The sequence below is a fragment of the Benincasa hispida genome, chromosome 8 (genome assembly GCF_009727055.1).
Source record: "Benincasa hispida cultivar B227 chromosome 8, ASM972705v1, whole genome shotgun sequence".
Classification (NCBI taxonomy): Eukaryota; Viridiplantae; Streptophyta; class Magnoliopsida; order Cucurbitales; family Cucurbitaceae; genus Benincasa; species Benincasa hispida.
Genome location: NC_052356.1, coordinates 51,707,967 through 51,771,566, shown reverse-complemented (window position 1 = coordinate 51,771,566; position 63,600 = coordinate 51,707,967). Strand labels below are relative to the sequence as shown.

Genomic DNA, 63,600 nt, shown 5'->3' with positions numbered 1-63,600 from the left:
CGAGATTTTCTTTGAGGATTCTTCACCTCCACAGCCCATTCCGAGTGACGACCAGAGTCTTCACCAGAGATAGAGCTCGAGAGAGACTTCTCCACCATTCATCCATGGCACCACCAGCAGCCTTGACGTAAAACCTTTCATTTCTTCTCTGATCTCTATATTTTATTACATTTTAGCTTAAGATATTAAGACATTTTGTAATCAATGCATATCTTAATTCCTTCAACGCCATCTTCTTTATCTTTATCATTGTTTACCTTCATCGTTTAGTTATCAAAGGCGATTGCATACTCAATCGTGTAGCCTAGAGATGGGATGCATGTAGCAACCCATCGAGAGGTGTGCGTTGTGTGAGTATAGTGAATTAATCCTCTCTGCTTGGTGTGAGGTTGTAGGAACACTTGTCTATGAGCTGTTGTAATGCTTGTCTATGAGCTAATTAGCCACATCTAACTACCTGAGGAGGTAAGAAGTGGAACGCACTAAATCAAAGTATGCATTATTCCTAGAGATAGACATGCTCTTATGCTCGACACAACCATGCACTATAAAGATATAGGCATGTGGCTGGCCACTGAGAGGTGTGCAATGCGTTAGTGTGACGAGTTGGGATTACTCGAGCGACTTAAGATAATTAACATTATTATGCGTTAACAGTTGTTGCATATCTACCTATTCACATCGCAAACCTTCCATCGCTCAATCTGTTTAATTAGGAGTAGGAGTAGAGTGTAATCCATTAACTTCTTTTTACTTTTATTAACGCCACAAACGCATTGCTTTACAAACATTATTGAGTTACAAGTCCTTGAGTTCGACCTCGGATCACCCGAGAAACTTGCATCTCGTTATACTTGGCAAGTAAGCAAGAAAACTTGTGATAGGAACGCATGGTCATTGCATACGAGATTAACGCATACTTTCCATTCCAACGGATGACCACCGACGCATGGATATAAACGCATAGCATAAGACATGCATCATATATGTTTTCCATTTTTTATCAACAAGTTTTTTTTTTTTTTTCAACAACTGCCATTTTAGGAGTAAGACTTGATAGATAGCTGGGGACATAAGGTGCAAGAGGAAATTCATTCCTACCTGCTTTAGGGATAATAGAGAGGTTTTTCCCATTCTGGGACTTGAACAAGGGATCACACCCTCTCATTTGGTATGAGAGGGACTCGATTTTGTAATTGGATTACAAAACAATTGTTCATTAGGGGATCAGTGGGGACTTAAGGAACAAGAGGTAATTTTGGGGTAAAACAAATATTTGACCCAGCTGTTATTACGAACAACCTATGAAGGGTTAACTTTCTAATCATGGTTATATCGAGTGGACATAATATATCTACAGTGGGGGAGTTCAACTATGGGCTTTAGTGGAGTGACCTATTAGTTATAGAATGGGGGTTAGATCGGTCTAATGACTTTAGCCAATTAATCTCGGATTGTTGGAGCCCATGATCTGTAGGTCCATGAGGTCCCCTTACTAGCTCGGAAATGGATTAGCTCTAGAGGATAAGTTAATTTGAAATGTTCAAATTAGAATCAAACAGAATCGGAGAAAATATATTTAAATATGATTTAAATATATGAAGATGAATTTGTATAAAAATTAATTTGATATTGGATATTAAATTAATTAAAATTATTTAATTTGTTTAAATAATTATTTATTAATTTTATTAGAAAATTAATTCGTAAAATTAATAAATTTTGATTTTAGAAATAAAATATGTTTTAAAATCAATAGTTTTTGGAAATTGAAAAATCACACAAACTTGAAAAATGGGTTTTTCAAGTTCATCTTCAACTAGCTTACAAGAACCCATCACCTCTTCCTTGATTTACTCCAAGCATGAGCTGCATCCCATGCACCACATCTCTTTGTATGATAGTTGCAATATATTGAAGAGATTGGAGTGAAGAATTGATTGATGAATCGATTAAATTTTTACTGAAAAATTCAGATGAAGAAGGTGTTCTTCAATGGGTTGGTTCAGTGAGCTTTCTCCATATTCCCTTTGATTCCAGCTTATTTTGAGTCCCACAAATCAATCTAGAGCACCAAGAGGATAGTAGGGAAGATCTTGTGGTGGTCTATACAAGGATTCAGAGGATTTAACAGCTGGAAATAGAGATTTCGATGGTTCGGCCAAGGTATGTTCTTGAAATCCATTATAATTTGTTTTAGTATGTTTCTTTTCTGCCAAAATTAATCAATTAGAGTACTTATGGATCATGAACTCTTCCACTGCGAGATGGTGTCGATCCAACAGTATACACGATTGTTTATAATTTACTATACGATTGTTGATAAATTACTACACAATTGTTTATAATTTACTAAACGAGATCGTGTATAAATTACTACACGATCGTTTATAATTTACTATACAATCGTGTAGTAATTTATTAAACGATCGTGTATAAATTACTATATGATCGTTTATAATTTACAATACGATCATATTGTAATTATGAACGATTGTCTATATTGTAACGAACGATCGTCTAGTAATTTATGAACGATCATTTATATTGTAATGAACGGTTGTATATATATTACTATACAATCGTTCATTTAATGCTAAACGACACTTATTATGAAAGCGATCCGGGACAAGAAATCGTAGAATATCACTTACATTCTTTCCATTTCTTAATCCGACGATGAAAGCGATCAACGAAGATGTAGGATTGAAACTTTGAGAGAAAGCTACGAGAGAACAATGAGAGAATTTCGTGGGAAATTCGACAGAAATCGAATACTGAGAGTGACCTTCCATTTTCTTCAATGCTATTGGAAGAATATTAGTTGGGAGTTAATGTTTTGGTGGAATGTTGGTGTTGTATTGAATGCACATTGAATGAAGGGCTGAAGAAATCGTTGGAAGAAGAAATGTAGTGCAGTTTTAAAAGTTTTAAAAATTGGAGGTAATTTTAGAATTTTACATGGGCAAAAGATCAGTGGTAGAAAAATTTTTAGGAAGAGATCATTGGTAGAAAAGTTTTTGAATTTTGGGTCATTTTGTGAAATTTTCGTCAACAACAACTCCTTATCTTTCCCTTCTGAGGCCTTCTCCAACACCCACTACCTCTCCCTCCTCTTTTTCGCCCCTTTAATCCGAGCCCTGGTCAGAAATGCAAACTTAATTTATCTCTAGAGATTATTTATTACGAACCTTCTTGGCCTATTGTTGACGGCTTCATAAACGTGCTAACTCACAATGGAATTTACATAAGAAACTTATGAACATAATTCTCGATGATTACTTTCCTTTTTTTTTTTTTTTATCTTCTTAAAAAAGTAGTAATTAGATAAATAACATTAAATAATATAATTTTGGATTTATGACCTCATAAATATATCAACTAGTAATCAAACAGTAACCAATATCATGATAATTAGTATCAGATAGAAATCAGTATCATTATATTACCATCAATATCAAATAATAATTAGACAACAATTAGACAGAAAACCAATATCATTAGTAATCAATGTAAGTTAACAATGAGATAGTACTTAGATAACAATTAATATAAAATAGAAATCTATATCAAATAGTAATCAGACTGCAATCATTAAAAATTGGTATCATTAATAATCAATTAGTAATTAGTAATAAGACAACAATCAAATAGTAATCGGTCAACAATCAAATAACAATCGATATCAATACTAACTAGGTGACCAAAAAAGAAGGTAATAACAAGGTAATATTGTAAGATACAAATGATTATTGCTTTTTTTATTATATTCCAAACCCAATGGAAGACAAACAAATAATAATCATCCTCAAATAGTAATCAGATAAAAATCAGATAGTGATCAAATAGTGATCAAACAACAATAAGATAAAAATCAATATCATTAACAAACAGTATCAAGTAGTAATCATACAATAATCAGATAGCAATCCGTATAATTGGCAATAAGAAAACAATCCAAATCAAATAATAATTAAACAACAATTAGCTAGTAAATCAATATCATTAGCAATCAATATAAGATAACAATCAAATAACAAAATCAGTATAAAATAGCAATCAAACAATAATAACACAACAATTAGATAGTTTTGATATCATTGACAATCAGATGACAATTAGGCAACAATAAGATGCAATCACTTATTTTAGCATTTTGGGCTTGTAATTTTGTCATTTCTTGCAAAATCCATATCTATGGACTATAGGCCCAATCTCACTATTTTTTTATTTTTTTTTGACAGTCTTGCCTATTTTTTCTATCTATGAAAATGTCCCTTGAAAAAAATTGGTCAGGTTTAACGTTTAAGTACTCCAACAGAGAACAGAGAAGGAAAAAGAAAAAAACAGAGAGCTTCTAAAAATGGGATCTAACTCTGATGAGGATGTTCCTCAACCGACGGTCGAATCGCCTTTGTTGTCAAATAAGCATGAATGTAACGATGAACTGGAGACCTTATTATCCGACACTCACCTTCCTTTCGTCCAGCGTTACAGTAAAGCTACTTGGATCGAAATGAAACTCATGTTCTACATAGCGGCTCCGGCGGTTTTCGTTTACATGATGAATTTCCTCATGACCATGTTCACCCAAATCTTCTCCGGCCACCTCGGCAATCTCGAACTCGCCGCATCCTCTCTCGGCAACAATGGCATTCAAATCTTCGCCTACGGTCTCATGGTATATCATATATTTATTATTATTTATCTCGCTCTTTTCTCGATTTTTCTCTGTTTTTGGGTTACATATTCATTTAATAATAATTCATTATCATAATTCCTCTCGTCTTTAATTAATTAAACAGTTGGGGATGGGAAGTGCAGTGGAAACTCTGTGCGGGCAGGCTTATGGTGGAGAGAAATACGATATGCTTGGGATTTATTTACAGAGATCAGCCATATTATTGACTCTAACTGGGTTTGTGTTAACAATTATATACATATTCTGCAAACCCATCTTGATATTTTTAGGAGAATCGAAGGAAATTGCTTCGGCAGCAGAAGTATTCGTGTACGGATTGATTCCTCAAATCTTCGCATACGCAATAAATTTCCCAATCCAGAAGTTTCTTCAGGCACAGAGCATAGTGTTTCCGAGTGCTTACATATCAGCAGGGACGCTGGTGATTCACGTTGTGCTGAGTTGGGTGGTTGCCTACAAAATGGGGTTGGGGCTGCTGGGAGTGGCGTTGGTATTAAGCTTGTCGTGGTGGATATTAGTGCTGGGCCAATTTGTGTACATGATTAAGGGCCAAAAGTGTAAAGAAACATGGAGAGGGTTCAGTGCGAAGGCGTTGTCGGGGTTGCCGGGATTCTTCAAGTTGTCGGTGGCGTCGGCGGTGATGCTCTGTTTGGAGACTTGGTATTTCCAGATTTTGGTGTTGCTTGCTGGATTGCTCGACCATCCTCAACTTGCTCTCGACTCCCTTTCTATTTGGTAACTTATCTCCTCTCTTTCACTCGTTTCCTATTATCTTCTACTCAATCTAAAATAAAATAAAATAAAGGTGAATTGCAAATATAATACTCAAGCTCAAGGTATTAATAGATATAATATAATACAAAAAAAATTATAAATATAGTAAAATTTAGATAGTTTATTACTAATAAATCATAACACTGTCTATCAATGATAGAAGTCTATCAACTATAGACCGTATAATTGATATACTTTGCTATATTTGTATTTTTTTAAAAAAATTGTTATACAGTTAGTTAATATCACTAAAAATTATATTCATTACAATTATATTAAAATAAAATATTATATTAATTTCTTACTATTAATTTATTGGTTTTTTTAAAAAAATTATCTATTAGCTTTTTTAGTATAAATTTTGGAAACATGTTCACTATTGTATTTCATTGTATAAAAATTATTATTTATTTATTTATTATTATTATTAAACTAATTTTGATCAAATATAGTTTTGGAAGACTAAATTTAAAATTTATTGAAATTACATATACCAAAACTAGACACTTTAAAGTTGATAGATTAAATATAAGGATTAAAATAATATTTTAATAAAAGAAAGTAAATTTAAATATGATTTTAGTCTATCCACTTTTGGTTCTAATTCACGTTAGTTTCATATGTTTAATTGTTGGCTTTCAATAATAATCTCAAATTTGGTCGTGAAGAAGCTTTGACTCAAATACCATCAGATTTTTTTTTGTTTGTTTACAACTAACTTACAGTGAGTTGGTATAACCTTATAAATATCACTGATTTCGAGTTCAAAAGCAGAGTGTTATCATCATTTTCTTAGTTTCCTGCAAACAACAAATCTATAAGCAATCTTCATTAAATAAAAGATTTCAGATCTTCCCATAGATGTAGGCATTCTGGTTGAACCACTTAAACATTGTGTCTCTTTCTTCTTCTCTTATCTTTCTTGTTCAATCGTGTAAACTCTTTACTGCAAATCGCGCGCCAATCGTTTACATTACAAATCTCATCGAATAATCAAGTTATCGAGTCAATCGTGCATCGATTCATCGCTATCGAGTAGGTCCGAGTACATAGTTTTCACCTTCGAGTTACACCAAGAATCATTCAACAACTGTTGAGTACGATCGAGTATTAACTCTGTTGTCACCGAATTGCATTTAGGATTTAACAGAGACTAGTCAGACGAGAAGGAAATTCTGTCGAGGATCAAGTAGCGAGGAGTCGAGCGTTGAGTTCCGAGTATCGAGGATTCGACAGAATTGATTTCAGCCATTTCTTCATCTCTTCAACAGTGAGTTCTTGAGCGTTGAGTTCTTGAATATTTGGGACTTGTGAAGGTTCTTTAACCCAACAATTATTGGTATCAAAGCATTTAAAGACCATCAAGGTCATCTTTCTTGGAGCTTCAAGATTTTCAAGAAATCAAGACTCGGTACTCATTCGATTCAGAAATGGTTGTTGCAAGGTATGAGATCGAGAAGTTTGATGGAAAGGGCGATTTTGGCCCTTGGAAGGCCAAAATCAAAGCCATTCTTGGACAGCAAAGAGCACACAAGGCCCTTTTGGACCCTGCCAACCATCATATCAGCACAAGAAAGAGAAGACATGGAGCTTACAGCATATGGGACTCTGGTTCTGAATCCTAGTGACAGTATCCCGAGGCAAGTAATTGATCAAGGCACAGCCTATAAGATGTGGGTTAAACTAGAAGACCTTTTTGCCACCAAGAATCTCCCCAACAAGATGTATCCGAGGGAGAATTTCTTCATGTTCAAGATGGATTTTGCTAAGCCTCTTTCAGAAAATTTGGATGAATTCAAGAGGATAGTCTCAGAGTTCAAGAGCCTTGGTGAGAAAATTGGCAACGTGAATGAGGCTTTTGTGCTATTAAACTCTCTACCCAAAGTCTATAAAGAGGTGAAGAATGCTCTGAAGTATGGTAGAGAATCAGTCACCACTGATGCCATCATCTCAACATTAAGAATAAGAGAGCTAGAGCTTCAGTTAGTCAAGAAGGAGCAGCCTAATACAGAGGGGCTGTTTGCCAAGGGGAAGAACAAGTAGAACCAGTCTAAGGGTAACAAAAACCAGTCAGGTGAAGAGCACAAGCCAAAGACCAAGTTGAGATGCAATTATTGCAAGAAGAAAGGTCACCTGATGAGAGATTACTATAGTCTGAAAAGGAAAAACCAAGAAAACGAGAAGGATCAGAAGGGGAAACAACCAGAAGCATTAGTGGTTGAAGGTTCCTATTTTTACTCTGATGCCTTAGCCTCCATCAGAAATCAAACCAATCAAATCAATCCTCTTGGGAAGCATGATTGAGTACTGGACTCCGGATGTACCTAACACATGACACCTTTCAGACCTTAGTTTAATAATTACAAGGAAATAGATGGAGAATCAGTGTACATGAGCAACAATGAAGCCTGCAAGATAAAAGGGGATTGGTTTAGTGTCCTTGAAGCTAAAGGACAGATCAATCAAGCTTCTAAGAAATGTTAGACATGTACCTTTGCTCAAGAGAAGCTTGATATCTCTAGGCATGTTGGACTCCATTGGGTGTGAATGCAGAGGAAAAGGTGAGTTCTTGAAGTGATTAAGGATTAAAAAATTGTGTTGGTTGGTGAGAAGGTCAATGACATTGACATTGTGAGAGGAGTAGAGATGATGACAAGTGCCAATACAACTTCAACATCAAACTTGACAGAGGCTGACTTGTGGCATAAAAGACTCTCCCATATTAGTGAGAAAGGGATGCAAGCTCTGTCCACGCAAGGAATCTTGCCCAAAGGTATCAGTAAACACCTTTCCTTTTGTGAGCATTGTATTTTAGGTAAAGCAACTAGGCAAAGCTTCACAAAATCTCAGCACACCACCGAATGAGCTTTGGACTATGTCCATTCTGACCTATGGAGACCATCTCCTACACCAAGCCTTAGTGACTAAAGGTATTTTCTAACCTTTATAGATGATTTTTCTAGAAAAAGTTGGATATACTTTCTTAAAACTAAGGACCAAGTATTTGGGAAGTTTAAAGAATGGAAACCCATGATAGAAAATCAAACATCTAAAAGGTTAAAATATTTTAGAATTTATTGAAATTACATATACCAAAACTAAACACTTTAAAGTTGATAGATTAAAGTATAAGGATGAAAATAATATTTTAATAAAAGAAAGTAAATTTAAATATGCTTTTAGTCTATCAACTGTTGGTTCTAATTCACGTTAGTTTCATATGTTTAATTGTTGGCTTTCAATAATAATCTCAAATTTGGTCGTGAAGAAGTTTTGACTCAAATACCATCGGATTTTTTTTGTTTGTTTATAACTAACTTGTATAACGGTCAGCTAGTATAACCTTATAAATACCACTGATTTTGAATTTGAAAACAGAGAGTGTTATCATCATTTTAATAGTTTCCTGCAAACAACAAATCTATAAGTAATCTTCATTAAGTAAAAGATTTCAGATCTTCCCGTGGACGTAGGCATTCTTGCTGAACCACTTAAACATTGTGTCTCTTTCTTCTTCTCTTATTCAATTGAGTAAACTCTTTACTGTAAATTGCGCGCCAATTGTTGACATTACAAATCGCATCGAGTAATCAAGTTATCGAGTCAATAGTGCATCGATTCATCGCTATCAAGTAAGTTCGAGTACATCGTTTTCACGTTCGAGTTACACCAAGTATCGTTCAAGAACCGTCGAGTACGATCAAGTATTAACTCTGTTGTCATCGAGTTGCATCGAGGATTTTAATAGAGACTAGTCAGGCGAGAAGGGAATTCTAATCGAGGATCGAGTAGCAAGGAGTCGAGCGTTGAGTTTCGAGTATCGAGGATTTGGCAGAATTTATTTGAGCCATTTCTTCATCTCTTCAATGGTGATCTTGAGTATTTGGTTCTTGTGAAAGGTCTTCAACCCAACAGGTCGGTCTAATATATTTTTATGCCAATAAAGAGACACTACTTTTTAAAATTTTAATTAGAAAATACTTAGGCAAAGGAGATTGAAAAAGAAGAGCACGAGCAACATTTAGTAAGTTCTGATGTTTACGTTCAACCATAGAGTTCTGTCCAAGGTGGCTCACACATGAAAACTGATGAACCACCCCATTAGATGCAAAGAATTAAACGAAAAAAGTTCGGGAGTATTATCTGACCCAAACTTCTTTATAGTAATATTAAACTGAGTCCTAGCATAGGCAAAAAAAGTGAGGAACAATCCTAAGTACATCAGACTTTGTTTGCATTAAAAAGACCCATGTATATCGAGTGAAGTTATCAACTAAGGTAAGAAAATACTTATGACCAACATGTGTAGAAGATTGATAAAGACCACATACATCACAGTGTATCAAATCAAACTTGTGAACAACAAAATGATTATTTGACTGAATAGATAACCGTCTTTGCTTAGCTAAAGGACAAATCAAACATGGCTTCATACTGTCATGATCTACAGAAACTCTAGGCAACAACTTCTTTAAAATAAGTAAATGTTTCACAGAGAGATGTCCAGGGCGAGTATGCCAAACATCAAAGGTATTAGGAGTAGAACTTGTACTAACAGCATTACAGGTTTGTTTTATTTTGTGAGAAACGGGTAAAGAAACATCATGAAGCATGTATAATCCCTGCCAAACATCAGCTTTGCCAATCATGTTCGGAGAAGACTTGTCCTACACAAGAACAATTATTAAATTGAACAACCACTGGTAATGTAGCAGTTAGAGCACTGGCTGAAACAAGACTTAACCGGAACAAAGGGACAAATAACAGATTCTGTAAAAGAAGATTAGGAAAAATGTGTATATCGCCAATAAAATCCACTGTAACTTGGTCATGATTTGGGGAAGAGACAGACAATCCAGAAACAGGAGATAAAGGTGCAAAATATTCTCTTGAAGAACATATATGTGCAAAAGCGCCTGAATCTAAGAAGAAAATATCAGAAGAAACAGATGAAAAATAGCCACAAGTAACTGCAATGTGATTAGAACCAGAAATAGAGAGAGATGGAGATGAAGGTTTCATAGAAGCATGTTTGGTCTTCAAAATATGAGATTGCAACATGGCCATAAGACCTTGATATTGCTAGGAGGTCAGTGTCATAGAAGAATTAAAAGAAACCGATGTTGAATAATCTGATTTTTTAGAGTCTTTGACTGCATTCTTTGATTGACAATATCCAGGCGGATAGCTATGGAGTTTATAACAACCATCAGCGACATGAACAAATGTATTGCAACATGTACATACAAGACGATCCTTCTTCTTCGATTGAGTACTCTTAGAAACAAAATTAGAATTCGAAGATGAAGAAGAAGTAGAAGCCTTTACCAAAGAAGTAGAAGCATTGGTGAGACAAGAAGGAACAACAGAAGAACATTGTTCAACCTCTTGGGCAATTAAAGAAAAAGCTCATTGGATAGTAGGCTTGGGTTCCATCAACAACAATTGAGTGCAAATCTGAGAAAAATAGTCGTTCAATCCCATAGGGAAAGCCATAACATGTTCAGTTTGAAAGTAAAGTAAATCATCGACTCCTCCATAAGTGCATTGTCTACAAGAACAAACAAAATGATAAGATGCCAATTCATTCCAAACAGTCCTTAATTTTGCAAAATAGATTGTAACAAAGTGTTGATCTTGAACGAGATTAGAAAGTGTTGGTGAAAATTGAGTTTTAAAAAGAAAAATGGATTTCGAGAATCCCACATTAGTTAAGTTGGAAAGTGAATTCTTTTTCATATATTCCTATCTTGTGAAGGATCTCATATCTAAGAGTTCCATGAGCATGTTCGGATCGCTCCGATCTCACAGTGACCGAAATACATAAATATATATTCAACACAAACAGTTATGCAAACAAACATTAATTATCGGCATGCTAAGAACAAGATAAACAACAAGGGAGAGAGTTCCATACCAGTTGAAGACAGTCAACAGTGTATTAGCTACGTCCACGGGCAGAGGGAGAACAACATTATTTGAGAGAATGTTTTCAAAATTACATAAAAAACGACGATTCAACAGTGTGTTAGCTACGTCCACGAGCAGAGGGAGAACAACATTATTTGAGAGAATGTTTTCAAAATTACATAAAAAACGACGACTCTAGGTTAGACAATTTATATATCACACTACTTTAAACCCTAGGGTCAAAATCGTAAATAACTGCAAATAAATAAATATGTTGAATACAAAATATGAATACGCCCCCAAACCCCCACCAGGGCACGCCGCCCTTGGACCCCGATCAGCGAGATCCTCGTACTAGGTTGTTTGAAGTGCCAGCAAACAAATTCAAGGCATTTCAACGAATCTCCACCTTGACTTGAATTCTCTCCCAGATAACAGATGTACCAAATGCAACATAAATCAATATCGCCAGATGTACCCAGACTTCTCCCTCATGCCTCAAAGTGTCCCACAAAGGAGACCACTAGGTTTGGTGAACATATCAGCAGGGTTATCAACAATACCAATTTTCATCACTTTAACTCTATGCTCACCTCTTAAGAAGTGATATCTTACATCTATGTGCTTAGTTCTCTCATGATGAAATTGATCCTTGGCTAGGCATATTGCACTCAAACTGTCACAATATAAAATAGCTTGGTCATGATGCAAACCAAGATCACCAACTAACCTCCTCAACCATATTCCCTCTTTAGCACTTCTGTCAAGGCCATGTACTCTGCTTTAGTAGTAGACAAAGTAACTGTAGGCTGTAAGGTTGCCTTCCAACTAACAACAGAACCACCCAGAGTGAACACATAGCCAGTCATAGACCTCCTACTATCAACATCTTCAGCATAGTCAGAATCAGAATAACCAGTCACCAAACACTCTGTGCATTCCCATAAACAAGACCAACATCAGATATACCTCTAAGGTAACGAAAAATCCTTTTAACGGCTTACCAAAGCTCCTTCCCAGGTTGATCCATGAATCTGCTGACAACACTAACAACATAGGCAAGATCAGGCCTAGAACAGACCATAGCATACATCAAACTTCCCACTGCACTAGCATAAGGAACTCGAGACATGTTCTTCTTCTCAGCTTCAGACTGTGGTGAAAACTCAAATGAAAAACGAGCATTTACCGCACTAGGAGTATCTATAGGCTCAGCTAATGACATTCCAAACCTGGACAATATTTTCTGAATATATCCTTTTTGTGACAAGAAAAGCTTATTCTTACCCCTGTCTCTATAAATCTCCATACCCAGAATTTTCTGAGTAGCACCCAATTCCTTCATATCAAACTCAGCATTGAGAAGATTCTTCAATTTCAGAATATCAGACTTGGACTTTGCAGCTATGAGCATATCATCTACATATAAGAGTAGATAAATCATTGAACCATCATCAGCTTTGTTGTGATATACACAACAATCATACGGACTCCTGTTATAGCCAAGTCCAATCATATAGCTGTCAAATCGTTTGTACCACTATCTTGGAGATTACTTTAACCCATACAAAGATTTCTTCAACTTGCAAACATAATCTTCTTTACCTGAACACTGGAACCCATCTGGTTGGGTCATATAAACCTCTTCCTCCAACTCTCCATGTAAGAAAGCTGTCTTCACATCTAGTTGTTCAAGTTCCAAATTCTGATGTGTTACTATAGCAAGTAACACTTTGATAGAAGTATGTCTGACTACTGGTGAGAAGATCTCATTATAATCAACTCCTCCCTTTATGTGAACCCTCTAGCAACAACTCGAGCTTTATATTTAATGCTCTCTGAAGGTGATATTCCCTCCTTTTTCTTGAAGACCCGTTTACAAGTGACAATTTTTCTCTCCTTTGGTCGTTTAACTAATTCTTAAGTCTGATTTTTGTCAAGAGATTCCATCTCATCCCCCATAGCAACAAGCCATTTAGCAGACTCACCATATGACATAGCTTCTCTATAGGTGGATGGCTCATGAGGATCCACCTCTTCAGCAACCTGCAATGCAAAAGTAACCATATCTTCAAAACCATACCTCACAGAAGGTCCAACACCAACTCTTCTAGTTCTATCACGAGCTATACTCGGTTGATCTACTCGTGATCTAGAATTCTCAGGCAAATGAACTTCTGACATTCTAGGCACATTAATTTATGGTTGCACATCAATTTCTATAGTAATGTGTTGATCTTCTCCACCTTGATGTTATAATTCATTCATAGCTGAAGTGAATTGCATCTCCACCTGTTTATCAACACTACTACTTTCTCTCACATCAGTAGATGTCACAAAAGGCTTTACAGTTGAGTTAAACATGGAATTTTCATCAAATATCACAGTCCTACTAAGTATGACTCTATTCTCTAAAGGTGACTAGACTCTATATCCCTTAACTCCATCCCCAAAACCCACAAATATACCCTTTTTAGCTCATGGTTCTAATTTACCCTCATTAACATGATAGTAGACAGTACAACAAAAAACTTTTAATAAAGAATAATCTGTAGGCTTACCAGACCACACCTCGTAAGGTGTTTTACAATCAATAGTTGTGTAAGGTCCATGATTGATCAGATAACATGATCAACAAGACCCTCGTACTGGGTTGTTCGAAGTACCAACAAACAAATTCAAGGCATTTCAACAGTCTTCACACTTTGGAACTCCAATGCAGCGGAAAACCTCCACGCGATCTACCAACGCCCAGTGGAAACGTCGACTGCAGAGCCCTGGGTATTCTCAGAGTGAAAACCCAAAGGGTGGTCTTTGGTGAATTTGGTAAAGGAAGGAGGAAACACAAATCGTGTAGGCGATAAGCAAGTGGGAGGGAAGAAGACGCTATCGCATAGCATAATGTTTATCATTTAGGAGAAGCTACACGATCGTGTAGGATTTACTGAACGATCGTTTAGTAAAACCGGCACACTATACAATCATTTAGAGAAGCTATGCGATCATGTAGGCGATAGTGTGCGATAGGCGCGAGGAAGACGATCGTTTAGGTGGAGAGGAGCTATCATATAGTCTCTCGAAATGCTTAAGCGATCGTTTTGCTTTCTACCAACGCGCGCTCTCTTTCTTTTGGACGACGATTGAACGTTCACTTTAAAAAATGAAACGATTTCATTTTTATTTTATCGGTTACAATAACCGACTCATTCCCACTAACCCACGTCCAAACGTGAAAATTGGCTTATTATCATATAATTAACCAATTAATTAATTAATTAATATAATCATATTATATTTTTATCCTATTGTTTGATATCACATATATACTATAGTATTTTCCTCCTCTACTTGATATAAATTATATATCTAATTTCTTCCAAATAATGTATTCTCATACATTAAGCCAATTATATCATATATAATTAACCAGTTCCAATTATATCATATATAATCGAACTTTCTCTTGTCAATTTGAACATTTTCATATTAACCCAAACACTGGTTCTCGACTTTATCCAAGCTACCCAGGGGACCTAATGGACCTGTGGCTCGAAACTCCAACGGTCCGTGAATAGCTGACTAAACTCTTTAGCCACGAGATCGACCATCCGTTAACTATCAAGCATTTCACTAAAGACCAAACAGCTGAACTCTTCTTACCACAGATATATTTCTGTGTCCATCGGATATAACCAATTATGAGTACGATGACCCTTCACAGATGCTCGTAAGTACAGCTGGCCCAAATTACTGTTATGCCCCTATAGTTTACATCTCACTCCTTAATTACCACTGATTCCTTTAATGAACAATACAACATAGGTCCAACTATGTGTGAACATCTATCGAGACAAGAGAAGGTGTGTGGCGCCACATCGTTCAAGCCTGGAATCAGCCGTTAAGGGAGCTATCTATCTACTTACCCCTGTCTTCGGGGAAGGAGTGAATTCCATCTTGTGTAGTTGAGTTCCCAACTCCCAAATCAGACGAATCCCCAAAATGGTAGGTTTGAATCGGCGACTTGGCCACTCGCACCCATACAAATCAAAGAACCGGCCTCAATGGTAGGAGTTCCCAACTCATTCAAGATTAAGGTCATATTACCTATAGTCATCCTAGTGAAGTGAAGTCTCTATCATGAACGGTGTTATATAACGGGACGTTAACACTTCGTGGTCAGGTCTATACGAACTCTTTGTATAGGACGCGCTCGCATGTCCCCAACACGAATGATCAGGATCAGACCATCTGTGACAAGTCACAACATTTGTGACCATTCTACAAAGCGGGCCACATCCATAGCGTTACCAAAATAAGGTTTCCCTCCTATATCCATATACTATAGACCATTTTGGTTATCACTCAAGACATGATCCACTTGTATGTCACCACATACATGCTTGAGTCACATATTGATAACCAAGGATTTTATGTTTATTGGTTTGTGGTAAAGCAAATAAAACAAGTAACTAAGTAAAAATACAAGATGTGAAGTAAATATCATACATTAACAACACAAGCGTCCGTAAAAACTGTTTACAAACTACAGGACACGAAACTTTAGGGCATCAACCCCAACACCTTGGACCTTGGGTTTAGAATCCCATGTGCGCCGCTGCCGATTGGATAGACGTGGTGAGGCATGTGTAATTATTTTTTGGAAAAAATTTATTATTATTATTATTAATTATTTTTTATACTATTTTATTATTAATCTTTTCAACGTTCCACGTGTCGTGATAAGCGCAGTCAAGTATTCACCACGCAAGTTATGTGGTATTTTGTGGCTCCGCGCGATTTGTGGAGGCCCTCTACACCTATAAAAGGTACAAGCCTTCGACTTCCTTATCGTCCCATTCTCATTATTTCCCACCCATCACACTCTCTCCACTCTCTCAAACCTTTTCTATTTTTCGAGAAAATCAATCTGGACAGTGTGAGTTTTTGGTTGGTTACGGTGCATTTCCGATCGAGATATTTTTTTTTTTTTGCTGTTTTATCCTGGGGACGACGTGACAAATTCGTTGACCTGCTTGCACACTTGGGTATAGTTGCAAAATGTTTTAAAGAGAGCAAGATCTGTGATTCACCTATAATGAGTTTTTGTTTTGCAGGTTCCACATTTCTGACAACCGTCGTTTTCTAACTGTTCGCTACTGTCAAGTTTCACTGTCAGAAGGTTGTCGGTTACAATAGAAAGTTCACGGCCAAGTTGGAAAATGTGTGGATGATTCTTTAATTAAAGGTGAAAAATAGGAGGAAAATGGAAGAATTATCACGTTTTAGGCTTGAACCAACCGGTTGGATGGTTTTGATTGGAGGAAAAAAAAAAGCAGCTTTGGCCAAAAATTTGGGGTCTGAAGAAGACGATGGTTCTCTGCAAAATATTCAACTATGTTGATATCATTGTTGTAGATCAAGCCAAATTTTCCTTGCAGAATCTAAAAAATTTACACTAGCAGCAATCTCTTTAGAGAGAGCGTGTACGCTTTTGAAGAGTTCCATCAATGAATCCCATCTTGTTCTTCCCCATGAAGCCAAGGATCATAGATCGATTCCATGAAGTGTAGTTTGATTCAGTTAACAAACTGAGAACCAAAATCAAGTTAGTGTTGTCCAAATGATGGAGGAAATAAGGATTTGAATATTGCTCAACAACAGAAGAATGAACAAGAGGAGCTTATTCGAAGAAGAAGAAAAATTGGAATTGGCGGGACAAGACCATTAGGGTTCATCATTTTGGGAAAAAGTATGTAGAGAGAAGAAAAAATACTGATACCATTTTACGCAAAAGAGTAAATAAAACTCTGCTATTTTATTAACATGTACACAAGGCATATGTATAGCCAAGTGTCAAGTAAGAAAGCATGTGAAAAGAAACTAATTTTTGTTACAACCTCAATAAGTTGAGACAGAAGATTGGATTTTATTCTTGTTGTGTGTAGAAATGTAGAAAGGAACAATCTTAGACTAACATAAGAGGAATAAGCCAGAAAACAAGCGTGGAACAAATAAGAAACAGAGAAGACTAAAAGAAAACGAGAAAACAAAGAAGAAAGTAAAAACAAAATGTCACCTAAGATTAAAAAGAATATAAAATTTATAAATATCGCCGTATCATTTAAAATTTACCAACTTAACAATGTCATGCTATTTTTTTTTTTTTTTAGTCAACTAACGGTCAGCTTTAACTTAACGACCATTTAGAACTATTTTCTAAACTTCAGGGACTAAAATGTTCATTTTGAAATTTCAACGATTAAATAGACATCAACTCTAAATTTTAGGGGTTAAAAGTGCAATTTGTCCATAATTTTGTAAAGATAATGCTAATAAAATTTTATATTGATGTTCTAAAAGGAAAATAAACAAACAATTTTGACTAAATTAGAAGACTATTGGTGTATAGAAGACTAAATTTTAGAATAGAAGACTAAATTAGAGCAACTTGATCGAGATTTCCCACCAAAAAGAAAAAACTTTGATTGAGAACAAGATTTACTTTAAACTATTGGTGTATATATTATATTTTCATCAAATATATTATATTCAAATCTTATAGAATTGAACTAAAGATTATCTAACACATAATGAAATTTGCTACACATATTATCATAATAATTTTAAAAACATCAAAGATAAATACAGAAAACTAAAGCAAGAACATAATACAAAGTTCGGTAATCCAATTCGGTATCCCAGTTTGATGCAATATTACCTCTATCGGGGAGTAGTATGCCCATGAAAAGATACTTTTACTAATATAAAGTTAAACAATTACGATGTTGTACTTATCTGTAAATCTACGACAAATACAGTGGCACGTGAATAACTCAACTTAGTACATAGACACTTAAGCTCCCCTAAATATAATAATATTAGTAAGCTATCACTCAGACTCCTCGCAAGTATGAGACTCTCTTTAAACTGTAATCTTTCCACGTTCTTTTGAATATTGCTTTAGGTGATGAATTTAGGTTTTCCCTAAGTTACGGAAACCTTTCTCAAGTAATGATGTCTTAGACTTCTATATCTAAAAGACTCACCATCACCGGCTAATAGCAGTGAAAAGGCTTCCACATTAGCAACTTAACCTTCACTGGAATATATTGTTGCCACTGCCGATCCCTTTCGAGGATGAAACATCCAAACAGCCAACTAAACTTCGTTGAGACATCAACAATAGATAGCCACCCTTTTAAATAAATTTAGTTGTTTAAAAAATAAATGAACTAAATGTTCTTAAAAAAGGGAATTGATTGAAGATTTTTTTTTTTTTTTAAAAAAAATAAAGTAATATATGTTTATTAATTTAATTTAACTATGTTGTGGTTTTGTAGCACAACCATATCTGAATTGGTTTTCATGATTTCAATCGGCTTTAATGCTGCCGCAAGGTAACTTCTCTCAATTACTTTGTTTTCTTTTATGGTTGAAAGAAATAGTTTGTTTTCATTTGAAATGTAAAATTATTGTTTTTCATTATTATTTTTTACATGTCACTTAATCAAAGCATGATTGGATTGGTTTAGATTATATCGTTAATTTTGTATATTTTATTGAATAATCAACTTAATCAAAATATAGCGAAATAAAGAACTAATATAAAACTAACAAACTAAATAAAGGAAAGAAACAGAAAAGAAAAAAAATACTAATAAGGAAAAACTAGATAAGCAAAAGATACAAGAAAAATAATAATTGGAATAATCCCTTATTAACTTTAATATCCTCCTTCAAACTCAAGATAGTAGAGTAACAACCAACTTGAGTTTGTGAAGTTGACCGACTGAAGTTGGTGACAGAAATTGAAAAAGCCTCCCAAATCAAATTATGATAGTTCTTGATTGGAAACCAAAACTCACGAAGAACCGGGCCAGAGATAGAGCCCACGAAGAATTAAAACATTGAGAACTTCTGGGTTGGAAATAAAACTCATGGAGAATTGAACACATAAAACTTCTAGGCGGGAAACAGAGATCTAAAATAGAAGTTGATTTGAAAACGGAACAAAAGACTCTAAAAGATTTGAAAATAAAATAGAGGGTGAAATTGAAAAGAACTAAAACATAGAAACAACTAACAACTAAGCAGGTAAACCAAACCAAATTGAACTGGTCTAATTCAAGGCTAACTAAACAGAACCAGACCGAGCTGGCCGAACTGGACTCAGCTGACTGGACCAGACTGGTTTAACTGAACTGGAATAATTGAACCGAATAAAAGAGGGTAAATCCACTATGGAACAGATGAAGGCCTAGGTTGAGCGGTGGAGAAGAGGGTGTTTGGGGCAGTAGAACGAATAGATCATGAGGGATCTGAGGAATCTGTGAGAACCATAGATGAACCACGAACAACAAACAAAGAACCACATGCAAACCTGAAAATAGAAGATCCACGAACTGATCGCTTAAACAGAGAGGAATGATGTCTCGTGGCAGATCTAAAAAGGAACGGTCAATAGTGTCTGGTCGGTGATATCCACAACAGATTTGAGACCCAGAAACTGATACGAGCAACGGAGAGTTGTTAAGGCGAAGGATCAACATAGATTCTAAAGGAAAATACAAATTTAGAGGGGAGGGGTTTACTTGGGTCGGGCATATGGGTCTGAATTGGATCTGGTCTTCACTAGTCAAGATGTGTGCTATGGCACAAAGAGAGCAAAAAGGCGTGAACGAATTTGAGCAGGGCAGAGCGGCAAGAGGAGATCTAGGCAGAGGCAGATATGGAGCAAAGCTGAGCAGATCTGGAACCCACGAACGGAAAACGCACTGGATCTGTACTGAGTGGCAACGACTCTAAAAAGGTGGCTGCAACAACTGGAGCTGTGTGGGGCGTGCGCGAAGCTGGTGCTACAGATGCCCAGTCGACGGAATTTGTTACCTAATTTGGACCAGATAATTTAACTGTTTCTACATTACTCTATAGTATTAACAGTACGGGTCGAACTCAAAAAACCGTCGAATTCGTCTATTAAACTGTTTACAGTCTAAGGTAACTAGGGGAGGGGGGAGGGGGAATTTTGAGATTGATCGTAAGTAAATTAAAATGCATAAAAGTAAGAAAGTTATGATAATCAATGAAAAAGACCTAACTTGGGTTATTTCGAAATTTTCCTATTAAGTTTACCCGATCATCAAATTCTCATACTTTGATTTGAGTGTTTATTTGTACTTAACCAAATTAACTAGAAAGCCAATTTATTGTCCTAATTAACTAATTAGTCCAAAGTGAATTGATGAAAGCATATGTTTCCAAATTGTTCTAATTGCATTAAAATCTAGGATAACGTTAAGTTGAATATTCAATTTTCAAGTGCCTAATTAAATATTTGTTCGATTCAATCTTAGGTTGATTAGAGTAATGCTTATTGTTATCGATTCACAAGCTAACCTAATCTATTGCCTCTTGCAAATTGACATTTACATGTCATCTATTTTATGCCAATCTAAAATGGTAATCATAATGTCAAAAATCGCTAAAAAATATGATAATAATCTACTAAGTCAGAATTGAAATCAATAGATATAAATTAATCGAGTTCAAATTCTCACAAGTTACACAAATAGAGAGAAAAATCCTAAAACTCGAGCTAGAATGAGATACCTTAGCCCATGGTCTTCATGAAGATCAATGAGGTAGAGTTTGGATACATTTAGACTTAAAGAGCAGAAGAAAATAAAGAAAAGAAGTGAAAAAATTAGTTAGGATGGGAACTAAAAACCCTAGGTGGTTAAAAAAACTTTATATAATAGTTGAGTTGGTGCCATGGCACTCACAAATGATAGACATGGAACAACTTTGGAGGCCTGCGGTGCTCTAGGGCAGTGTCACGACACTGTTCACTTTGCACGAAATAGAGGCATTCTGCCTCACAACACCAGGCAGCACTATGACGTCATGCCGTCAGGGGAAAAATGGGAATTTTGACATTATATTTCTCGGTTGATGCATTTGAGTTCTTTGACCCATTTTAGCTTCTTTTCGTCACTAATGCTCCATTCTACATCTTAAATGCTTGAAACAAAAAACATCATCAAGTAAATACATAAAATCTAGGAACAACCTCAAACTAAGTGGACAAAATAACACATTTTCAGTGCTACAAATAACAGATCTTCGAATTTGTGTATAAGGCAGAGCGAAAACGAACTGGACTGAAAATCGAAGATGGATCTATGCATGTATTTGCCTCTGTCGATGGTCGGTCAATGAAGGCAAAGATTGGACAGAAGAAATAACTAAAAAGTATAAATCCTAGGACATAGAGCTCTGATGCCATGTTAATTTTGTATATTTTATTGAATAATTAAGTTAATCATAATACAGTAAAATAAAGAATAATTAGACATTAGTGGACTCAACGAAGGAAAGAAACAGAAAAGAAAAAATTAGATAATGAAAAATATAAGAAAAATAATAATTGGAATAAGTCCTAATTAACTTTAAGATATATGTGTATTAATATTATATTTAACTTGGTTGGGTGTTTTGTTTGTGTGTGATGCAGTGTGAGAGTGAGCAACGAACTTGGAAGTAGGCATCCAAAATCAGCAGCATTTTCTGTGGTAGTGGTGACTATCGTTGCATTCATCATCTCTATATTTTGTACTGTAATTGTACTTGTACTTCGCAATGTCATCAGCTATGCCTTTACAAAAGGCCCTGGTGTGGCTACCGCCGTCTCTGATCTTTGCCCACTTCTCGCTCTCACCCTACTCCTCAATGGAATCCAACCTGTCTTATCAGGTACTTTCATTTTTAGACACCTACCTTGATTTTTAACACAAAGTTTTATGTGGTTCACTAATAATGTGTTAGTTATTCCATGGGCAGAAGTTTATTATCAGAGAGAATAATTTAGAAACATATAGAGCAATAGTGCCTCTATGGTTAAAAGAGAGTTTATATAGTGTGCTACTTTAAATCCTACTGTAAAAAAAAGTAGATAATATGTGTTAGAGTTTTGAGATTGGTTGTAAATTTATTTAAGGTAGGGTGTTAGGATTCTAGCCCTTTGCATGTTGTCACAGAAGTTATCTCAGCAATTGATGTAGCAAGCGTCATTCCTACTGTCCAGACTTTTCTTATTTGAGAAATTCAGGAGATTATACTTTTTGGATTCTTTCCTTCTATATGACCTATCAAATTCTTTTTGAGGATGTCTTCCTTTTTTAAAGGAATTCTTTATTGAAGGTTTTGTGTCTTGCTAGGGTTGGCCATGATTATTAAATAGTTTGAAGAAAGTTTTTTTTTGTTGTGTGATGACATTTAATTATCGTGAGAAAGTGTCTTTGTTCTTGGTGGTCAATCAATGCAACATCATGCTCTGATATTTACTCACTATATTCAACTATGAAAATTCATCGATTGATAAGTGTAAAACATTGAAGATAATTTCGGTCTTAGGGTGAGCCTAAAACTTCATTACAAAGAAGGGATTCTTGGTCTTAAGAGGAGCTTGAAACTTTAATTCACAGAAGGGATTCTCGATTTTAAGGGGAGCTTGAGACTTTAATTCAGAGAAAAAGTTCTCAATTTTAGGGGGCCTAAAACTATCGCTTGAGAAGGAGTTCTCTATCTCAAGGGGAGCCTAAGGTGACAAGTGATTGGAAAAATCACTTTCAGAAGAAAGGGAGTCTTTTACATTGTAGAGTGTCGAAGGGTTAACCACTAATATTCAACGACTTATGGGGAGCCTAAGTTCATTTAGGGAGGAAGTCTCACATCTAGAGGAACCCAGGTGTTCATCAAGTTATACTCTACGTGAGTCACTATAAAAGTCGTTATTTTAAAGATAAGTACTACGTTGTAAATGCTTGACTTATTAATATCAGTAGATTATCTTTCTTGGGTACGCTGCCCCCGAGATGTAAGTAGTTTATCGCCGAACAAGGTTAAAAAACTCCGTGTGCCTTCACTTTTTTTCTTGCTATTAGTTAATTATTGTTACAATGCTTGTAGGTACTTTCCTTTTAACATCTGTATTCCGAGTAAGGGATTATCCTATTGCTTTTTCAATTAGTATCAGAACGGATTACCTTTATTTCAGATGCTTTGATCATGAACGAAATTAAAGAAGGTGTCTCTACCACTCGTCTCTCTGTTCTAGAGGAACAAACTATTCATCTAGAAAGAATGAACGATTGCTCTTCTAAAGTCAATTAACAGTAAAATGTGGAAGGTTGTAGTCACTAGTTGGTCACATCCAACCATCAAATCTGATGATGGAAAAGAGTTCTTGAAGCTTGAATTCAATGGACGGAAGTTGAAGTTGAAACATCATTAGGGGATTCTCAAGTTTTGAATGCCATATTTAATGGTGTTGATCGCAACAAATTTAGGCTGATTAATACATTTGTTTTTGCTATAGAGGCATGAGATATTTTATCTGTTGCCCATGAGGGAACTTCAAAACTTAAAATGTCAAGGGTACAATTATGAACTTCGAAGTTTGAGAATCTCAAAATGCATGGTGATTAATCTATTGTTGAATTCAATGTTTCGTTGTTGGACATTGCAAATGAGTTATTTGCTATAGGAGAGAAAATTTCAAAAGAAAGACTTGTCCAGAAGGTGCTTAGGTCTCTACCTAAGAAATTTGATATGAAGGTTACTGCCATCGAGGAGGCTGAAGACATAGCATTCTTAAAATTTGATGAACTATTTGGCTCCATATTCACTTTTGAGATGTCCCGGATGAAAAGCCCAAGAAGAATAAAGGAATTACTTTACAGTCCTCTGTTGATGATGAGCATGATGATGCTGACAAAAAATCTGAGGATTCCCTTGCTGAACCTATTTCATTGCTTCAAAATAATTCAATCATGTTCTCAAACAGTTTGGAAAGAAGCTTGAAAATTTTAATTCTAAATATAATATGTATGGTGGCTTTCTTCTTCTCAAGCAAGTTATAATTCAAAGTAGTAGGAAGAAAGCTGAAAAGTTAGGGGATTTAAATTTTAAAAAGAAAAGTCCTTCAAATGCATAGGTGTGAAGGCTTTGGACACTTTCAAGCAAAATGTCTTAATTTCTTGATGAAGTAGGGTAAAAGTTATGTTTTAACTCTATCTGATGATGAATGTGAAGATAATAGTGACTCAAAAGAGGATGCCAAAGCACTTGTTAGTAACATCTCATCTGACACCTTGTCCTGTGAGATTTCTAAGTATGATGTGTATGCAGAAAATGTTCATGACACTACCAAACATGGGTTTATCGATCCCTCATATCAAGCTCTTTTGATCAAATGGCAAGATGATTTGAAATTATTTGATGTACAAAAAGAAAGAATTGAGACTTGATGGTTGACAACACAAAATTATGTCTACTATTACATATCTTAAGTGAGAACTTAATCAGGTTAGAGCTGAAAAAGACTGTGCATTTAAAAATGTCAGAATGTTGAACACTATTAATGATTCTCTAGAAAAAAATATTGACAAAAGGTAAGACAATTGGTGATAATTCTGGGCTGGGTTTTTCTAAAGGTGAAAATCAACGTAATAAACAGTCTTAATTCAATGGGAAGCAAAAGATTGAGTTTGTTGGAGCTCAGAATATAGAGTCTTATGGCTTTACAAGTACATCCTCTCGCTATCCAACAAGAGAAGCCAACCAAATTTATAGACCAAGATGGATTTGTCACTATTGTGAAAAAGTAGGTCATAAATGACCATTTTGCTATCAATTGTTGAGTACTCTTCACAAATACTGTTCGAAGGAAAAAAGGAAAGGAAAAATGCACTCGTCTTTAGTTATGAGTTAATCTCTATGCATCGATGATTATACGTTGGACTGAAGAATATGCAATATGCATTAAGTGCGAATGTGATGACCATGCGTTCCTATTACAAGTTTTCTTGCTTTCTCGTCAAGTATATCGAGAACGCAAGTTTCTTGGGATGATCCGAGGTCGAACACAAGGACTTGCAACTAAATAATGCTTGTGAAGTAATGCGTTTGAGGCGATGAATAAAAGTAAAAAAAACATAAGTTAATGGATTATGATAACTAAACAGATTGAGCAATGGAAGTTTAAATATGAGAATTGGTAGAGATGCAACAACTGTTAATGCATAATAAGGTGACTTCATTATATTTGATCACTAAAGTAATCCCAGCTCGCCACACTAACGCATTGCACACCTCTCGGTGGCCAGCCACATGCTTATATCTCTAAAATGCATGGTTGCATCGAGCATAAGGTCATTCCTATCTCTAGGAACAATGCTTACTTCGCTTTAGTGTGTTCCACTACTTACCCTCTTGGGCAATTGACTGTAGCTAATCAACTCATAGACAAGCATTGCGACAGTCTCACACCAAGCAAAGAGAATTAACTCACTATACTCGTTCAACGTACACCACTCAGTGGTTTGCTACATGCGTCATATCATGCATGACTGAGTATGTGACTTGTCTTCGATACTTAACTAAACGATGAATGTAAACGATGATAAAGAAAGAGAAGATGATGAAAATGGTGCTGAAGAAACTAAGAGATGCATTGATTACAAAATGTATTAATGTCTTAAGCTAAAATGTAATACAATACTAAGATAAGAGAAGATATGGATGGCCGAATGTAAACAATTTCTTGCTTTTCATCCAAAATGCGTCAAGGCTGCTGGTGGTGCCATGGATGGATGGTGGAGAAGTCTCTCTCGAGCTCCATCTCTAGTGAAACTCTGTTCGTCACTCATAAGGGGCTGTGGAGGTGAAGAACCCTCAAAGAATGCCTTGCTCATGCTCTCATCTATGATCACAAGAATCTGCCTAAGGTAGAAACTCGAATGGTTTGAAGTTAAGCTCCAAGGCTTTATTTATAAAGTTCAAACGCCGGCAGCTCTGATACCTCATTCTGACTCACTGCTACTTTTGTCGCGGTATGGAAAATGTCAGCATCACCTTATCTTGTTGATACTGCCAAGGTATGCGTTCATGCTTGTTTCTCCTGAAGTGTCAACACATTCCATCTACCTTCCGATCAGCCTTCTATCACGATTATCATTTTATGGACGCAAAATTTCATACGACAAACTAGTCTTCATGAAGATCAATACATGCGATCAATTCCTATAATAACTACAAAAATAGACACTTTTATGCAGAATAACGCATGATATAAGGTTAGTGGGGATTTTCGGTGCTGGTCGATGCAAGCTCACTTTTCCATATGAATTCTTAGTATTATTGACGCATATTCTGTTTGTTAGCCCTCATAATTCTAAGTAAAAGGCTACAATAGCTTGTATTTCTACAAGCTATCACATACACAAACTTTAAAAAAGCTTTTCACTTCTCTCGAAACAACTTTCAAAGAGAATCAAAAGTGAAATAGGTTTAGAGAGTGAAGAATGCTCATAATAGGTGTAATGTTGTACCGACATCCCTCAGATCTTCTGCCAATGAAGATTGGTACTTTAATAGTGGAAGCTCGTGACGTATAACGGGTGAAAAGAACTATTTGTTAGATCTCAAGCTTGTTAGCCTTTGAAAGGAACTAGAAAGATCATTGGGAAAGAAAAACTTAATTACCTAGTTATTCCATCCTTAAATGATACTATGCTGGTTGAAGGGCTCATTGCTAATTTATTAGTATCGGTCAGCTTTTTGATCAAGGTCTAGACGTGAGTTTTACCAAAGATAAGTATATTGTCACAGACGATGTTAAAGCTCTTATTATGACAGGTATGCATTTATCTGATAATTGTTACCTATGGAATCTTGACAATGCTTCGCAAGTTTGCTATCTCTCTCGTCAAAATGAAGCTAGCCTATGGTATAAACACCTAGGTCATGTGAGTATGAAGACTATTCAAAAGGCTTTAGCCAAAGAGGCTATATCTAGACTTCCATCTTTATCTTCTTTGACTAGAATTATTTGTGGTGATTGTCAATCAAGAAAACAAACTCATACTCCACATAAACAGATATCCCACTCTAGCTCAACACGTATCCTGGAACTTCTACACCTGAACCTTATGAGCCCAATGCAATCAAAAAGTCCAAATAGGTAAATGGTATGTTTTAGTTATTGTTGATGACTTCTCTAGATCCACATGGGGTTCAATTTCTTCATGAAATGTCAAATGCATTTACTACTTTCAAGCTCTTTGTCTCTAGTTACAATGTGAGAAAGATTTAAATGTGATACGAATTAAAAGCGATCGTGGTAGGGAGTTTAAAAACTCTCAATTTACTTCTTTTTGTAATAAAGTTGGGATTCATCATGAATTTTCAACTTCAATCACTTCCCAACAAATCATGGTTATGGGAAGGAAAAATCAAACAATTTAGGAGATAGCTCAGGCAGTATTACATGTTAAACATACGCCATTTCATTTTTTGGCAGAGGTTCTAAATACAACTTGTCATATCTCAATAGAGTTTTTTTATGTCCTGGTACCTCGAGCATAATTTATGAAATATGGAGAGGGAGAAAACTTAACGATAAATACTTCCATATCATTGGTAGTACTTGTTACATCCTGGTTGATAAAGAAGCCAGATGAAAATGGGATTTCAAGTCAAATGAAGGCACATTGCTTGGATGTCCCACAAATAGTCGAGCATACCGTGTCTACAATAAATGAACTCGTTGTGTGCAGGAGTCTATTAATGTTGTGATTGATGATATGGTTAACCCATCATGCTCCACTTATGTGGAAGAAGAAGATTCTAGTGCACTTCCACTTTTCAATGTAAATGTTGAAGGGATTTGAATTCCCCGTAGCGGAATCAATGGAATATGTTATACCTTTATTTTCATTTTAAAGAACATTACAATGTAGAGGGTGAAACTAACAGGATAAAAAAACTTAAACTAACACATGCTTCTACTGGAATGAAACAAAGAGGAAAGGGAAAAATGTAAACTCACCCTTGAAGTACTAAATTCTTCATGTATCCTTTCCACAACAAAGATCACTAACTGGTCTGACCTTCTTCTTCTCCCGTTCACAGCAACAGAAACCCAACAAATAGTAATAAGGAGACACTACCGCAAGTGAACTCGAGTTATTCTCAAGGTGAGAATCAACAGAGAGACGTGGCCTTTTGTTGGTTAATTTCGGTGAAGGGAGGAGTTTTCTTGGTTGAGAGAATTACACACATAGAGAGATAGAGAGGAAGATGGATGAAGAAGATTGTTAAAACTGAACCTTTCTCCCACTTTGTGTTTCATATATCTGAGAGAAAGGGGGGCTGAAGGAGTTATCCCAATTTTCAAAATTCAAAATTGATTTTTTTTTAATAACAAAATATGTTAACTAATTTAATAGCATTAAACCATATGTTACATCACACTTATTTTATTAAATAAATAATATGTTTATACAAATATAATTTTACAAACTACACGACCACGAGATTTAGGGTATTAACCCCTACAATCTTCTATTTGTCCAAAAGCTAGTGGAGTGTACAAATATAAAGTACAAACCAGTACAGTACACAAAAACAATAAACTAGGGCATAAACTATGCTGCCATTAAAATCTCCCACTTGCCCTAGACTAGATGTGACATGTCTCGTAGACCCACACTCTCTAGATGACCCTCAAACACTTTAGCTTTGAGAGCCTTTGTAAATGGATCAGCAACATCATGCTCCAAAGCGATCTTTGTGAAGATCACGTCCCTAGGATACACAAGTTCCAATTAATTTAGAATGGGTTTCTCGATCTTAAGTGGAACTCGATACTTTAATTCAAAGAAGGGATTCTCAATCTTAAAGAAAGCTTGAGACTTTAATTTAGAGAAGAGATTCTCAGTTTTAAGGGGTGCTTGAGACTTTAATTCAAATAAGGGATTCTCGATTCCAAAAGGAGCTTTAGACTTTAATTTAGAGAAGGGATTATTAGTTTTAGGGGAGCCTAAAACTATGGCTTGGGGAGAATTTCTCCATCTTAGGGGGAGCCTAAGGTGACAAGTGATTGGAAAAATAACTTCAAGAAGAGATGGAGCCTCTTACACGACGGAGTGCTGAAGTGTCAACCACTAATATCAACAATTTAGGGGGAGCCTAAGTTCATTTAGAAAAGGAGTCTCTCATGTAGGGGAAGCTTAGGTGTTCATCAAGTTAGGGTCTACTTGAGTCACTGTAAAATTCGCTTACTTTATAGATAAGTACTACTTTGTAAACGATTGACTTATTAATATTAGTAGATCATCTTTCCTGAACACACTACCCCACAAATATAGGAGGTTTATCACTGAATTGGGTTTAACAAACTCAATGTGCCTTTATATGTTTTTCTTGTTGTTACAGTGTTTGTCAGTGCTTTCCATTTAACATCCATATTTTGAGTGAGGGGTCATCCTATCGCTTTTTCAATATGAATATGCCAAATACAAATTCGGAGAAATTCCCATATTTGATCGTTCAAAAATGTTAGATAACAAATTAAAGACATTCCAACCAAACTCAAATCTGTATATAAATTTAGACAACTTTGTCAAACAAAAATATACAATTCATTTCAACCTCCAATTTTATCTCATTTATTTGATTTGTCAAGGCGTTGCTGTTGGGTGCGGTTGGCAAGCTTTTGTTGCCTATCTAAACATTGGTTGCTATTATATTGTCGGAGTTCCCTTGGGTGCCCTTCTTGGTTTCTATTTCAAACTTGGCGTTAAGGTATATTCAATACATAATTCTTCAAAATTTTGCATGTTCTAAAATTATCTATCTGATTCAATGTTGTAGTAAATTATTTATGACAAATAACTTGATAAATATATTAAATCTTTTGCATATCTCTATAATTGATATGAATATATTTGTTCACTTTAGATATAAACCCTCGTGACTTTACAATTAGTTTCATCCAAATTAAGAATATATTAACATTTTAATTACAATTGAAGAATGACACCGTAGAATTTAGTGGTAGTTTAGTATTTATTTCTAAATTTATCAACAATTAAGTATTGTGTAATTTATGTGTGAAGGGTATTTGGCTGGGGATGATTGGTGGAACTTGCATGCAGACAATCATTCTGATATGGGTGACATTTCGAACAGATTGGAATAAAGAGGTAAGATAACGTGTCCATATATATAAATGGTAAAACTGTTGAAAATATTTACAAGATATAATAAAATTTTAGAACTATCAATGATAGACGATAGACACTCACTATGAAAATGGGGATTCAACCTCTAATCTTTAGGAGATAAGTTATGAAAATTACTATTGAACAAATTGTCATATATTTTTAATATGGTTTGTTTTATCACAATTTTTTTTTTTAATTCATAGATAGAAAAAATGTCAAGTTGTTTATAAAAATAGTAAAAAAAAAAAAAAAAAAACTGATGATCATTGATAGACTTCTATCAACCTCTGTCGATGAGACTTATATCAATTTTTATTATTAATAATATCAACGATAAACTTCTATAATTTTCTATCACTCATAAATATTGATGGACTTCTATTAGTCTCTATCAATGATAAACTTCTATAAGTTTCTACCACTGATGGATACTGATAGACTTCTATCAGTGAACTTATATCAATTTAGATGTTAATAGATTTTTATCAATATCTATCTATGATAGACATTGGTAATAATGTCTATCACAACTATAATTAAATTTTGCTATTTGTTTAAATTTTTTTCCTTATTTTTTTTATTTTTGAAAATCTTCACTTATTTTATTTAGTTTTTTTTTTAGTTTTTAGAAAACTCCATCTAAATTAAATCAGTTTAGAAGATTTGCAAGCCCTTCAATCTTTTATTTTTTCTTATCTATAAAGGATTTGGATCACAAAAGAATATATATTTTAAAAGTTGTATTCCAGATCTTTGGGTTTTTTTTTTTTTTTTTTTAATTAGCTCAGTTAAATTTAGATTGACTCGAAAAAGAAGAGAATTAAATAATAATGTGCTGTGAACTATTTAAAAAAATAAAATAAAATAAAAAATAAAAAATACCTATCATCTTAGAATGGCTTAAGAAGAAAAAGTAAACAATAACAATTAAAATTGCAGGTCGAAGAATCAGTGAAGAGATTAAACAAGTGGGAAGACAAATAGCAAATTACTTTGAAGGATTGATAATTCGATTGGTCGAATATAGCTTCACTTCGGCCAGAAGGAAAAAAAAAAAGGGAAAAAAATTATTTACCCTCTTTTCAATTTTAGAGTTTCAATTACAACCTTTAAGAATGAGGATGTCGATTGCTCACGTGGAAAATTACTGTTGGTTGGTCCATGTTTTTGTCTATGAATTTTTAGGTCAAAATAATATTAGTTGTAATTTGATTATGGTTCAATTTTAGTATACATATTTGAGAGTAATAGTTTTAAAGGGTAAGTATCTATCACTGACACTTATAGATGTTTATCAATGTTTATCAATGTCTATCAATAATAGAAAATGACATTTTGATATATTTGTAATTGAGTTCGCTCATTTTACTATATTTAAAAGTATTTAATTAAATTTAATTGATGATCCCACGTTATTAAAAAAAAAAAAAAAAAAAAAAAAAAAGACTTCTTAACAATTGGTTTCAAGAGATGGGAAAAAAAATAGTACATCTTTAAAAGTAGTTCATGTGAAAAAAAAAAAAAAAAAACAAAAACAAAAAAACCTCACCATCTCTTGGAGTCACCCTCCTTTTTATCTCCTAACCTCTTTAGAAATGTTTGCAAGTTAGGTTGGGTTATTAGCTTGGGAGGGTGTGCTCGACGAACTACGTTCTAGTTTAAATACCGATCGAAAGAATAATTTTATAGAAATTAGATCTCACAGTTAGAGATGTTCATTTTTTTTTTTTTTTTTTTTGGAAAGAAAACATTATTCATAATAATTTAACGTTATATTATTATTCCTGTTATATAAATATTATAGCCTAAATTATATGAAATATCCCTATACTTGTACTGTAACAAAAATATCTTTGAATTTTCAAAATTAAAGTTTCAAAAATACCCTTAATTTCTCAAACGAGTTAAAGAAAATATTCTTACATATAGTTTTGGATGGAAACTACTAATGTATTGTGTCTAAAATACTCTTGAACTCTAAAAAGCTTCAAAAATACCTTTAAACTTTAAAAAAAAAAGTTTAAAAATACCCTTACGATTAGTATATGAGCAGAAACCATTAATACCCCCTTATTTCTCTTTTTTTTTTTCTTTTTTTTCTTTTCTTCCTTCCCTTCTTTATTACCCTCTTACTTCATTTTTTTTTTTTTCTAACTGTTTGATATTTGTTTATCTAGAAAAATTAAAGGTATAAAATTGTTAATTTCAGTTAAGGTATATGGACTATAACCAAGGAATAAAATGTTGATGCCAACAAAAATACCGAGGTCTTAAATTTACAATAATTTCAATGGAAATATCGATAAAATGTTGATTTTGATGATAATTCCTAGAAAAATTATAAAAATAAAAAATAAAAAATAAATTTAAATTAGTAGACAAGCATTTTATGATTTTCAAACAAGTTAACATGCCTATTATTTATTTTATGCATGTATTAATATATCAAATTTCATTATTTGCTTATATTTGGAACTTTTATAATTTTGTAATTAATATTACTTAATTTAGATATTACAAAAATGTTTTTTATATTTATATAAATGTTACATTGCAAATTTAGTCTCTACAATTTTAAAAATGTGTTTAACAAATCTCTGAAATTTTAATTTTATGTCGAACAAATCTCTAAAATTTTATTTTTGTGTCTAATGAGTCACAAATATCTAACATATATATAAACTTTCAATTTTATATACAACAGGTGTCAAACATATTAAAAAAAAAAATTAATTAATTATTTTATTAGAAAAAAATAAATTTGTAACTACTTGAGCCTTAAATTTTGAATTTAGTATGTAATAGATATTACATTTTTTTAAAAAATATACAATAGTACCTATCAGACCCAAAGTTAAATTTAGGATAATTGCAATAAATGTCATTTTTAATGATAATAATTGAGTGTATAACAATATTTTTTAAAAAAATTACAAATATTGTTATGGTCTAGCACCGATAGATTATCTAAATTTTGCCATATCTAAAATTTTTTAGCATATTTGATTATATATATATAGTAAAAGACATGAAACCATAGGAATCTATCGAACATACATTTAAAAATTTAGGAGTCTATTATACATATTTTAATGTTTAGGGACTATAGAAACAAATTTAGATGTACATAAGCTAAACTTTTAATCTTATATGAATTGTATTAATAAGACATTGGAATATTGTTATAAGCATTGTTTTGTAATTTCACAGATGTTATAAGATGTATTAATATGACATTGGAATATTATCATCAATTGGATTTCAATGACTATAAATAAGTATCAATATACGTAATTCAATGACATTTAGAAAGTGTCAAAATTAAAGCATTGTTGACACTATAAATATGTCGTTATTAATATTTTTGTGATAGGTTTTCAATGTCAGTGTAAAGGTTTAATTGACAGAAAAAGTCAACTCTTGGTTCTTTTATTGACAATGATAAACTGTGATAGAAAATATTGTCATGATAGGTAATAAATGTCAATAAATATTTATTGTTGACTGAATTGAAAAGTCATGAAACAACTAATAATGATAGATTCTTCATGAGTCATCTATACACTTTCCTTAATGGTAGATTCAAATACTAAGAAAAAGAGTCAAGAAATGTGCTAATGATACTTTTTTAGAGTCATGAAAACCTGTTTTTGTTGTATTGAATTGTGCCACTAATATGAAGTTTTGAATTTGAGAATGATTTGCTCCCGAGGCTCCCTCATTCGAAAGTAAAGAAAAAGAAGAAGGGAAAACAGAGAGAAAAGAAAAAGGGAGAAGAGAGAGAAAATAAGGGAAATGGGAAGAAAAAGAAAATTCAATGGGCGACAGTCATGTGTGAAGATATATATTTTTTTTTGTACAACAACTTTCGAGATGGGAGATTTGTTGGATAATTATCAAAAATTTTCAAGAAGCTTATTTATTAGTGAAAAGTTTCTTGAGACAATTTGGGGCCACTGGATCTTACACTTTATCCAAGATCAATTCATGGCCATTAGATCTTTCACATCTCTCCAGGACAATTAGAACCATTGGATCCTTAACATCTATCAAGAATAATTTGGAGCCATTGGATTTATTTGATGGCCAAGTTTCTTTGGGCTATAAATAGGGGAAGACCCATGGTTTCCAAACTATCCCAAAAATCTCCAACAAGTGAGTGAGAAAAAATAGAGTTTCTTCTTGTAAGAGAGCATTGGTATTCCTCTATAAGAAAGAAAGTTTGTAACTCCTATTCTATATAATGAATTCTTCTATCCTTGCCGTTGTTTTTTCCCTAATTTGTTTAGGGGTTTTCCACATAAAACTATTGTGTGTTATTCTCTCAATTCTTCTTTTTCATTATTATTATTCATAATCAGCTTTATTTACGATCTTACTCTATTTGGTCATAACCCCTTTTCATAACAAGTAGTATCAGAACTTGGTTTAGTTTTGGGTATTAATATCTACTTATCATATGCTTTTTGGTTGTCGCTAATAAAGGATCATCCACATCAAAAAATAAGATATTTTTCACCTGAATAAAAAGGCATGATCGAGGATTATTTATAGTTCGTGATAGAAGTAATGGTAACAAAGTTTGAGATTTAGAAGTGTTGTGGGTGTCCAGCCCACTTGTGGCATAAGCAAAACTTTATTTTAAACTTGTATTTTATGAGTCCAATTGGGACTAATTGTTTAGGTTGGCTCATCTTGTAAGATTTTCTTTTATGTGATATTGGGATGACCAAAAGGAAGAAGAGGTAAAAAAGAAGGAGAAAATCGGAGAGTAGACAATAGTTCGATTTTTCAGTGATAGCTTCCACAAAGTTGTCGACTGCCAAAGTTTAAACTGTTGGATCGTACTAAAATTTGGTCAGCCTGTTCGACACACATAGAAGAGGATTTTCACGTATAATTCGTGTGTGCTCTTTGTTTTTAGTCTTCCATAATTTTGTGTTTTATTGTTGTCCATTGTTGGTTGATTGCTTGGTGAGTTTTTGGTGATTTATTTGTGATGTGTTGAAGGAAAAAATATTTGGTTGATTGTTTTGGACGAGATCCTAGTGGGTTATTATATTGTTTGGGTTCTATCAGTTGGTATTAGAGCGGGTTTTAATTTAATCACTGTTATGGAGTCTACTAGTAATGGTGGAGGTAATTCAATGATAAAATTGACAGCAACCAATTATTCCATCTGGAGACTGATGATAGAGGATTTTTTATATTGCAAAGATTTGTTTGATCCAATTGAAACAAGCATAAACACAGATGGCACAATGTCTAAATTGCCAAACCAGATAAATTGGAAGAAAAATATTGAGGAAAGTTAAAGAGAAAAACTTTGGCGACTATTAGGTAGCGGGTTGATATTAGCATTTTCAATCATGTGTCTAAGGATTTTGACCCATGTGAGTTGTGAAAGAAATTGGAAGGTCTTTATGAAAGAAAGACCACACATAACAAAGCTTCTTTAATCAAGCAACTTGTTAGTTTGAAATTGAAGGGCGGAAAGTCTGTTTCTGAACATTTGAGTGACTTTTAGAATATTATTAATGAGTTGACTACTATGAAGATTGTTTTTTATAATGAATTGCAAGCTTTGCTCTTGTTGAGTTCTTTACTGAACAGTTGGGAAACCTTGGTTGTGACTATTAGTAACTCTGCTCCATAAGGTGTTTTGTCTTTGGATGTTATCAAACAAAGCATATTCAATGAAGAGATAAGAAGAAAGAAGATGAGGGTTGATTATTCACATGCTCTTGTTGCTGAGAGTCATGGAAGAAACAAGAGTAAGAAATCTAAAGACCGTGGTAACTTAAAAGAGTGGTCCAAGTCTAGAGCAAAGAGACTAGGACATGTTATTATTGTAACAAACCTAGCCATATAATAAAGTTTTGCTATTGCTGGAAGAAAGAATAAAGTAAGAAGAAATACTCATAAAAAGAGGAAGATAAAAATATTGCGGCAATTATTTCTCAGAATGATAATGTTGTCACCTTGATTTGTGCAACTAGTGAATGTCATCATGTGGAGAGTTCAAACACGAAGTGGGTGGTAGATTCAGGTGCTTCATTCCATTGTGTTCTCAAAAGAGAGTATTTCATGAACTATCAATCTTGTGCTTTTGGTAGTGTAAAGATGGGAAACGAGAGCTCAGCTAGCATAATTGGGATAGGTGATATTCGTGTGAAGACAAGTGTTGGGTGCATGCTTACATTAAAGAATGTGCACAATATTCCTGATTTATGCCTTAACTTATTGTCTGTAAATGTCTTCGATCAATAAGGATTTCAACATACTTTTTGTGATGGTAAATGGAAATTGTCTAAGAGTTCAGTAACAGTTGCTCGAGCTAAGTTGTGTTGCTCTTTGTATAAAACAAACTTGAGCATATGTTCTTCTGAGTTGAATACAGTAGAAGAAAATAATTTTCCAAATTTGTGGCATAGAAGGCTAGAGCATATGAGTGATAAGAGGATTAAATTGTTGGCAGGTAAATTTTTTATCCCTCTTGATAAAATAGTTTCTTTTGACCCTTGTGATTATTGTTTGCCAGGTAAGCAACTAGAATTTTCTTTTATGGGAAGTCCACCAAAAGGCAAGGAAAGTTGAAGTTAATACATTCTGATATTTGTGGGTCCCTTGAGGTGGAGTCACTTGGTGGCAATAAATATTTTGTCAGTTTTATTGATGATGCTACTCGAAGAACTTAGGTGTATATGTTGAAGACAAAAAGCCAAGTATTCAAGATTTTTGGGAAGTTTCATGTCATGGTAGAAAGGGAGACTGAAAGAAAATTGAAGTGTCTTCAATCTGATAATGGTAGTGAGTATACTTCGAATGAGTTCAAGTATTATTGTTCACAACATGGCATTAGACATGAGAAGACAGAGCCTAATACACCACAACACAATGGAGTTGCTGAGAGGATGAATAAAACCATTATGGAGAAGGTGAGGAATATGTTCAGAATGCCTGATCTTCCTAAGAAATTTTAGGGTAAAGCAGTGCAATGTGCCGTGTATTTGATAATCAATCTCTATAAATTTCTCTTGGATTAGACATTCTAGAGAGAGCATGGAAGTAACATGATCCCACTTATTTGTATCTCAGAGTCTTTGGCAGCAAGGCATACATGCATGTGCCTAAAGAATAGAGGTCAAAGCTTGATTCGAAGATCAATCCATGTATTTTTGTTGGGTATGGTGATGAAAAGTATGGTTATAGGCTCTATGATCCAAAAAAGAAAAAAGTAGTGAGAAGTAGAGATGTAGTATTCTTTGAGTACGAGAAGGGTGCAAATCTTCTTAGTACGAGGTACACTTCTACTTCAAGGTTGTGTTTTGATACTACTAATGATTCTACTTTTACTCCTTCTGTTTTTCAGCCAATAAATGAGAATATTGATGATGTACATGATGATGTTGGTGAGGTACAAGTTAATGGTAATGAACCAAATCATGTTCATGATGATTACCTTGATGAGTCTTCATCTGATGAAGAAATTCATGAGGAAGATGCATATAAGGAAATGATTCATGGAGTTCATGAGTAAGAGGAGCAACCTATTCTCCAAGTAGACAATACTCAGGCTCGAAAGTCCACTAGAGTGTGTAAACCTTCAACAAGGTATCCAAGATTAGAGTTCATTATAGTTAGTGAAGATAGAGAGCCAACGAATTATCAAGAGGTCTTGTCTCATGATGAAAAAAATAAATGGCTCGATGTAATGAAGGAGGAGATTAATTCCCTAGAAAAGAATGGAACCTATGAACTAGTGAAGCCTCCAAAGGGTAAGAAAGTATTGAAAAACATATGGATTTTCAAGTACAAGAAGTATAGTGAGGAGATAGTGAGGTATAAAGCCAAATTAGTGGTTAAGGGATGCAACAAAAAAAAGGCATTGACTTTGATGAGATTTTCTCTCCAGTGGTCAAAATGACATCTATCAGAACAGTGTTGGGATTAGCAGCAAGTCTTGAAGTTGAGATAGAGCAACTTGATGTAAAAATCTCTTTTTTACATGGTGACTTGCATAAAGAGATCTACATGGAGAAACCTGAAGGATTTGAAGAAAAGGGGAATAATAAACTTGTATGTGAGTTGAAAAAGAGTCTTTTATAGGCTTAGACAGACACCAAGGAAATGGTACAAGAAATTTGATTCGTTTGTGATAAGAAATGATTATAAATGAATTATAGTTGGTTCTTGTGTATATTTTAGAAAATTCTCTACAAGCTACTTCATCATTCTTCTTTTATATGTAGATGATATGTTGATAGTTAGACAAGATATAGATATAATTCAAAATTTGAAGAAATGTTTGTCCAAGTAATTTGGCATGAAAGATTTAGGTCCTACAAAGCAAATCTTAGGAATGGAGATTGCTCGTGACAGGAAAGTTGGGAAATTATGGTTATCTCAGGAGAAGTATATTGAACGGGTGTTGGAACGGTTCAATATGAAGCATACAAAGCTTGTTAGTACACCGCTAGCAACTCATTTTAATCTAAGTAAGAGAGCTTGCCCTACAGTAGACAAAGAGAAAGAAGTTATGTCATCCATTCTGTACGATTTTGTTGTTGGTTCTTTGATGTATGTTATGGTGTGTACTAGACCTGATATTACACATGGAGTAAGTCTAGTGAGTTGTTTTCTATCCAATCCAATTATGACTTACTGAGAAGTAGTGAATTGGATCTTTAGATACTTGTGGGGTACCTTCAAATTGAATCTGTGTTATAGAGGTGGCAAACCTATGCTTGGAGGCTATATTGATGCAGACATGACAGCTGATCTTGATAACAAAAATTCTACCTTAGGTTATGTGTTTACATTTTCAGGGGGAGCCATCTCATAACAATCTAAGCTACAAAAATTCATAGCATTGTCCACAACTGAGGCAGGGTATATTGTAGTAGTGGAAGCAAACAAGGAGATGTTATGGCTTAAAAGGTTCCTTCAAGAGTTGGGTTTGAAGCAAGGTAAGTATGTAATATTTTGTGATAGTCAGAGTTCTATGGACTTGAGCAAGAATCCAATGTACCATGCTCGTACTATACACATTGACATAGATATAATTGGCATGAGACGTAATTGCAGAAAAGAGATTGAATATGAAGAAAGTCCACACCGATAAAAACATTGTAGATATGTTAACTAAGATAGTTCCTAGAAGAAAGATTAAGCTTTGTAGTAAGCTTTCTGGGATGAGGTTCAAGTGATCATGGATGTGATTGAGTCTTCCCCGTGTTGGGCTAGAGAGGAAGATTGTTGTGAGTATCCAGCCCACTTGTGGCAAAAGCATGATTTTATTTTAAACTTGTATTTTGTGACCCCAATTAGGCCTAATTTTTTGGGTTGGCCAATCTTGTAAGTCCTAGCCTTTCTTTTATGTGATATGGGGATGACCTAAGGGAAGAAGAGGGAAAAAAGAAGTAGAAAATCAAAGAGAAGACAACAGTTCAGTTTTTCAACGACAACTTCCACAAAGTTGTCAATTTCTGGAGTTTGAACCGTTGGATTGTGTTGACATTTGATCAGCCTATTAAGACAAAAAGGGTCTCGTTTAGAATGGTTGGATTATTGTTTAGAGCTCTGGCTTGTCCATAATCACTACCGAATAAAAGCTGTAAAACTGTGTGATTTTCATTCTTTTTATCTCTCAAGTGTTCATCTTTTATATATGAAAGTATTGGTGGGTAATGAACTTTTGTATGACTGATTTGGGTTCTTTCTCCATCAGTTTTATAATAATAAGAAAAGTTGACAAGGATGGACTCCTGACAAGCCCCGTGGTTTTCTCTTCACATCGAAGAGGTTTTCCACTTATAATTCATGTGCTCTTTGATTTTAGTCTTCCATAATTTTTTGGTTCATTATTGTCTATTGTTGGTTGAATGCTTGGTGATTTATTTATGATGATTTGGAGAACAATTATTTGGTTGATTTTTTTGAAGAAGATCTTAGTGGATTGTTGTTATACTATTTGAGTCCTATTAAGAAGTTCAATGGAAACTAATTTCTCATTGTGGAAGTTGAAAACGAAGACTTTCTTGAGAAAAAATAATTGTCTTGGAATGTTATGGCCGGTGTGAAGGATCTCATACCGAGAGTTCCATGAGTGTGCTTAGATCGCTCCGATTGCACAGTGACCGAAACATAAAAGATATACATTCAACACTAACAGTTATACATATAAACCTAATTATCGGCATGCTCAGAACACAATGAATAACAGGGAAAGGCTTCATACCAGTTGAAGACTCTCTTCGTCCTTCTGAACCCAATGCAGCGGAAACCCTCCAATAGATCTACCAACACCCGGCGGGTATGTCGACTACAACAGCACGATTAGTACGAACACAAACACTGCAGTGGGGATGACACCACCACTAGTGAAACCCGGGTATCCTCGGAGAGAAAACTCAAAGAGTGGGCTTTGGTGAGTTTGGTAGAGGACGGAGGATAACGATTCATGTAGACGATAAGCAAGTGGGAGATAATACAGTACTATCGTATAACGAAAGTGCTTATCGTATAGAAGAGTTACACGATCGTGTATGAAAAGCTGAACGATCTTTTAGGAAAAACGTATACGATCGTTTAGAGAAATCGTGAGGTAGACGATCTTTTAGATGGAAGAGCTTCTATCGTATAGGCTCTCGCGATCGTTTCACGAATTCTTTTGGATGGACGAAAATTATGAATGCACGATGTGAAAAATGAAAACTCTTTTCATTTTTATCCCGCCGGTTACCATAACCAATGCTGCCCACTACCCACGCCCAAACATGGATGAATTGGTTAATTATCATATAATTAATCGATTAATTAATTAATAAATATAATCATATTATATTTATATCCTATAGTTTGATATCACATATCTACTATAGTATTTTCTCCTCTACTTGATATAAATCATATTTATATCTAATTTCCTCCAAAATAATGTATCTCAATTATATTATATATAATTAACCATTCCAATTATATCATATACAATTGAACTTCCTCTTGTCAATTTGAACATTTCAAATTAACCCAGACACTGGTTCTCAACTTTATCCAAGCTACCCAGGGGATCTAATGGACTTGTGGCTCGAAGCTCCAACGGTACGTGAATAGCTAACTAAACTCTTTAGCCATGAGATCCACTATCCGTTAACTATCAGTGATACCACCAAAGACCAACAGCTGAACTCTTCTTACCACAGATTTATTTCTATGTCCATTGGATATAACCAATCATGAGTACGACACAGATGCTCGTAAGTACAGCAGGGCCAATTTATTGTTTTGTCCCTGTAGTTACATCTCACTCCTTAAGTACCACTGATTCCTCTAATGAACAATACAACATAGTCCAACTATGTGTGAACACCTCTCGGGCCAAGAGAAGATGTGTGGCGCCACATCGTTCAAGCCCCGGAATCAACCTTTAAGGGAGCCATCTATCTACTGACCTCTGCCTCGGGGAAGGAGTGAATTCCATCTTGTGTAGCTGAGTTCCCAGCTCCCAAATCAGATGAATCCCTAAAATAGTAGGTTTGAATTGGCGACCTGGCCACTCGCATCCATATAAATCAAAGGACAACCCTCAATGGCAGGAGTTCCCAACTCACTCAGGATTGAGGTCATGTTACCTATGGTCATCCTAGTGAAGTGAATTCTCTGTCATGAACGGTGTTATATAACAAGACGTTAACATTTCGTAGTCAAGTCTTATACAAACTCTTTGTATAGGACGCCCCCGCTCACATGTCCTTAACATGAATGATCAGGATCAGACCATCTGTGACACGTGACAACACTTGTGACCATTCCACAAAGCGGGTTGCGTCTGCAGCGTTACCAGGATAAGGTTTCCCTCCTTTATCCATTTACTACAGACCATTTTGGTTGTCACTCAAGACATGATCCATTTGTATGTCACCACATACATGATTGAGTCACATACAGATAACCAGGGATTTTATATTTATTGTTTTGTGGTAAAGCAAATAAAATAATTAACCGAGCAAAATACAAGATGTGAAGTAAATATCATATATTAACAACACAAGTGTTCGTACATACTGTTTACAAACTACAGGACACGAGACTTTAGGGCATCAACCGCAACACGGTGGAGATCATAGATGATATCAAGTGGAACAAGATGGATACGAATGTTATGGTAAAAATTCATCTAGCATTATCTGATAATGTATTGTAAAGCATTGAGGAGAAGAAAACCACCAATGAGATTTGGGATCAAACCACCAATGAGATTTGGGATCATTTCGTTAAAATATATGAGTCCAAATCACTTCACAACAAGATTTTCCTTAAGTAAAAGTTGTATACTCTTTGGATGTTAGAGTCCATGAAAATGATGGAGCACATGAACAAGATGAATACTTTATTTTCTCAACGTATATCATTGGGTTATAAAATAGAGTCAAATGAACGTGTTGAACTTCTACTTCAAAGTCTTCCTGACTCGTATGATCAACTTGTCATCAATCTAAAAAATAATATTCTCACCGACTATCTAAGCTTTGATGATATTGCAACTGTTGTCTTGGAAAAGGAAAATTGGCATTAGAACAAAGAAGATAAGTTGGTAAGTTTACAACAAGCAGGCCTTGGTAGTGACAAGAGGCAGATCAACGAAACGTGGCTCAAATGGGAGCAATAATCAAAGAAGGTCAAAATCACGAAGTAAGAAGAACATGAAATGCTACAATTGTGAAAAGATGGGACATCTAAAGAAAGATTGTTGGAATCTAAACAAGAAAGATTTCAATCCTCAGGAAGCACCTTAGATGAAGGTGGTGGCTTTTCTTGTGAAGCAATGACAACTATGGAAGATAGGAAAAGAATGACTGATGTATGGTTTTTTGACTCAGGAGCTGCTTATCACATGGCCTCTCATTGAGAATGGTTCCATCATTATGAACCTGCATCTGGAGGATCTACGTTTAGCTGTAATGAACATGCCTTGAAGATTGTCAGTATTGGAACTATCAAATTAAAGTTCCATGATAATACATTTCATACGATTCAATAAGTGTGACATGTAGAAGGCCTGAAAAATAACTTGCTCTCATTAGGTCAACTTGATGACCTTGATTGCAAAGTTGTAGTTGAAAAAGAAATCATGAATGTGGTTTAATGTGCACTAGTATGTATAAAAGGGAAGAAAGGTAGATGCAAACTTGTACATGTTGGAGGGATAAACTTTGTAAGAAGGAGAAGCATCAGTTGCTTCAAGTAGTCCGAGTGCCAAGCTCTCGATGATATGGCATTAGAAATTTGGACACATGTCTGAACAAGGATTAAAAGTTCTTGTAGAGCCGAATTTATTTGCAGGCTCACAAAGGTGTCTCTACCCTTTTGTGAGCATTGTGTTACAAGTAAGTAGCTCAGATTAAAGTTTAACACATCAAATTCTAGAAGTAAAGTGCTTCTAGAATTGGTTTATTCTGATATATGGCAAGCACTATTTACATCTCTAGGAGGAGTAAGGTACTTTGTGTCCTTTATAGACGATTACTCCGGAAGGTGTTGGGGTGTATCCCATTAAGAATAAGGCAGATGTGTGTTCAATCTTCAAGGTATTCAAAGCGCAAGTGTTTCTGCTAGGTTATGTTTCTTCTAGGCTAGTCGAAGATCAACACCAATTAAACTTGTCAGCATTGACTGTCTTTGTCAAGTAATCTACTAGGTTTTATTTTGTTTGAAATTTATGCATATCCACTATTCTTCCCTCCACTTTCTCATGAACAAAGTGGTACTGCACTCGAATATGTTTGTACTTAGCATGGAAAGCTGGATTCCATGCATAATATAAGGCGCTCTGTCACAAAATAGAGAAATTTTCTCATGTTCATGCTCGAGCTTCTCCAATAGCATTTTTAACCATATCGCTTCTTTGCTAGCTTGTGTCGCTACAACATATTCTGCTTCTGTATCCCATCAAGTGGAACTTCAATTTGGTAAGAAAATTAAGTGTTTGCGGAAAAATAATGGAGGAGAATATACAAGTAATGAGTTTTTGGAATTTTGCAATCAGGAAGGCATTAAAATGGAGTTTACTACTGCTTACACTCCTTAGCAAAATGGAGTGGTAGAGTATATGAACAGAACCTCGTTAGAGAGAACAAGAACAATGTTTGGAGCTGCAAGCTTAGAAAAAAATTTTGGGCAGAAGTAATGAATACCACCTGTTATGTAGTGAATAGTGAGTGCTTCATCAATTGTAATTGAGTTAAAGACACTAATGTAGATATGGATTACCAAGCCGGCTGATTATTCGAACCTCCATAATGTACAATGCGCAAGAAACTACAAAGCTGGATCCAAAATCCAAAAGATGTTTATTCTTGGGATATGCTGATGGTGTAAAAGGATATCGCCTGTGGGATCCCATTGCCCACAAAGTTATCATCAACAGGGATGTGTCCTTTATGGAAGTTAAGAAACAAGTAGCAAATGATAGCACTGTAAATGATAGCTCAGAGACTGCAATAGTACATGTGGAGAAAGAATCTGTAGAGGATTCTTTTGAAGCTGAACCAATGCATGAGATCTAAGAACCAACTGAGTCACAAGTACTAGAAATTAATCGATCTGGTTGGATAACAAAACCACCGAGTTGGTAATCTGAGTATATTATGGAGAGCAAGTTGCATATTATCTTCAATGTAGGATCAAGAGCCATTAATTCTTTAAGAGGCAATGACTAGATCAGACGCTACTTAGTGGATGACAACAATGCAAAAATAAATAGAAGCTTTTCATAAGATTTAGACTTGAGAACTTGTAACATTACCACAAGGAAGAAAGTCCATCAGCAACACATAGGTGTATAAGATCAAGCACAACAATGACAACCAAGTGGAGTAGTATCGTGCAAAATTAGTGGTAAAGGGATATGCTCAGAAAGAAGGTATTGACTGCAATGAGATCTTTTCTCTAGTAGTTCAACTTACTTCTGTTAGAATAGTCTTGACAATGTGTACTACATTTGACTTACACTTGGAGTAGTTAGATGTTAAAACTGCATTTCTCCATGGAGATCTTGAGAAAGAAATCTATATGCTCCAACCAGAAGGTTTTGAAGTAAAAGAAAAGAGAACTTAGTTTTCAGGTTAAACAAATCTCTTTACGGTCTCAAACAAACACCTAGTTGTTGGTACAAGAGATTTGATTCCTTTATCATAAGCCTTGGATACAACAGATTTAATGCAGACCCTTATGCATATATCAAGAGGTTTGGAGAAAAAGACTTTATTGCCTTACTATTGTATATAGACAATATATTGGTAGTAGGCCCCAACAAAGATCGTATTGAAGAATTAAAGGCTCAGTAGGCTAGAAAATTTGAAATGAAGGATTGGGAGCAGCAAAAAAGATTTTGGGGATACAAATTCACCGAGACAAAAATAATAGGAAGATTTGGCTATCTTAGAAAAATTATCTGAAGAAGGTCCTGCGATGATTCAACATGCATAATTGTAAGTCAATTTTTATCCCTCTTCATGTTAATTTCAAGATATCCTCTAGCATGAGCCCTAGCAGTGAAGCATAAAGGATATAGATGTCTCGAGTACCATATGTATTGGTAGCTAAAAATTTAATGTTTTCCATGATCTTTACTAGACCAGACATTGCACATGCAGTGGGAGTTGTTAGTCGATATATGGTGAATCCTGGTTGAGAGCATTAGAGTGTTGTTAAAAGGATCCATGGATACATTAAAAGGTCCATAAATATGCACTGTGTTATGGAGGATTAGACTGTATTGTCAGAGTATATGTTGACTTAGATTTTGCAGGTGATCTTGATAAAAGCAAATCCACCATCAGATATGTTTTTACTCTTGCTAACCGAGCTATAAGTTGGGTTTCCAAACTGCAGTCAGTTGTGGCCACATCAACAATAAAATCATAATATGTTGCAGCTACACGAGTTACCAAATGAAGCAGTATGGTTAAAAATGTTATTGGAGGAGCTCAAGCATGAACATGAGAACATTTCTCTATTTTATGACAGTCATAGTGCCTTGTAACTTGCAAGGTGTCCATCTTTCCATGCTAAGTCCAAACATACTCGAGTGCAGTACCACTTCATTCGTGAGAAATTGGAGGATGGAATAGTAGATATCCATAAAATTCATACAAAAGAAAACCTAGCAGATTACTTGACAAGGGCAGTCAATGTTAACAAGTTTAATCGTTGTTCATCCTCGAGTGACCTACCATAAACATAAGCAACATGAAGATGACAAGATAGAAAGAATGGTGCGCGGATGTGATTGATTATCAATCAAATCTCCAAGTGGAAAATTTTTAGATAATTAACAAAAATTTTCAAGAAGTTTCTTGGAGACAATTTGGGGCCACTGGATCTTACACTTTGTCCAAGATCAACTCATAACCATTAGATCTTTAACATCTCTTTAGGATAATTAGAGCCAGGATCCTTCACATCTATCAAGAACAATTTGGAGCCATTAGATTTGCTTGATGATAGAGTAAAGATGCATAAAATGGAAGCTAATAGAATCATTAAGCACTCTAATTACACTTAATTTGAGAACAAAGCATGCTGAAAACAAAATTTAACAGAAAGAGGGTTTCATTGTGTATACCTTTGTAGAATTTCACTTGCTCCTTGCTCAATCCACGAAATTGGAACTCCAAAACTCTAGTAGACCACCAAGAGGATCTTTTCTACTATGTTGGGGTTGATGCCCTAAATCTCGTAGGGTTCTATAGTTTGTAAACCTTGTATGAACAAACTTGTAAATGATTTATAATATATGATATTTGATGGAATCGAGCACGAGGATTTCCATGAGCAGTGGAAAAACCATTCCAAATTACAATCATATATGAACTTTATAATTACAATCATAAACAGAAATATATGGTTATGCATTAATTACAGAAACTACAGCAAGATAATACAAATGGTCAATAAGAAATGCTATACACATTTGTAGACTCATCGCCAAGCTCTTTGATCACGAACGCTCGAACATAGAAACACTCGAACGCTCGTCCAATAAGACCGCTACACTGCACGAACACCGCGCTCTCAAACTCAGCAATTGCCTCACTGAACAACACGAACGGACTTCAGAGAACCTCAACAGTGTCGAGTTGAGTATGACACCACCAAAAAGGCTACCTTAGTATTCTCAGTGTGAGAATCCAGAGGGTAGGCTCTATGTGGACTTCATTTGAGGACGAAGACGGAGGAAACAATAATCGTATAAACGATTGAGCAAGTGGGAGAAGGTAGAACCTATTGTATAGGTCGATGCCCAATCGTTTAGCAAAAACTAAGCGATCATCTAGCAAAAGCTATGCAACCGTTTAGCTCAGCGCTTAGCTAAGTTTCTGTCGCCTACAAAACACTACACGATCGTTTACCTTATCAAGTTGTTGCTCAGTAAAATCCTTTACTTGACAACTGCCGTGAGATTATCTGCGAGAGAGGAAATCTCAAAACACAATTTGCAAAAACTTACTAAAATTAGGAAAAAAAATTTCCTTTTATCTCACGATTACCATGAAATCACCAATAACCTCCCAATCAATTAATTATTAGAGAAAAAGAGTTAATTATCCAATAATTATTATAATAATAAATGATAACTAACTTACCATAATATATTATAACCTATAGTTTTAATATTTTATTTCATGAAACATATAAACCATAGATCTTTTTCTATTCCATGGTACTTAATGTAAATCTCATTTACATTAATCCTCCATTAGATGTATCTCATACATCATACCGATCATATCATATATAATCGAATTACCTCTTGTTAATTTGAACATTTCAAATTAACACCAAGAACTGATCCTCAACTGAATCCATTGAGCTACCAAGGGGACCTTATGGACCTGTAGCTCGAAGTTCCAACGGTATGTGAATAACTGACTAAACTTCTTAGTCACAAGATCCACCATCCGTTAACTGCCAGGAAATCCACTAAAAACCGACAGCTGAACTCTCTTTACTACAGATATATAATGTGTCCATCTTAACCAATCAACAGTGTGACAACCCTTCACAGATCTCTCCTAAGTATAGCTCGGCCAATAACCTTTATGTCCCTGTAGTTACATTTAACTCTTAAGTGCCACTGATCCTCTAATGAACATAAGTCATAGTCCTACTATGTCTGAGTCCTCTCTTCCAAAGAGAAGTTGTGGCAACTATGTTCAAGCCCCGGAATCAGCCCTTAAGGGAACAATCTCTCTACTTATCCTGCCTTTGAGAAAGAAGTGAATTTCATCTTGTGGATTGAGTTCCCAGCTCCCAGATTAGACAAGTCCCCAAAAAGGTAGGCAGGTTGAGTTGCTAATTTGGCCACTCTCATCCATACTAATCAAAGGACCGCTCTCAAAGGCAAAAGTTCTCAAAACACTCAGGATTGAGGTCGTGTCACCTATGGTCGTTTAGGTGAGATGTAAGTCTCTAGTATCAACGGCGTTATATATAGGGTCTAGTCATCTTGTGGTCCGGTCTTATACAAACTTTTTGTATAGGACACCCCTACTCGCATGTCTCTACATGAATGGTCAGGATCTACCATCTGTAGTAGTTTACAACACTTGCAAACCTCTACAAAGCGGATCGTATATGTAGTGTCACCAAGATCAGGTATCCCACCTTAATTCTTATACTACAGACCTATTTAGGTTATCACTTAAGGCATGATCCACTTGTATATCACATATAAATGCTTAAGTTTACATAAGATAATCATGGAGCTTTATTTTTTGGATATGAGTAAATGCTAGAATGAAATAACAATTATTTTATTCATCAAACAATGTGTATCATTACAAACAACGAGACTCCGAGAGAATTACGATACCAATCCCAACAATATTTTTATTCACTTTGTCTATAAAATATGTGATATTTTAGTTGCATTAACCACAAACCAATAAACTAACATCCAAGGTTATCGTTGTAACTTAAACATGTATGTGGAGACATACAGGTGGAACATGTTTAAATGATAACCTAAATGGTCTGTAGTATATGGATAAGGCTGGGTACCTTATCCTCGTAACACTACGAGTATGGCCCGCTTTGTATATGTTACAAATGTTGTAAAGTGCTACAAATGATCTGGTCCTGATCACTCAGGTATTAGACATGCGAGTGGGGATATTCTATACAAAGGAGTCTGTATAAGACCGGATCACGAAATGTTTAGTCTCATTATATAACACCATTCATAATAGAGAATTTCATTTCACTAGGATGACCATAGGTAACATAACCTTAATCTTGAGTGAGTTGTGAATTGCTGCCTATAAGGGCGGTTCTTTGATTTATATGGGTGAGAGTGGCCAGATCGCCGACTCAACAAGCCTACCATTTTGGGGATTCGTTTGATTGGGGATCTGGGAACTCAACTACACACGATGGAATTCACTCCTTCCCCGAAGCAGGGGTAAGTAGATAAATTTCTCACTTAAGGGCTGATTTCGGGTCTTAAACAATGTGGTGTCGCACCCTCTCTTGGCCCAAGAGGGGTTTAGTCATAGTAGAACTATGCTCTATTGTTCATTAGAAGGATCAGTGGTACTTAAGAAGTTAGATGTAACTACAGGGGAAAACGGTAATTTGGTCCAGCTGTACTTACGAGAAATTTGTGAAGGGTCATTGTCTATTGATTGGTTATATCCAATGAACACAGAAATATATCTATAGTGCAAAGAGTGCATATGTCGGTCTTTAGTGGAGTGCCCGACTTTTAACGAATAGTGGATAATGTAAATTAATTATTCACATACCGTTGGAGCATCAAGCTATAGGTCCATAAGGTCTCATTGGTAGCTCAAAAGGTTTTAGTTGAGAATCCGTTTTTGGTTAATTTGAGTTGTTCAAATTAATAAGAGGGAATTTAATTATATATGATTAATTATATATGATCTAATTGTTATAATGTATTTGATACATTATAGTTTAATTGGAGGAAATAAATATTTGAATGAGATTTAAATAGTTGTTAAATTTAATATAAATATGATTTATATTAAATGCCATAAAATAGAGAAAAAGAACTATAGTTTATATTATATATGATGCAATATTAAAACTATAGGTTATAAATATAATATGATAAGTTGGTTAACATATTTATTTATGTTATTTATTATTTTGAATAATAATCCATTTTTCTCTCAAACCACCGTAGTTGAATTTCCAAAATGTTTAATATAATTTCTAATCTAATTAAATTAAACCAAAATTCAATTTCCAAAATTGAATTTCTTAATTTGAAATTGATATGATTAAATAATTAATTAAAAAAACTTAATTAATGAAATAATAATAATAATTTAATATCAAATATTAAATTAATAAAAAAACCTAATTTAAACATGAACCTATTCATGTAACCAATATTTAAATTAACATTTAAATATCTTAAACTCTCCAATTCCGTTTAATTTCAACAAAATTAAACGTTAATTATATTGAATATAATTATCCAAACCCTAAAATTGAAATTGAATGCTTCAAATTCCAAACCCTAATTTCGAATTGGAATGTTTCAAATTCGCTCAATTTTTCTAATCCAAAGTTTAATCTTTTATGAGTTAGTAGAAAGACCTTATGGACCTGCAAATCATGAGCTCTAACGATTTGAGATTAATCAGTTAAACTCTTTAATCCAAATTAATCAATATTCGTTAACCACCGAGACATACCACTATAGTTTGATGGTTAGACTCTCTTCACTGTAGATATATTTCTATCCATTTGATTTAACCATAATCAATAAGTTGATCCTTCACAGGTCATTCGTATTTACAGTTGGGTAAAAAATTACCGTTTTACCCCTATAAATACATCTTGCTCCTTAAGCTCCCACTGATCTTTTATTGAACAATTGGTTTATAGTCCAACTAATAAACCATGTCCCTCTCGACCATGAGATGGTGGTTCCCATTTGTTCAAGACTAGGAATCAATACTTAAGGGAACAACCTATTTGCTAACCCTACAACGGGTAGCAGTGAATTCTATCTTGCAGGACTATGTTCCCAGCTATCTACTCGGTTTTATCCTCAAATAAGGAGGCTTGTTGAGCGATGCTGCTGAACTACTCTCATCTATGCAGATAAAAGGATAATCCTAAATAAACAGGAGTTCATAGTTAGCTCAGGATTAAGATTGAGGTCATTGAATTGAAATAGTCTGTTTTAACAGTAAACGGTTGTTATAAAGAAAAAAATGACTATTTCGTGATCCAGTCTTATGCAAACATCTTTTGCATAGGATGCCCTACTCGCATGTCTCCACATGAATGATATCAGGATCACATCATTTGTATCAGTATACAAAGTAGGTCGCATCTATAGTGTCCCTAGGATGAGGTACCCAATCTCATCCATATACTTATAGACCTTTTGAAGGGAAACCGATTAAGGTCTCTGTACGGAAGCGGGGATCCTTCCCAATTCTAATTTTTTTTACAGAAGTTTAAATTACAGAAACAAAATAGTTATACATTATCAAACATAAATTACAACATGTTTTTTGGGAAAAATATAGGGAAGAAAATGACGTACCCTTGAAGCCAATTTTTTTCACGTATTTCCTCTTGATCACGATCTCTTTAGTTTTCAATTCGAAATTACCAATTGGACACCACCACTTGAGAATCCTCTAGTATTCTCTTTAGGGATTAAGAATTCAAGCAAGAGTTGTGGGTTTTGTTTGGATTCTTGGAAGAGGGAAAAGAGGAAGGAGTGGAATTTTCCAGAGAACTTTTCTCTGTTATCCATAGGAAGAAGATGGAGAGTACTCCAAAAAAACCTTACTCACCACTGCATGTAATGTTCAGAGAAATTAGGGGGAGGGAGTTGTAACTCCCTCCCTTTAGTTAAATTAAATTTAATTTAATTTAAATAATATATGTATAATAACTACCTTACTATATATGTATACTATATGTTATATCAAATATAACACATAACTTATAGTTTTATATTATATCAAATACAATATAACCTATAGTTTTATTTTCTCTCAATAATACATGACATTTAATATAAATCATATTTATATTAAATTCAATTATATGAATCTCATCCATACAATTAATATTTGAATTATATTCAAATATTTAACTTCTCTAAACTATTTATGGTATTTAATATAAATCATTTTTATATTAAATTTAATTATATAAATCTCGTTCATATAATTAGTATTTGAATTATATTCAAATTCCTCTCAAAATACTTTTTATTATAATGTACATACAAATACATTATATTAATTTTATCACATATAATTAATTTAATTAATTATATCATTTATTATTAATTCTTTCAATTAATTTGAACAATTCAAACTAGTCCAAAAAATTAATTCTCAATTAAATCTCTATTGAGCTACAGAGGGGACCTTATGAACATGTAGATTAAAGCTCCAATGGTACTTTGATAATTAATTAAACTCTTGAATTAAATTAACCAACATCCATTAACAGCTGGTCATTCCACTAAAGACCGACAACTGCACTCTTCGCACTACAGATATATTTATGTGTCCATTGGATATAACCAGTCAACAACGCGATAACCCTTCACAAATTGCTCGTAAGTATAACTGAGCCAAAATACCGTTTTGTCTCTGTAGTTACATCTAACTTCTTAAGTACCACTGATTTCTCTAATGAATAATAAGTCATAGTCCAATTATGACTAAGTTCCTCTTGGACCAAGAGAGGGTGTGACCACATTTTTCAAGCCCCAGAATGAGCCCTTAAGGGAACAATTTATCTACTTACCCTAACAAGAGAAATGAGTAAATTCTATCTTGTGTAGTTATGTTTCTAACTCCCCAATCAGACGAATCTCTAAAATAGACTTATTGAGTCGACAATCTGACTAAACTTGCCTATACAAATCAAAGGACCACCTTCATGAGTAGGAGTTCACAACTGACTTAGGATTCAAGACATGTCACCTATGGTTATCCTGGTGAATTGTAAGTTTCTATTATTAATGGTGTTATATAATGAGACTAATCATTTCGTGGTCCAATCTTATACAAACTCTTTGTATAGGATACCCCCATTCACATGTCTCCACATGAATCATCAGGATCAGATCATTTGTAGCACTTTACAACACTTGTAACATCTATAAAGCGGGTCATATTCATAGTGTCACCAAGATAAGGTACCCAGCCTTATCCATCTACTACAGACTGTTTAGGTTATTATTTAAACAAGATCTACCTATATGTCTCTATATACTTTTTAAAATTAGATAAAATAACCCAGGATCTTAGTTTATTGGATTAAATGTATGCTCATAAAATAACAATTATTTTATTAATAACAATTTGTTTATACAATATTTATAAACTACGAGAATATAAGAGATTTATGACACCAATCCCAATAATCTCTCACTTGTCTTAAAGCTTAGGGAGCCTAATGTACAATACAAATAAAGTAAAAAATACAATAAACTAGGGCATACACAGCACCCCAATACCATCTCCCACTTGCCTAGACAATATGCCATATATTTCGTAGACCCAGACTTTCTAGATGACCCTCGAACACTTTAGCCGTGAGAGTCTTTGTAAATGGATTAGTAACGTTATGCTTCGAATAAATCTTCGTGACAATCACGTCACCTTGATGCACGATCTCTTGAATCAAGTGGTATTTCAGTTCAATGTATTTGTCTCTACGATGACACCTAGGTTCCTTAGAATTTGCCACAACACCATTGTTATCACAATAAAGTGTGATGGGCAAAGACATATTTGGAACAACTTCCAAATTAATAATGAACTTCTTAAGCCAAACAACCTCTTTAGCAGCTTTACAAGCAGCTACATATTCGGCTTCCATAGTGGAGTCTGTGATGCATCCTTGCTTGATACTTCGCCAAACTATAGCTTCTCTACTTAGAGTAAACACTGATCCTGATGTGGATTTTCGAGAATCTGATCAGTCTGAAAGTTAGAGTCTGTGTATCCTGTAAGGATCAAATCCTTATCTTCATACAGAAGCATATAGTCCCTCGTTCTTTGAAGGTACTTGAGGATAAGGAATACTTATGTTTCAATCAGACAAAAAACTGAAATTAAGTTCTTCTTGATTTGAGGTACTACATATATGTCATCCAATAACATATATCGTTTCTTGTCTAAAAATAACTTTAGTCTGTTGATGGCAATAGATGAAACGGCCTTACCAGTACCAAGTGTAAGAATCATCTCTCCAGCTACCAATTATCTCTAAGAATTAAATCCTTGATAAGAAGACCATACGTGATTAGTAGCTTTCGAATAAACAATCTAGGTAGAATCATCATTCTCTACCAAGCACGTCTCCAAGACAAATAAATCATATTTATTTTCTTCGGAGTTCTTTCTTTTCTTAAGAGTAGTGGGATCAGGTCTACAACTTATATCATAAACTCGAAGTTTCATTAGAGGATGATCGTCATTGATAAACTTCATTAGATTTAGCAACAATTACTTTCACTATTTGTCCATTGACATTCAATATGGACTGAAGTTTATCTAAAGAGCTGACATTATTGGTTTCATTGTCATCAACCCAATTTTGCTTGAATTGTTAGAATTTTCGCTCAAACAATTCTTGCATTGATTGCATGATGTGATGTGCAGTGACCATGGTCTCAAATCTTTTGCCTAATGCATCAAGTATACTTGCCAAAATGTAAACTCGGGCCTTAGAATTAGTCTTTGTCCACATCTCGTATGCATTATGAACATTTCATGTTGCATCAGGAGTTGGGACTTGAGGTCAATCTTTAGTCATGACAATGTTGAGGTCGTTAACCACGAAAAAAGTTTTAATTGAATCTTTCCACGACGTATAATTAAAACCGGTCAAATTAAAGGCAACTAACGAAAAAATGTTGTGTAACATTTTTGCTGAAAAATAAACAAATTGATCTACATTAGAATTTAGCATAACTCTAAAACATCCAATCAGTTTTAGAAAAATCTAAATGGACCCATTTTGCAATGATGCTTCAGTGATTTAGGACAAAAGCCAGTGAAGGGTAGTCAATTGTCCCTTCACTGAATTAAGATATTCTCAACCAATTATGACACAAGAATAACTCTTATTCTTATAACAATCAGTCATCATTTATTTGGTCAAGAAATTATTAACTAGCTTAACATTTTCTCGTAGTGTGACCCTTCATTTTAGACCCTAGAGTTCCGCCCCAGCCAATTGAAGGGAAAAAACCGATTGGAGCAAAAACTAAAACGATCCTATCCATTTCTGGAGTTCGCCTTGATATTGACCTATTGCACAAACCATCCGAAGGGGGATGCTCTTAGAGCGCCTCGAGGTCGTGCACGAAGATCTCACAGTGCAAACCAATGAAGGAGACCATACAACATGTTGACATATATCCCTCTTCCATTTACTATAAATACTCTCTCCATTCACCTTGATATTGACCTATGAAAACACCATCCGAAGGAGGACGCTCCTAGGGCACCTCAAGGCGGAGCATGAGTCTCACGATGCAAACATAAAGGGGGAAACGTAAGTGAAAATTGATGTATCATATACATCTTTTTCCTCCCATTGAGTATTTTAATAACCTAGGGTTTAATTAACTTAGGAAAAATACGGCTAATTATTGGCTAATTATTTTTACTAAGTGTTTGTTTAAATTTGTTCAAAAGTAACACTTACTTTGGATACTTAAACAATTTTGACTAATGTTAGTTAAACACTTTAACAAGCCTTAATCAACAATTGCATGCTTGTAGCAAATCTATCTAATTTACCTTTCCAGGTCAGTTCCCAGCTAGGAGTATTTTGTTTCCGTCAACTTAAATACTCCAACCTAGACAGAACTAGCCTTAGACAAAAGACAAAAGATCCCTTATAGATATGTTTGCTACAAATTTAATCTTTTATTAAAACCAATTTAATCCTATTAAACTGAGTAAAAAGATTAAACTAATTTCTAATCTCATTAGAAATTTGTGATCTTAGGTCTATGTGAATCATATTTTAAAATTATTTTAAAAAATGATTTTACCTAAATTTGCATGTAACTCTGGATTTTTTATTTAAATTTCTAATTTCATGTAGTTATAACTATTATAAAAAAAATGAAACAAATTAAATACAATATATTGCATTGTATGATATACTTTATAAAATTATTCTAAAGTAATGTCATGCATCATGCAATTCTCATTTCGTTACTTTAGTATATAAGTGTTATATATATATGGTAATGCAATGGGAATTACATGATGCATGACATTACTTTGCAACCATACATAACACTTATATACTAAAGTAATGAAATAAATAACATACATTGCAACCATACATTCAAACTATACATTATAACTATTATAATATAAATGATGCATGACTATGTTATTTACACATGCAAACATATAGTATAACTCTGATATTATATGATGCATGTGTTGAGTTGTATATCTTAAAACTCACCGTTTACTCAAAGAATATCGCGACAATACAAAGAAAAGTGAGTCGAAAGTCCATGCCATTAGACATTCATAGTGAAACCCAATGCAGAGATTCAAGCACTAACAGATACTATCCCATATTTGATTAGTTTATTGATTTATCTCAATAATGTTTTGACTTAGATGGCATCAATTTAATTTTATCAGATCCTAATCAAGAGATTAGAAAAATGGCAATTACATATATGACAACTGACAATTAAAGACAAAATAATATAATAGTAAATCTGCCACAATTTAAAAGTTTTGCAAATTTGTCATAATTTTAAACACTATCATACTTATCACTTAACATGCGCCCAAATGTGCCTAGAAGGCGTTTATCAACTGTGTCATAACCCTTCACTTTCAAGTGATTGTTTCCCAAAGGTTCACAGAAAAGTTTGCTTTCCCCAAAGACAAAAGCACCAAATGCAGACTGCAGAGTTGATAAAGATCTGCTGCAAGTACATTCACTACTTGTACTTAAAATCAAACTTAAAACTTAAGTGACTGAATTGAAATTGTTACTATTATGAAATTTGAAGGACTAATATTGATTCCAATTAATCTTATAAGTTAATGACCCACTTGATTACTGTACTTTTTTTTAAGCGATTACGTTCCAGAATAATCTTGGTTGTTTGACAATAAGCCTATGGTACAGTAGTGAAATGGCCAAGTTTCAATACATTTGAAAAGGCACAATTGAAGTGGATACATTTTTTTTTTTTATAATAGTCTATATCTCTTTAGTTGGACAGTTCCACAAAGAACATGTAAGAAACAAGTTATGGCTAATGTGCCAATATCCAAAACAATTATAGAATTGAATCGTTTCCAATGATATATAATGATAATTTGACCAGCAGAACCATCAAATTGATAGCAGAAGCCACTTTTTGGCCTCTGAATGAAAAAAGCCAAGTTGCACACATCTTGTATCGTCAAGAATATGTATGGCACAAAGCAATCAAAGGAAAAAGTACTAATTACAAAGTGCCCTTATTCCCTGTTAATATTTACTAACGACCACGTAGCGATGTAACTGTAACTTCATTGGAAGTGGAGGTTTCAGCTGATATTTTATCGGTCTTAGAAAACATTCTTTCCATGTAAAATCCAGGTTGTTTAGGATGAGATAGGAACACATTTTCACTCTCCAACATTGAAAGTACTGACCACATAGTTGGCCTTTCGTCAGGATTCTGTTGAACACACAAAAGTCCTACTTGAATGCATCGTAGGGCTTGAGAAGGTTCGAATTCATCTTCCAATGATCCATCCATTAACTCCAAAGCATTTTCTTCATCCCAAAGCTTCCATGCCTGAAGATTTCACAACTTGGAGTTAGTTTCCATGCTTGAGAAGTGTTTTGGATTAAAGTATTGTTAACATATCTTAGAAGGTTTCATTTACAACAATGTCATTACTACTTACATGTCCGAGAAGATTTAGTTGATGATCGGTATGAAAGAAACCTCTATTCTTCTTACCACTAACTATTTCCAATAGAATTACCCCAAAGCTAAATACATCTGATTTCAATGAAAAACATCCGTCGAGTGCATATTCTGGAGACATATAACCACTGCATTGATGTCATTTAGATTATCCATGATGATGGAATCAACAAAGACTATGAGAGAGAGATATACTTAGTACTTACTAGGTCCCAACAACTCTTTTGGTTTGGGTCATAGTTTGACCTTCCCCAAACATCCGTGCCATACCAAAGTCTGAAATTTTTGGAGTCATTTCATTATCTAGTAATATATTACTTACTTTGAGATCCCTATGTATTATTCTCAGTCTTGAATCTCTATGAAGGTAAAGAAGTCCTCGAGCTATCCCAATTATGATGTCCATTCTCTTTTGCCAATTGAGTAAAGATCGCATCTTATTATCTGTATCAAAAATGGTAGTACAACTCAAATTAGATGGTAGATTGAGAAGAAAAAATGAAAAAGAAATATAGAATTAACATCTGTTCAACAAAAGTGAGCATAAAGTGAGAGAAACAAGTTTGGCACCAACCGAAGAGGAAGGAATCTAAACTTTTGTTTTGCATATATTCATAAACCAGCAATGTTTCTTCTTGGTGAATGCAGAAACCAAGAAGCTTCACAAGATTTCGATGCTGAAGTTGTGAAATCAACAAAACCTCATTTTTGAACTCAATTTGCCCTTGGCCAGAGCCCTCTGCCAGTCTCTTTACTGCAATCTCTTGTCCACAAGAAAGCTTTCCCTGCAATGTATATAATGTTAGTAAGTTAACTAAATCTACAAAAATGAAGACTCCTCTGAAAACAAAAGTCAGAGATTGTAAATTAGATGAAAAATACTAGCATATTGTAAAGGGAAAGTTCAACGCATCCAAAAGACAATGAAATGAGTTTCAATACAAAGATGTCAGTAAGGAACACTACCTTGTATACAGGACCAAAACCACCTTCCCCTATCTTATTCGAAAAAGAGAAACCATTTGTCGCAATCTCGATCGTAGTAAAATCAAAGATTGGCATTTCCACTTCGTTTTCTTGAGATTGAATATGACCTTCAGTGATATCAGGAGATATCACATTACCTGGTTTACAAAATTTGGGGACAAGAAACAAAAATGAATATATATGAGCCATGAAAAATTAACAGATTAATGAAGCAATGGAGGAAATGCTTGCCTCTAAGTCTCCTTCTACGCCCAAGGATAAAGCAAATGACAAAAGCCAAGAAGCCTAGAAATGAAGCCACAGACACACAAATTGCTACCAAAAGCTTCTTCTTGGTTGAGTCTACAGCAGATAAAGCATAGCATTGTTATAAATTATACTCATCTTTACAACATACAATCACAAGGGCAAAAAAACCAAAATTACCACCAAGTTCTGAAGCCGCCACTCTCACAAAGAGATCTTGTCCATTTTCAAGAACAAATTTAACATCCACCAACTTATGAAACCAGGTAACGCAGCCATAGCCGCCTGTTGGAAGCTCCATTATTCCATAAGCCAAGCATGAGCAGTTGTTTAAGCACGCCGCCTTACAATCATCAATGCTTGTATTGACATTCACCAAATACCCTGAAGAATCTGGCAATTTCACACTACTGATTCTTTTAAATCCCTCTCCATTTCCACAGGTTCGATTGTCCCTTCTAACACACCCATCAGACCATCTAAACCTTTCCCAATCATTAGGCGATTTGGGTTGAAACCCAACCATACAATCACATTCAGCTGTGAGGGAAAATGTACAAACACCAAAATCTCCACAAAGTCCATAGACATCGCAGCGATCTCCTGGCATTGTATACAAAGGGTTCCAATATTTTCCATCATCGACCCAATAAAACTGTTGAACTAACCCAGCCGCGTTCAATACCAGTCTTACAGAGAGACTATCCGCAGGAACAAATGAAAAGACGGCTTCGGTAGCATTATAATCGAACTTTGGGGAATAAACTGGGGTATCTCTCAATGCCCCACTTCCACTAAATCTATTACCGTACCATGGGCCGCCTCGAAAAGTTATGATGGGTCCTTCGCGAATTACAAATTGGGGGAGCCCATCCGTTTCAATACTATAAGTGAAAGCCCCAGACGACGGATCGTTTGAGCTTTTCCAAGACGTTAACTTTCGGTTCAGACCGGTTTTGGAGTCTGAACCCAGTTTCATTCCCGGCAACAGAGTATCAGAAGGGCAATCAAAGCTCTGCCACAGATAATTCTCAGACCCAGATTCGGTTAAAACCAAATTACCTGTGTTTAGCAGCTGAGCGACGGGTTGTTTCACTGATCCTGGAGAAGGGGAAGTCCATAAAACTCCACCTGTTTCGTTGAGAAGAATGATGTTTCCTTCTCCGTTGACTGTTAATTTGGCAGAGGAATTTACAAGTGGGTTGTCTCTGTTTGCAACCCACACGACAGTCTGTGGGATTTGTTTGTACCATATTCCCAAATATTGAAATTTGGAGCCTTGGGGATTGAAGATTCCCAATACAAAGTTCTGTTGAGCTGAAACTAATATCTGGGTGCTGCCGTTAATGAATTCCCCTGCTTTTATGCTATCGATTGCTAATGATTTTCTTGGAAACAGAGCTATCGTTGTCCAAAAAATTAGAAAAGCCGAAAGCTTGCACCTGCAAATCAGTTCTCCCATGGCTTCTCTCAAATCAAAGCAAGTGATTTGTCATTTTGAGTTGAATATCAATCCATGTACTTTTTGGAAACACTGAACTTTGAATTTATATTTTCATCAGCGAGGATCATACCAAATCTTTGGAAGCAATATTGAACGAAAATGTATAAATACTTACTGTAGCGCCATTATCACTCCGTTTACTATGGAACAAGGTTTTCTTAAAGGAAAATTAATATTGTGGGAACTCAACAGCAATCCAAATGCAAAGAAAGATATAGAATTTGCTGGAATGTTTTTTTTTTTTTTCTTTTCTTTTTTTAATGTATGATAATTTTGTTTACTTTCAGAAATGGCTTGTTTGTTTAAATAATTTGAACTTTAGCTTTCTTGCAAAGTCACCCACCTTTAAACAATTATATTTAACTGAGTATGAATTTCTACGTGTGAATAGGCAGCTTTATTTTTCAAAAAACTTAGTTGCTGCTTGGACTGCAGTCCAGTTGAGATACTTGTCCAATAATTTTTTTTAAAAAAATATTTTTATAATTTTTATTTTATTTATTTCTTTTTATCTAAAGAAAAATGGAGCAAGAGGTTATTGTGTACCTAATCATTGTTTTTCTTAAAGAAAATGTTCTAAAATTTAATAAGCTTGCTACCAAAAATATTTAGTTTCATTGTAACGTAATTCATCTTTTATATTTCACTCGATTTTCAATTATAGTTCGTCACTTCTTACTTCTTTTTAATAAAAAAAAAATAATTATTTGATTAGAGTAGGATTCACAAATATAACTTCCACATACACCAAAATACTACTCATTCTAGAATATGATGTCTTTCGTTTAAATTCAATATTGTTTTTTATTCGGTTGGAGGCCCAACTTTAGAGAGTTGAATGCTTGCATATAAGAACATAACATAAAAATATTCATAATTTATTTTTATTATAAATCCCCAATTGAATCATTCTATACAAAAATTCGTCAAAAACTTATTAACAAAATGTTGATTCATCATCAAATTATTCTTTTATAAGATATATAAGCATCTCGCTCATATGTAACTTCTAACACATACAATACAATACACTCATTAGCAAAATATTATCTACAAATTAATCTGGATATCAAAGAAATTATGACTTGTTCTTTGATGCCTATAATTAAATCCATTTGTCTATCATCTTTAGGAAAAGAACATGATGAAGAATGAAACAAGTCAAACTCCAATTATTGTTAAAAAAAAAATGTCAAACTCAAATTAAGTAGACTCACTTCTTTAAGTTATTAATATTTGTGTAGAATTGGCTAAAATGAGAATTGGTCGAATCAAGTTAGATTTCAACTAATACGATGATATAAAATTTTGTTAATTGAGATTAGTATATTATTAACAAGAATAGTACACCAACATATTTTATACCCAAAATTGTGATTAAAAAATTGCTTCCTTGATATAAATTAGATGAAATTTTGCATTTTGAAAGTTTCCATAATTGTTAACTTTGAATAGGTTAGGCGCAAATTGAGTTAAATGATATCTAGATCATTAAAATGGAATGTCCAAGTATGAAGTTATTCAATATCATCTTGAATGTGTAGGTTGAATGCTAAAATTAGAAGTTTTTAAGGTTAAAACCATAAATTGAGAGGTTGTAACCAATTTAGAAATTTCAACACAAGGTGACCAATCAAAAACTAATTAAATGGATTATTATTTTCAAAGTCAGATAGTTTAATACTTACATTCCAAATTGTTGAATTAAAGAAAATGATATTACCCATATCAAATAGAGAAAGGGGAAAGTTACAAACTCTTGTTCAATTGTTAAGAATGTGTCTATTGACCCTCTCGGATAATGTATTGAAAGGCACTGTTAACGACCTTGTGATAGTGTAATGGTTACTTTATTGGAGGTGGGGATTTCAATTGGTAATTTATGGATCTTACAAACGTTTCTCCCGGTGTAAAATCCAGGTTGTTTAGGATGAGGTAATAACATATTTTCACTCTCTAACATTGAAAGTATTGACCACATAGTTGGTCTTTCATCTGGATTCTCTTGAACGCACAAAAGACCTACTTGAATGCATTGCAAAACTTTGGAGTTTTGGAATTCATCTTTCAACGTTTCATCCATTAATTTTAAAGCATTTCCTTCATTCCAGAGCGTCCATGCCTAAAGGATTCAACACAACTTGGAGTTAGTTTCCATGCTTCAACAAATATTTCCATTTGAGGTTTTGGTTAGTAGGTTTTGTCTGCAACAAAGTCAACAATACTCACATGTCCAAGAAGATTTAAGTGATGATCTTGATGGAAGAAGCCTCTATTCTTCTTACCACTAACAATTTCTAAAAGAATAACTCCAAAACTAAAGATATCAGACTTCGTTGAAAAGTACCCGTCGATTGCATATTCAGGAGACATATAACCACTACATTGACAAGAACTAGTGTATTAATAAGAGCAT

At 34.4% G+C, this 63,600-nt stretch overlaps 2 protein-coding genes across 3 annotated transcripts in view; one reads left to right on the top strand and one right to left on the bottom strand.

Annotated features, from left to right (window-relative positions):
• Positions 1-4,277: 4,277 nt before the first annotated feature.
• LOC120082817 (protein DETOXIFICATION 40-like) lies at positions 4,278-31,701 on the top strand. 2 transcript variants are annotated; one of them, XM_039038142.1, is made up of 7 exons: positions 4,278-4,681; positions 4,806-5,437; positions 18,727-18,783; positions 21,900-22,138; positions 29,913-30,031; positions 30,346-30,432; positions 31,393-31,701. In XM_039038142.1, exons 1-7 carry the CDS (start codon positions 4,364-4,366, stop codon positions 31,435-31,437), a joined length of 1,497 nt encoding a protein of 498 aa, XP_038894070.1. In that variant the 5' UTR covers positions 4,278-4,363; the 3' UTR covers positions 31,438-31,701. The 2 variants fall into 2 exon arrangements, with proteins under 2 accessions (XP_038894070.1, XP_038894071.1); XM_039038143.1 differs by lacking the exon at positions 18,727-18,783.
• Positions 31,702-57,785: 26,084 nt separating this feature from the next.
• The window catches only part of LOC120084118, an 8,434-nt gene continuing 2,619 nt past the window's right edge, over positions 57,786-63,600 (bottom strand). Inside the window, exons 6-14 of the mRNA XM_039040018.1 lie at positions 63,414-63,564; positions 63,012-63,306; positions 59,861-61,171; positions 59,666-59,776; positions 59,414-59,571; positions 59,022-59,232; positions 58,654-58,891; positions 58,425-58,575; positions 57,786-58,312 (exon numbers count right to left, since the gene is read on the bottom strand). Of these exons, the coding sequence (XP_038895946.1) occupies positions 58,010-58,312; positions 58,425-58,575; positions 58,654-58,891; positions 59,022-59,232; positions 59,414-59,571; positions 59,666-59,776; positions 59,861-61,171; positions 63,012-63,306; positions 63,414-63,564 (2,929 nt within the window). The 3' untranslated portion in view covers positions 57,786-58,009. The remainder of the gene's footprint in view (positions 58,313-58,424; positions 58,576-58,653; positions 58,892-59,021; positions 59,233-59,413; positions 59,572-59,665; positions 59,777-59,860; positions 61,172-63,011; positions 63,307-63,413; positions 63,565-63,600) is intronic.

What these genes read in the sequence shown, in the direction of transcription:
- LOC120082817 (XM_039038142.1), top strand. Translation starts at nt 4,364, where the DNA reads ATGGGATCTAACTCTGATGAGGATGTTCCTCAACCGACGGTCGAATCG. An exon ending in TCTTCGCCTACGGTCTCATG is followed by an intron (nt 4,682 to 4,805) that starts GTATATCATATA and finishes TTAATTAAACAG; the next exon opens with TTGGGGATGGGAAGTGCAGT. An exon ending in CTCGACTCCCTTTCTATTTG is followed by an intron (nt 5,438 to 18,726) that starts GTAACTTATCTC and finishes GTGGTTTTGTAG; the next exon opens with CACAACCATATCTGAATTGG.